The following is a 72,089-nucleotide window of genomic DNA, read 5'->3' as shown; positions in this document are numbered from 1 at the left end:
ACTACGGGTAAAACCTGTATACAAATACTATATTTAGGATAAATGTGGAACCTACTTTACAACTTTACCACATTTCATAATAAATGCATGAAAAAAATTATAACAAATCCATTTTAAGACAAATGTTTCACCTTCTTTGTAATTTTACAAAACATGTATACAAATATTATATTTTATCATAAATGTGGTTTCTACTTTGTAAATTTACCACATTTCATATAAATGCATGAAAACCAATTATAACATATCCATTTTAAGACAAATGTTGCATTTTCTTTGTAATTTTAACGCATTTCTTAATACATGCGGGTAAAACATATATACAAATGCCATATTTTAGGATAAATGTGGTACCTACTTTACAACTTTACCATATTAAATAATCAAAGCATATAAATCAATTATAACACATCCATTTTAAAACATATGTTGCACCTTCTTTGTAATTTTACCGTATTTCTTAATAAATGTGGGTAAAACATATATACAAATACAATACTTTAGGATAATGTGGTACCTACTTTACCATTTTAACACATTTCATAATAAATGCATGAAAAACAATTATAACACATCCATTTTAAGACTAATGTTGCACCTTCTTTATAATTTTACCGCATTTCTTAATAAATGCAGGAAAAACATGTATACAAATACCCTATTTTAGGATAAATGTGGTATCTACTTTGTAACTTTACCATATTTCATATGAATGCATGAAAATCAATTATAACACATCCATTTTGAGACATATGTTGCACCTTCTTTGTAATTTTATCGCATTTCTTAATAAATGTGGGTAAAACATGTATACAAATATCATATTTTAGGATAAATGTGGTACCTGCTTTGCAACTTTACCACGTTTCATAATAAAATGCATGAAAAAAATTATAACTCCTCCATTTTAAGACAAATGTTGCACCTTCTTTGTAATTTTACCACATTTCTTAATAAATGCTGGTAACTCATATATGTAAATACCATATCTTAGGATAAACGTGGTACCTACTTTACAACTTTACCATTATTCATAATAAATGCATGAAAAATAATTATAAAACATCCATTTTAAGACAAATGTTGCACTTTCTTTGTAATTTTTCCGTTTCTTAATAAATGCGGGTAAATCATTTATACAAATCTTATATTTTAGGATAAATGTGGTCTACTTTGTAAATTTACCACATTTCATATAAATACATTAAAAACTATTATAACATACACATTTTAAGACAAATTTTGCACTTTCTTTGTATATTTACCGCATTTCTTAATAAAGGGTGGTCAAACACGTATACAAATACCATATTTTAGGACACATGTGGTACCTACTTTAAAACCTTACCACATTTCGTAATAAATGCATGAAAAACAATTATAACACATCCATTTTAAGACAAATGGTGAATTTCATTATAATTTTACCGCATTTCTTATAAATGCGGGTAAAACATGTATACAAATACCATACTTTAGGATAAATGTGGTACCTACTTTACAATTTTACCACATTTCATAATAAATGCATGAAAAAAAATTATAACACATCCATTTTAAGACGATCGTTGCACCTTATTTGTAATTTTACCGCATTTCTTAATAAATGCAGGAAAAACATGTATACAAATACCCTATTTTAGGATAAATGTGGTATCTACTTTGTAACTTTACCATATTTCATTTGAATGCTTGAAAATCAATTATAACACATCCATTTTAAGACAAATGTTGCACTTTCTTTGTAATTTTATCGCATTTCTTAATAATGCGGGTAAAACATGTATACAAATACCATTTTTTGGATAAATGTGGTATCTAATTTGTAAATTTAGCATATTTCATACAAATGTGTGAAAAATAATTATAACACATCCATTTTAAGACAAATGTTGCACCTTCTTTATAATTTTACGCATTTCTTAATAACTACGGGTAAAACCTGTATACAAATACTATATTTTAGGATAAATGTGGAACCTACTTTACAACTTTACCACATTTCATAATAAATGCATGAAAAACAATTATAACACATCCATTTTAAGACAAATGTTTCACCTTCTTTGTAATTTTACAAAACATGTATACAAATATTATATTTTATCATAAATGTGGTTTCTACTTTGTAAATTTACCACATTTCATATAAATGCATGAAAACCAATTATAACATATCCATTTTAAGACAAATGTTGCATTTTCTTTGTAATTTTAACGCATTTCTTAATACATGCGGGTAAAACATATATACAAATGCCATATTTTAGTTAATGTGGTACCTACTTTACAACTTTACCATATTAAATAATCAAAGCTATAAAATCAATTATAACACATCCATTTTAAAACATATGTTGCACCTTCTTTGTAATTTACCGTATTTCTTAATAAATGTGGGTAAAACATATATACAAATACAATACTTTAGGATAAATGTGGTACCTACTTTACCATTTTAACACATTTCATAATAAATGCATGAAAAACAATTATAACACATCCATTTTAAGACTAATGTTGCACCTTCTTTATAATTTTACCGCATTTCTTAATAAATGCAGGAAAAACATGTATACAAATACCCTATTTTAGGATAAATGTGGTATCTACTTTGTAACTTTACCATATTTCATATGAATGCATGAAAATCAATTATAACACATCCATTTTGAGACATATGTTGCACCTTCTTTGTAATTTTATCGCATTTCTTAATAAATGTGGGTAAAACATGTATACAAATACCATACTTTAGGATAAATGTGGTACCTACTTTACAATTTTACCAAATTTCATAATAAATGCATGAAAAAAAATTATAACTCCTCCATTTTAAGACAAATGTTGCACCTTCTTTGTAATTTTACCACATCTTAATAAATGCTGGTAACTCATATATGTAAATACCATATCTTAGGATAAACGTGGTACCTACTTTACAACTTTACCATTATTCATAATAAATGCATGAAAAATAATTATAAAACATCCATTTTAAGACAAATGTTGCACTTTCTTTGTAATTTTTCCGTATTTCTTAATAAATGCGGGTAAATCATTTATACAAATCTTATATTTTAGGATAAATGTGGTTTCTACTTTGTAAATTTACCACATTTCATATAAATACATTAAAAACTATTATAACATACACATTTTAAGACAAATTTGCACTTTCTTTGTATATTTACCGCATTTCTTAATAAAGGGTGGTCAAACACGTATACAAATACCATATTTTAGGACACATGTGGTACCTACTTTAAAACCTTACCACATTTCGTAATAAATGCATGAAAAACAATTATAACACATCCATTTTAAGACAAATGGTGAATTTTCATTATAATTTTACCGCATTTCTTAATAAATGCGGGTAAAACATGTATACAAATACCATACTTTAGGATAAATGTGGTACCTACTTTACAATTTTACCACATTTCATAATAAATGCATGAAAAAAAATTATAACACATCCATTTTAAGACGATCGTTGCACCTTATTTGTAATTTTACCGCATTTCTTAATAAATGCAGGAAAAACATGTATACAAATACCCTATTTTAGGATAAATGTGGTATCTACTTTGTAACTTTACCATATTTCATTTGAATGCTTGAAAATCAATTATAACACATCCATTTTAAGACAAATGTTGCACTTTCTTTGTAATTTTATCGCATTTCTTAATAAATGCGGGTAAAACATGTATACAAATACCATATTTTTGGATAAATGTGGTATCTAATTTGTAAATTTAGCATATTTCATACAAATTTGTGAAACATAATTATAACACATCCATTTTAAGACAAATGTTGCACCTTCTTTATAATTTTACCGCATTTCTTAATAACTACGGGTAAAACCTGTATACAAATACTATATTTTAGGATAAATGTGGAACCTACTTTACAACTTTACCACATTTCATAATAAATGCATGAAAAACAATTATAACAAATCCATTTTAAGACAAATGTTTCACCTTCTTTGTAATTTTACAAAACATGTATACAAATATTATATTTTATCATAAATGTGGTTTCTACTTTGTAAATTTACCACATTCCATATAAATGCATGAAAACCAATTATAACATATCCATTTTAAGACAAATGTTGCATTTTCTTTGTAATTTTAACGCATTTCTTAATACATGCGGGTAAAACATATATACAAATGCCATATTTTTGGATAAATGTGGTACCTACTTTACAACTTTACCATATTAACTAATTAAAGCATATAAAATCAATTATAACACATCCATAAAACATATGTTGCACCTTCTTTGTAATTTTACCGCATTTCTTAATAAAGGGTGGTCAAACACGTATACAAATACCGTATTTTAGGACACATGTGGTACCTACTTTAAAACCTTACCACATTTCGTAATAAATGCATGAAAAACAATTATAACACATCCATTTTAAGACAAATGGTGAATTTTCATTGTAATTTTACCGCATTTCTTAATAAATGCGGGTAAAACATGTATACAAATACCATACTTTAGGATAAATGTGGTACCTACTTTACAATTTTACCACATTTCATAATAAATGCATGAAAAAAAATTATAACACATCCATTTTAAGACGATCGTTGCACCTTATTTGTAATTTTACCGCATTTCTTAATAAATGCAGGAAAAACATGTATACAAATACCCTATTTTAGGATAAATGTGGTATCTACTTTGTAACTTTACCATATTTCATTTGAATGCTTGAAAATCAATTATAACACATCCATTTTAAGACAAATGTTGCACTTTCTTTGTAATTTTATCGCATTTCTTAATAAATGCGGGTAAAACATGTATACAAATACCATATTTTTGGATAAATGTGGTATCTAATTTGTAAATTTAGCATATTTCATACAAATGTGTGAAAAATAATTATAACACATCCATTTTAAGACAAATGTTGCACCTTCTTTATAATTTTACCGCATTTCTTAATAACTACGGGTAAAACCTGTATACAAATACTATATTTTAGGATAAATGTGGAACCTACTTTACAACTTTACCACATTTCATAATAAATGCATGAAAAACAATTATAACACATCCATTTTAAGACAAATGTTTCACCTTCTTTGTAATTTTACAAAACATGTATACAAATATTATATTTTATCATAAATGTGGTTTCTCTTCTTTTCTATCTTTTCTTCGTCTTCCCTCGTACTTTGTAAATTTACCACATTTCATATAAATGCATGAAAACCAATTATAACATATCCATTTTAAGACAAATGTTGCATTTTCTTTGTAATTTTAACGCATTTCTTAATACATGCGGGTAAAACATATATACAAATGCCATATTTTAGGATAAATGTGGTACCTACTTTACAACTTTACCATATTAAATAATCAAAGCGTATAAAATCAATTATAACACATCCATTTTAAAACATATGTTGCACCTTCTTTGTAATTTTACCGTATTTCTTAATAAATGTGGGTAAAACATATATACAAATACAATACTTTAGGATAAATGTGGTACCTACTTTACCATTTTAACACATTTCATAATAAATGCATGAAAAACAATTATAACACATCCATTTTAAGACTAATGTTGCACCTTCTTTATAATTTTACCGCATTTCTTAATAAATGCAGGAAAAACATGTATACAAATACCCTATTTTAGGATAAATGTGGTATCTACTTTGTAACTTTACCATATTTCATATGAATGCATGAAAATCAATTATAACACATCCATTTTGAGACATATGTTGCACCTTCTTTGTAATTTTATCGCATTTCTTAATAAATGTGGGTAAAACATGTATACAAATATCATATTTTAGGATAAATGTGGTACCGCTTTGCAACTTTACCACGTTTCATAATAAAATGCATGAAAAACAATTATAACTCCTCCATTTTAAGACAAATGTTGCACCTTCTTTGTAATTTTACCACATTTCTTAATAAATGCTGGTAACTCATATATGTAAATACCATATCTTAGGATAAACGTGGTACCTACTTTACAACTTTACCATTATTCATAATAAATGCATGAAAAATAATTATAAAACATCCATTTTAAGACAAATGTTGCACTTTCTTTGTAATTTTTCCGTATTTCTTAATAAATGCGGGTAAATCATTATACAAATCTTATATTTTAGGATAAATGTGGTTTCTACTTTGTAAATTTACCACATTTCATATAAATACATTAAAAAACTATTATAACATACACATTTTAAGACAAATTTTGCACTTTCTTTGTATATTTACCGCATTTCTTAATAAAGGGTGGTCAAACACGTATACAAATACCATATTTTAGGACACATGTGGTACCTACTTTAAAACCTTACCACATTTCGTAATAAATGCATGAAAAACAATTATAACACATCCATTTTAAGACAAATGGTGAATTTTCATTATAATTTTACCGCATTTCTTAATAAATGCGGGTAAAACATGTATACAAATACCATACTTTAGGATAAATGTGGTACCTACTTTACAATTTTACCACATTTCATAATAAATGCATGAAAAAAAATTATAACACATCCATTTTAAGACGATCGTTGCACCTATTTGTAATTTTACCGCATTTCTTAATAAATGCAGGAAAAACATGTATACAAATACCCTATTTTAGGATAAATGTGGTATCTACTTTGTAACTTTACCATATTTCATTTGAATGCTTGAAAATCAATTATAACACATCCATTTTAAGACAAATGTTGCACTTTCTTTGTAATTTTATCGCATTTCTTAATAAATGCGGGTAAAACATGTATACAAATACCATATTTTTGGATAAATGTGGTATCTAATTTGTAAATTTAGCATATTTCATACAAATGTGTGAAAAATAATTATAACACATCCATTTTAAGACAAATGTTGCACCTTCTTTATAATTTTACCGCATTTCTTAATAACTACGGGTAAAACCTGTATACAAATACTATATTTTAGGATAAATGTGGAACCTACTTTACAACTTTACCACATTTCATAATAAATGCATGAAAAACAATTATAACACATCCATTTTAAGACAAATGTTTCACCTTCTTTGTAATTTTACAAAACATGTATACAAATATTATATTTTATCATAAATGTGGTTTCTACTTTGTAAATTTACCACATTTCATATAAATGCATGAAAACCAATTATAACATATCCATTTTAAGACAAATGTTGCATTTTCTTTGTAATTTTAACGCATTTCTTAATACATGCGGGTAAAACATATATACAAATGCCATATTTTAGGATAAATGTGGTACCTACTTTACAACTTTACCATATTAAATAATCAAAGCGTATAAAATCAATTATAACACATCCATTTTAAAACATATGTTGCACCTTCTTTGTAATTTTACCGTATTTCTTAATAAATGTGGGTAAAACATATATACAAATACAATACTTTAGGATAAATGTGGTACCTACTTTACCATTTTAACACATTTCATAATAAATGCATGAAAAACAATTATAACACATCCATTTTAAGACTAATGTTGCACCTTCTTTATAATTTTACCGCATTTCTAATAAATGCAGGAAAAACATGTATACAAATACCCTATTTTAGGATAAATGTGGTATCTACTTTGTAACTTTACCATATTTCATATGAATGCATGAAAATCAATTATAACACATCCATTTTGAGACATATGTTGCACCTTCTTTGTAATTTTATCGCATTTCTTAATAAATGTGGGTAAAACATGTATACAAATATCATATTTTAGGATAAATGTGGTACCTGCTTTGCAACTTTACCACGTTTCATAATAAAATGCATGAAAAACAATTATAACTCCTCCATTTTAAGACAAATGTTGCACCTTCTTTGTAATTTTACCACATTTCTTAATAAATGCTGGTAACTCATATATGTAAATACCATATCTTAGGATAAACGTGGTACCTACTTTACAACTTTACCATTATTCATAATAAATGCATGAAAAATAATTATAAAACATCCATTTTAAGACAAATGTTGCACTTTCTTTGTAATTTTTCCGTATTTCTTAATAAATGCGGGTAAATCATTTATACAAATCTTATATTTTAGGATAAATGTGGTTTCTACTTTGTAAATTTACCACATTTCATATAAATACATTAAAAACTATTATAACATACACATTTTAAGACAAATTTTGCACTTTCTTTGTATATTTACCGCATTTCTTAATAAAGGGTGGTCAAACACGTATACAAATACCATATTTTAGGACACATGTGGTACCTACTTTAAAACCTTACCACATTTCGTAATAAATGCATGAAAAACAATTATAACACATCCATTTTAAGACAAATGGTGAATTTTCATTATAATTTTACCGCATTTCTTAATAAATGCGGGTAAAACATGTATACAAATACCATACTTTAGGATAAATGTGGTACCTACTTTACAATTTTACCACATTTCATAATAAATGCATGAAAAAAAATTATAACACATCCATTTTAAGACGATCGTTGCACCTTATTTGTAATTTTACCGCATTTCTTAATAAATGCAGGAAAAACATGTATACAAATACCCTATTTTAGGATAAATGTGGTATCTACTTTGTAACTTTACCATATTTCATTTGAATGCTTGAAAATCAATTATAACACATCCATTTTAAGACAAATGTTGCACTTTCTTTGTAATTTTATCGCATTTCTTAATAAATGCGGGTAAAACATGTATACAAATACCATATTTTGGATAAATGTGGTATCTAATTTTTAAATTTAGCATATTTCATACAAATGTGTGAAAAATAATTATAACACATCCATTTTAAGACAAATGTTGCACCTTCTTTATAATTTTACCGCATTTCTTAATAACTACGGGTAAACCTGTATATAAATACTATATTTTAGGATAATGTGGAACCTACTTTACAACTTTACCACATTTCATAATAAATGCATGAAAAACAATTATAACACATCCATTTTAAGACAAATGTTTCACCTTCTTTGTAATTTTACAAAACATGTATACAAATATTATATTTTATCATAAATGTGGTTTCTACTTTGTAAATTTACCACATTTCATATAAATGCATGAAAACCAATTATAACATATCCATTTTAAGACAAATGTTGCATTTTCTTTGTAATTTTAACGCATTTCTTAATACATGCGGGTAAAACATATATACAAATGCCATATTTTAGGATAAATGTGGTACCTACTTTACAACTTTACCATATTAAATAATCAAAGCGTATAAAATCAATTATAACACATCCATTTTAAAACATATGTTGCACCTTCTTTGTAATTTTACCGTATTTCTTAATAAATGTGGGTAAAACATATATACAAATACAATACTTTAGGATAAATGTGGTACCTACTTTACCATTTTAACACATTTCATAATAAATGCATGAAAAACAATATAACACATCCATTTTAAGACTAATGTTGCACCTTCTTTATAATTTTACCGCATTTCTTAATAAATGCAGGAAAAACATGTATACAAATACCCTATTTTAGGATAAATGTGGTATCTACTTTGTAACTTTACCATATTTCATATGAATGCATGAAAATCAATTATAACACATCCATTTTGAGACATATGTTGCACCTTCTTTGTAATTTTATCGCATTTCTTAATAAATGTGGGTAAACATGTATACAAATATCATATTTTAGGATAAATGTGGTACCTGCTTTGCAACTTTACCACGTTTCATAATAAAATGCATGAAAAACAATTATAACTCCTCCATTTTAAGACAAATGTTGCACCTTCTTTGTAATTTTACCACATTTCTTAATAAATGCTGGTAACTCATATATGTAAATACCATATCTTAGGATAAACGTGGTACCTACTTTACAACTTTACCATTATTCATAATAAATGCATGAAAAATAATTATAAAACATCCATTTTAAGACAAATGTTGCACTTTCTTTGTAATTTTCCGTATTTCTTAATAAATGCGGGTAAATCATTTATACAAATCTTATATTTTAGGATAAATGTGGTTTCTACTTTGTAAATTTACCACATTTCATATAAATACATTAAAAACTATTATAACATACACATTTTAAGACAAATTTTGCACTTTCTTTGTATTTACCGCATTTCTTAATAAAGGGTGGTCAAACACGTATACAAATACCATATTTTAGGACACATGTGGTACCTACTTTAAAACCTTACCACATTTCGTAATAAATGCATGAAAAACAATTATAACACATCCATTTTAAGACAAATGGTGAATTTTCATTATAATTTTACCGCATTTCTTAATAAATGCGGGTAAAACATGTATACAAATACCATACTTTAGGATAAATGTGGTACCTACTTTACAATTTTACCACATTTCATAATAAATGCATGAAAAAAAATTATAACACATCCATTTTAAGACGATCGTTGCACCTTATTTGTAATTTTACCGCATTTCTTAATAAATGCAGGAAAAACATGTATACAAATACCCTATTTTAGGATAAATGTGGTATCTACTTTGTAACTTTACCATATTTCATTTGAATGCTTGAAAATCAATTATAACACATCCATTTTAAGACAAATGTTGCACTTTCTTTGTAATTTTATCGCATTTCTTAATAAATGCGGGTAAAACATGTATACAAATACCATATTTTTGGATAAATGTGGTATCTAATTTGTAAATTTAGCATATTTCATACAAATGTGTGAAAAATAATTATAACACATCCATTTTAAGACAAATGTTGCACCTTCTTTATAATTTTACCGCATTTCTTAATAACTACGGGTAAAACCTGTATACAAATACTATATTTTAGGATAAATGTGGAACCTACTTTACAACTTTACCACATCATAATAAATGCATGAAAAACAATTATAACACATCCATTTTAAGACAAATGTTTCACCTTCTTTGTAATTTTACAAAACATGTATACAAATATTATATTTTATCATAAATGTGGTTTCTACTTTGTAAATTTACCACATTTCATATAAATGCATGAAAACCAATTATAACATATCCATTTTAAGACAAATGTTGCATTTTCTTTGTAATTTTAACGCATTTCTTAATACATGCGGGTAAAACATATATACAAATGCCATATTTTAGGATAAATGTGGTACCTACTTTACAACTTTACCATATTAAATAATCAAAGCGTATAAAATCAATTATAACACATCCATTTTAAAACATATGTTGCACCTTCTTTGTAATTTTACCGTATTTCTTAATAAATGTGGGTAAAACATATATACAAATACAATACTTTAGGATAAATGTGGTACCTACTTTACCATTTTAACACATTTCATATAAAATGCATGAAAAACAATTATAACACATCCATTTTAAGACTAATGTTGCACCTTCTTTATAATTTTACCGCATTTAATAAATGCAGGAAAAACATGTATACAAATACCCTATTTTAGGATAAATGTGGTATCTACTTTGTAACACATCCATTTTAAGACAAATGGTGAATTTTCATTGTAATTTTACCGCATTTCTTAATAAATGTGGGTAAAACATGTATACAAATACCATACTTTAGGATAAATGTGGTACCTACTTTACAACTTTACCACGTTTCATAATAAAATGCATGAAAAACAATTATAACTCCTCCATTTTAAGACAAATGTTGCACCTTCTTTGTAATTTTACCACATTTCTTAATAAATGCTGGTAACTCATATATGTAAATACCATATCTTAGGAAACGTGGTACCTACTTTACAACTTTACCATTATTCATAATAAATGCATGAAAAATAATTATAAAACATCCATTTTAAGACAAATGTTGCACTTTCTTTGTAATTTTTCCGTATTGCATTTCTTAATAAATGCGGGTAAAACATGTATACAAATACCATACTTTAGGATAAATGTGGTACCTACTTTACAATTTTACCACATTTCATAATAAATGCATGAAAAAAAATTATAACACATCCATTTTAAGACGATCGTTGCACCTTATTTGTAATTTTACCGCATTTCTTAATAAATGCAGGAAAAACATGTATACAAATACCCTATTTTAGGATAAATGTGGTATCTACTTTGTAACTTTACCATATTTCATTTGAATGCTTGAAAATCAATTATAACACATCCATTTTAAGACAAATGTTGCACTTTCTTTGTAATTTTATCGCATTTCTTAATAAATGCGGGTAAAACATGTATACAAATACCATATTTTGGATAAATGTGGTATCTAATTTTTAAATTTAGCATATTTCATACAAATGTGTGAAAAATAATTATAACACATCCATTTTAAGACAAATGTTGCACCTTCTTTATAATTTTACCGCATTTCTTAATAACTACGGGTAAAACCTGTATACAAATACTATATTTTAGGATAAATGTGGAACCTACTTTACAACTTTACCACATTTCATAATAAATGCATGAAAAACAATTATAACACATCCATTTTAAGACAAATGTTTCACCTTCTTTGTAATTTTACAAAACATGTATACAAATATTATATTTTATCATAAATGTGGTTTCTACTTTGTAAATTTACCACATTTCATATAAATGCATGAAAACCAATTATAACATATCCATTTTAAGACAAATGTTGCATTTTCTTTGTAATTTTAACGCATTTCTTAATACATGCGGGTAAAACATATATACAAATGCCATATTTTAGGATAAATGTGGTACCTACTTTACAACTTTACCATATTAAATAATCAAAGCGTATAAAATCAATTATAACACATCCATTTTAAAACATATGTTGCACCTTCTTTGTAATTTTACCGTATTTCTTAATAAATGTGGGTAAAAATATATACAAATACAATACTTTAGGATAAATGTGGTACCTACTTTACCATTTTAACACATTTCATAATAAATGCATGAAAAACAATATAACACATCCATTTTAAGACTAATGTTGCACCTTCTTTATAATTTTACCGCATTTCTTAATAAATGCAGGAAAAACATGTATACAAATACCCTATTTTAGGATAAATGTGGTATCTACTTTGTAACTTTACCATATTTCATATGAATGCATGAAAATCAATTATAACACATCCATTTTGAGACATATGTTGCACCTTCTTTGTAATTTTATCGCATTTCTTAATAAATGTGGGTAAAACATGTATACAAATATCATATTTTAGGATAAATGTGGTACCTGCTTTGCAACTTTACCACGTTTCATAATAAAATGCATGAAAAACAATTATAACTCCTCCATTTTAAGACAAATGTTGCACCTTCTTTGTAATTTTACCACATTTCTTAATAAATGCTGGTAACTCATATATGTAAATACCATATCTTAGGATAAACGTGGTACCTACTTTACAACTTTACCATTATTCATAATAAATGCATGAAAAATAATTATAAAACATCCATTTTAAGACAAATGTTGCACTTTCTTTGTAATTTTTCCGTATTTCTTAATAAATGCGGGTAAATCATTTATACAAATCTTATATTTTAGGATAAATGTGGTTTCTACTTTGTAAATTTACCACATTTCATATAAATACATTAAAAACTATTATAACATACACATTTTAAGACAAATTTTGCACTTTCTTTGTATATTTACCGCATTTCTTAATAAAGGGTGGTCAAACACGTATACAAATACCATATTTTAGGACACATGTGGTACCTACTTTAAAACCTTACCACATTTCGTAATAAATGCATGAAAAACAATTATAACACATCCATTTTAAGACAAATGGTGAATTTTCATTATAATTTTACCGCATTTCTTAATAAATGCGGGTAAAACATGTATACAAATACCATACTTTAGGATAAATGTGGTACCTACTTTACAATTTTACCACATTTCATAATAAATGCATGAAAAAAAATTATAACACATCCATTTTAAGACGATCGTTGCACCTTATTTGTAATTTTACCGCATTTCTTAATAAATGCAGGAAAAACATGTATACAAATACCCTATTTTAGGATAAATGTGGTATCTACTTTGTAACTTTACCATATTTCATTTGAATGCTTGAAAATCAATTATAACACATCCATTTTAAGACAAATGTTGCACTTTCTTTGTAATTTTATCGCATTTCTTAATAAATGCGGGTAAAACATGTATACAAATACCATATTTTTGGATAAATGTGGTATCTAATTTGTAAATTTAGCATATTTCATACAAATGTGTGAAAAATAATTATAACACATCCATTTTAAGACAAATGTTGCACCTTCTTTATAATTTTACCGCATTTCTTAATAACTACGGGTAAAACCTGTATACAAATACTATATTTTAGGATAAATGTGGAACCTACTTTACAACTTTACCACATTTCATAATAAATGCATGAAAAACAATTATAACACATCCATTTTAAGACAAATGTTTCACCTTCTTTGTAATTTTACAAAACATGTATACAAATATTATATTTTATCATAAATGTGGTTTCTACTTTGTAAATTTACCACATTTCATATAAATGCATGAAAACCAATTATAACATATCCATTTTAAGACAAATGTTGCATTTTCTTTGTAATTTTAACGCATTTCTTAATACATGCGGGTAAAACATATATACAAATGCCATATTTTAGGATAAATGTGGTACCTACTTTACAACTTTACCATATTAAATAATCAAAGCGTATAAAATCAATTATAACACATCCATTTTAAAACATATGTTGCACCTTCTTTGTAATTTTACCGTATTTCTTAATAAATGTGGGTAAAACATATATACAAATACAATACTTTAGGATAAATGTGGTACCTACTTTACCATTTTAACACATTTCATAATAAATGCATGAAAAACAATTATAACACATCCATTTTAAGACTAATGTTGCACCTTCTTTATAATTTTACCGCATTTCTTAATAAATGCAGGAAAAACATGTATACAAATACCCTATTTTAGGATAAATGTGGTATCTACTTTGTAACTTTACCATATTTCATATGAATGCATGAAAATCAATTATAACACATCCATTTTGAGACATATGTTGCACCTTCTTTGTAATTTTATCGCATTTCTTAATAAATGTGGGTAAAACATGTATACAAATATCATATTTTAGGATAAATGTGGTACCTGCTTTGCAACTTTACCACGTTTCATAATAAAATGCATGAAAAACAATTATAACTCCTCCATTTTAAGACAAATGTTGCACCTTCTTTGTAATTTTACCACATTTCTTATAAATGCTGGTAACTCATATATGTAAATACCATATCTTAGGATAAACGTGGTACCTACTTTACAACTTTACCATTATTCATAATAAATGCATGAAAATAATTATAAAACATCCATTTTAAGACAAATGTTGCACTTTCTTTGTAATTTTTCCGTATTTCTTAATAAATGCGGGTAAATCATTTATACAAATCTTATATTTTAGGATAAATGTGGTTTCTACTTTGTAAATTTACCACATTTCATATAAATACATTAAAAACTATTATAACATACACATTTTAAGACAAATTTTGCACTTTCTTTGTATATTTACCGCATTTCTTAATACATACGGGTAAAAACATATATACAAATGCCATTTTAGGATAAATGTGGTACCTACTTTACAACTTTACCATATTAATAATGAAAGCATGAAAAGCAATTATAAACATCCATTTTAAAACATATATTGCACCTTCTTTGTAATTTTATCGCATTTCTAATAAATATGGGTAAAAAATGTATACAAATTCCATATTTTTGGGATAAATGGTACTACTTTGCAAATTACCACATTTCAAAATAAAATGCAAAAAACAATTAAAACACCTCCATTTTAAGACAAATGTTGCACCTTCTTTGTAACTTTACCACATTCTTAATAAAGGGTGGTCAAACACGTATACAAATACCATATTTTAGGACACATGTGGTACCTACTTTAAAACCTTACCACATTTCGTAATAAATGCATGAAAAACAATTATAACACATCCATTTTAAGACAAATGGTGAATTTTCATTATAATTTTACCGCATTTCTTAATAAATGCGGGTAAAACATGTATACAAATACCATACTTTAGGATAAATGTGGTACCTACTTTACAATTTTACCACATTTCATAATAAATGCATGAAAAAAATTATAACACATCCATTTTAAGACGATCGTTGCACCTTATTTGTAATTTTACCGCATTTCTTAAAATGCAGGAAAAACATGTATACAAATACCCTATTTTAGGATAAATGTGGTATCTACTTTGTAACTTTACCATATTTCATTTGAATGCTTGAAAATCAATTATAACACATCCATTTTAAGACAAATGTTGCACTTTCTTTGTAATTTTATCGCATTTCTTAATAAATGCGGGTAAAACATGTATACAAATACCATATTTTTGGATAAATGTGGTATCTAATTTGTAAATTTAGCATATTTCATACAAATGTGTGAAAAATAATTATAACACATCCATTTTAAGACAAATGTTGCACCTTCTTTATAATTTTACCGCATTTCTTAATAACTACGGGTAAAACCTGTATACAAATACTATATTTTAGGATAAATGTGGAACCTACTTTACAACTTTACCACATTTCATAATAAATGCATGAAAAACAATTATAACACATCCATTTTAAGACAAATGTTTCACCTTCTTTGTAATTTTACAAAACATGTATACAAATATTATATTTTATCATAAATGTGGTTTCTACTTTGTAAATTTACCACATTTCATATAAATGCATGAAAACCAATTATAACATATCCATTTTAAGACAAATGTTGCATTTTCTTTGTAATTTTAACGCATTTCTTAATACATGCGGGTAAAACATATATACAAATGCCATATTTTAGGATAAATGTGGTACCTACTTTACAACTTTACCATATTAAATAATCAAAGCGTATAAAATCAATTATAACACATCCATTTTAAAACATATGTTGCACCTTCTTTGTAATTTTACCGTATTTCTTAATAAATGTGGGTAAAACATATATACAAATACAATACTTTAGGATAAATGTGGTACCTACTTTACCATTTTAACACATTTCATAATAAATGCATGAAAAACAATTATAACACATCCATTTTAAGACTAATGTTGCACCTTCTTTATAATTTTACCGCATTTCTTAATAAATGCAGGAAAAACATGTATACAAATACCCTATTTTAGGATAAATGTGGTATCTACTTTGTAACTTTACCATATTTCATATGAATGCATGAAAATCAATTATAACACATCCATTTTGAGACATATGTTGCACCTTCTTTGTAATTTTATCGCATTTCTTAATAAATGTGGGTAAAACATGTATACAAATATCATATTTTAGGATAAATGTGGTACCTGCTTTGCAACTTTACCACGTTTCATAATAAAATGCATGAAAAACAATTATAACTCCTCCATTTTAAGACAAATGTTGCACCTTCTTTGTAATTTTACCACATTTCTTAATAAATGCTGGTAACTCATATATGTAAATACCATATCTTAGGATAAACGTGGTACCTACTTTACAACTTTACCATTATTCATAATAAATGCATGAAAAATAATTATAAAACATCCATTTTAAGACAAATGTTGCACTTTCTTTGTAATTTTTCCGTATTTCTTAATAAATGCGGGTAAATCATTTATACAAATCTTATATTTTAGGATAAATGTGGTTTCTACTTTGTAAATTTACCACATTTCATATAAATACATTAAAAACTATTATAACATACACATTTTAAGACAAATTTTGCACTTTCTTTGTATATTTACCGCATTTCTTAATAAAGGGTGGTCAAACACGTATACAAATACCATATTTTAGGACACATGTGGTACCTACTTTAAAACCTTACCACATTTCGTAATAAATGCATGAAAAACAATTATAACACATCCATTTTAAGACAAATGGTGAATTTTCATTATAATTTTACCGCATTTCTTAATAAATGCGGGTAAAACATGTATACAAATACCATACTTTAGGATAAATGTGGTACCTACTTTACAATTTTACCACATTTCATAATAAATGCATGAAAAAAAATTATAACACATCCATTTTAAGACGATCGTTGCACCTTATTTGTAATTTTACCGCATTTCTTAATAAATGCAGGAAAAACATGTATACAAATACCCTATTTTAGGATAAATGTGGTATCTACTTTGTAACTTTACCATATTTCATTTGAATGCTTGAAAATCAATTATAACACATCCATTTTAAGACAAATGTTGCACTTTCTTTGTAATTTTATCGCATTTCTTAATAAATGCGGGTAAAACATGTATACAAATACCATATTTTTGGATAAATGTGGTATCTAATTTGTAAATTTAGCATATTTCATACAAATGTGTGAAAAATAATTATAACACATCATTTTAAGACAAATGTTGCACCTTCTTTATAATTTTACCGCATTTCTTAATAACTACGGGTAAAACCTGTATACAAATACTATATTTTAGGATAAATGTGGAACCTACTTTACAACTTTACCACATTTCATAATAAATGCATGAAAAACAATTATAACACATCCATTTTAAGACAAATGTTTCACCTTCTTTGTAATTTTACAAAACATGTATACAAATATTATATTTTATCATAAATGTGGTTTCTACTTTGTAAATTTACCACATTTCATATAAATGCATGAAAACCAATTATAACATATCCATTTTAAGACAAATGTTGCATTTTCTTTGTAATTTTAACGCATTTCTTAATACATGCGGGTAAAACATATATACAAATGCCATATTTTAGGATAAATGTGGTACCTACTTTACAACTTTACCATATTAAATAATCAAAGCGTATAAAATCAATTATAACACATCCATTTTAAAACATATGTTGCACCTTCTTTGTAATTTTACCGTATTTCTTAATAAATGTGGGTAAAACATATATACAAATACAATACTTTAGGATAAATGTGGTACCTACTTTACCATTTTAACACATTTCATAATAAATGCATGAAAAACAATTATAACACATCCATTTTAAGACTAATGTTGCACCTTCTTTATAATTTTACCGCATTTCTTAATAAATGCAGGAAAAACATGTATACAAATACCCTATTTTAGGATAAATGTGGTATCTACTTTGTAACTTTACCATATTTCATATGAATGCATGAAAATCAATTATAACACATCCATTTTGAGACATATGTTGCACCTTCTTTGTAATTTTATCGCATTTCTTAATAAATGTGGGTAAAACATGTATACAAATATCATATTTTAGGATAAATGTGGTACCTGCTTTGCAACTTTACCACGTTTCATAATAAAATGCATGAAAAACAATTATAACTCCTCCATTTTAAGACAAATGTTGCACCTTCTTTGTAATTTTACCACATTTCTTAATAAATGCTGGTAACTCATATATGTAAATACCATATCTTAGGATAAACGTGGTACCTACTTTACAACTTTACCATTATTCATAATAAATGCATGAAAAATAATTATAAAACATCCATTTTAAGACAAATGTTGCACTTTCTTTGTAATTTTTCCGTATTTCTTAATAAATGCGGGTAAATCATTTATACAAATCTTATATTTTAGGATAAATGTGGTTTCTACTTTGTAAATTTACCACATTTCATATAAATACATTAAAAACTATTATAACATACACATTTTAAGACAAATTTTGCACTTTCTTTGTATATTTACCGCATTTCTTAATAAAGGGTGGTCAAACACGTATACAAATACCATATTTTAGGACACATGTGGTACCTACTTTAAAACCTTACCACATTTCGTAATAAATGCATGAAAAACAATTATAACACATCCATTTTAAGACAAATGGTGAATTTTCATTATAATTTTACCGCATTTCTTAATAAATGCGGGTAAAACATGTATACAAATACCATACTTTAGGATAAATGTGGTACCTACTTTACAATTTTACCACATTTCATAATAAATGCATGAAAAAAAAATTATAACACATCCATTTTAAGACGATCGTTGCACCTTATTTGTAATTTTACCGCATTTCTTAATAAATGCAGGAAAAACATGTATACAAATACCCTATTTTAGGATAAATGTGGTATCTACTTTGTAACTTTACCATATTTCATTTGAATGCTTGAAAATCAATTATAACACATCCATTTTAAGACAAATGTTGCACTTTCTTTGTAATTTTATCGCATTTCTTAATAAATGCGGGTAAAACATGTATACAAATACCATATTTTTGGTAAATGTGGTATCTAATTTGTAAATTTAGCATATTTCATACAAATGTGTGAAAAATAATTATAACACATCCATTTTAAGACAAATGTTGCACCTTCTTTATAATTTTACCGCATTTCTTAATAACTACGGGTAAAACCTGTATACAAATACTATATTTTAGGATAAATGTGGAACCTACTTTACAACTTTACCACATTTCATAATAAATGCATGAAAAACAATTATAACACATCCATTTTAAGACAAATGTTTCACCTTCTTTGTAATTTTACAAAACATGTATACAAATATTATATTTTATCATAAATGTGGTTTCTACTTTGTAAATTTACCACATTTCATATAAATGCATGAAAACCAATTATAACATATCCATTTTAAGACAAATGTTGCATTTTCTTTGTAATTTTAACGCATTTCTTAATACATGCGGGTAAAACATATATACAAATGCCATATTTTAGGATAAATGTGGTACCTACTTTACAACTTTACCATATTAAATAATCAAAGCGTATAAAATCAATTATAACACATCCATTTTAAAACATATGTTGCACCTTCTTTGTAATTTTACCGTATTTCTTAATAAATGTGGGTAAAACATATATACAAATACAATACTTTAGGATAAATGTGGTACCTACTTTACCATTTTAACACATTTCATAATAAATGCATGAAAAACAATTATAACACATCCATTTTAAGACTAATGTTGCACCTTCTTTATAATTTTACCGCATTTCTTAATAAATGCAGGAAAAACATGTATACAAATACCCTATTTTAGGATAAATGTGGTATCTACTTTGTAACTTTACCATATTTCATATGAATGCATGAAAATCAATTATAACACATCCATTTTGAGACATATGTTGCACCTTCTTTGTAATTTTATCGCATTTCTTAATAAATGTGGGTAAAACATGTATACAAATATCATATTTTAGGATAAATGTGGTACCTGCTTTGCAACTTTACCACGTTTCATAATAAAATGCATGAAAAACAATTATAACTCCTCCATTTTAAGACAAACGTTGCACCTTCTTTGTAATTTTACCACATTTCTTAATAAATGCTGGTAACTCATATATGTAAATACCATATCTTAGGATAACGTGGTACCTACTTTACAACTTTACCATTATTCATAATAAATGCATGAAAAATAATTATAAAACATCCATTTTAAGACAAATGTTGCACTTTCTTTGTAATTTTTCCGTATTTCTTAATAAATGCGGGTAAATCATTTATACAAATCTTATATTTTAGGATAAATGTGGTTTCTACTTTGTAAATTTACCACATTTCATATAAATACATTAAAAATATTATAACATACACATTTTAAGACAAATTTTGCACTTTCTTTGTATATTTACCGCATTTCTTAATAAAGGGTGGTCAAACACGTATACAAATACCATATTTTAGGACACATGTGGTACCTACTTTAAAACCTTACCACATTTCGTAATAAATGCATGAAAAACAATTATAACACATCCATTTTAAGACAAATGGTGAATTTTCATTATAATTTTACCGCATTTCTTAATAAATGCGGGTAAAACATGTATACAAATACCATACTTTAGGATAAATGTGGTACCTACTTTACAATTTTACCACATTTCATAATAAATGCATGAAAAAAAATTATAACACATCCATTTTAAGACGATCGTTGCACCTTATTTGTAATTTTACCGCATTTCTTAATAAATGCAGGAAAAACATGTATACAAATACCCTATTTTAGGATAAATGTGGTATCTACTTTGTAACTTTACCATATTTCATTTGAATGCTTGAAAATCAATTATAACACATCCATTTTAAGACAAATGTTGCACTTTCTTTGTAATTTTATCGCATTTCTTAATAAATGCGGGTAAAACATGTATACAAATACCATATTTTTGGGTAAATGTGGTATCTAATTTGTAAATTTAGCATATTTCATACAAATGTGTGAAAAATAATTATAACACATCCATTTTAAGACAAATGTTGCACCTTCTTTATAATTTTACCGCATTTCTTAATAACTACGGGTAAAACCTGTATACAAATACTATATTTTAGGATAAATGTGGAACCTACTTTACAACTTTACCACATTTCATAATAAATGCATGAAAAACAATTATAACACATCCATTTTAAGACAAATGTTTCACCTTCTTTGTAATTTTACAAAACATGTATACAAATATTATATTTTATCATAAATGTGGTTTCTACTTTGTAAATTTACCACATTTCATATAAATGCATGAAAACCAATTATAACATATCCATTTTAAGACAAATGTTGCATTTTCTTTGTAATTTTAACGCATTTCTTAATACATGCGGGTAAAACATATATACAAATGCCATATTTTAGGATAAATGTGGTACCTACTTTACAACTTTACCATATTAAATAATCAAAGCGTATAAAATCAATTATAACACATCCATTTTAAAACATATGTTGCACCTTCTTTGTAATTTTACCGTATTTCTTAATAAATGTGGGTAAAACATATATACAAATACAATACTTTAGGATAAATGTGGTACCTACTTTACCATTTTAACACATTTCATAATAAATGCATGAAAAACAATTATAACACATCCATTTGAAGACTAATGTTGCACCTTCTTTATAATTTTACCGCATTTCTTAATAAATGCAGGAAAAACATGTATACAAATACCCTATTTTAGGATAAATGTGGTATCTACTTTGTAACTTTACCATATTTCATATGAATGCATGAAAATCAATTATAACACATCCATTTTGAGACATATGTTGCACCTTCTTTGTAATTTTATCGCATTTCTTAATAAATGTGGGTAAAACATGTATACAAATATCATATTTTAGGATAAATGTGGTACCTGCTTTGCAACTTTACCACGTTTCATAATAAAATGCATGAAAAACAATTATAACTCCTCCATTTTAAGACAAACGTTGCACCTTCTTTGTAATTTTACCACATTTCTTAATAAATGCTGGTAACTCATATATGTAAATACCATATCTTAGGATAAACGTGGTACCTACTTTACAACTTTACCATTATTCATAATAAATGCATGAAAAATAATTATAAAACATCCATTTTAAGACAAATGTTGCACTTTCTTTGTAATTTTTCCGTATTTCTTAATAAATGCGGGTAAATCATTTATACAAATCTTATATTTTAGGATAAATGTGGTTTCTACTTTGTAAATTTACCACATTTCATATAAATACATTAAAAACTATTATAACATACACATTTTAAGACAAATTTTGCACTTTCTTTGTATATTTACCGCATTTCTTAATAAAGGGTGGTCAAACACGTATACAAATACCATATTTTAGGACACATGTGGTACCTACTTTAAAACCTTACCACATTTCGTAATAAATGCATGAAAAACAATTATAACACATCCATTTTAAGACAAATGGTGAATTTTCATTATAATTTTACCGCATTTCTTAATAAATGCGGGTAAAACATGTATACAAATACCATACTTTAGGATAAATGTGGTACCTACTTTACAATTTTACCACATTTCATAATAAATGCATGAAAAAAAATTATAACACATCCATTTTAAGACGATCGTTGCACCTTATTTGTAATTTTACCGCATTTCTTAATAAATGCAGGAAAAACATGTATACAAATACCCTATTTTAGGATAAATGTGGTATCTACTTTGTAACTTTACCATATTTCATTTGAATGCTTGAAAATCAATTATAACACATCCATTTTAAGACAAATGTTGCACTTTCTTTGTAATTTTATCGCATTTCTTAATAAATGCGGGTAAAACATGTATACAAATACCATATTTTTGGGTAAATGTGGTATCTAATTTGTAAATTTAGCATATTTCATACAAATGTGTGAAAAATAATTATAACACATCATTTTAAGACAAATGTTGCACCTTCTTTATAATTTTACTGCATTTCTTAATAACTACGGGTAAAACCTGTATACAAATACTATATTTTAGGATAAATGTGGAACCTACTTTACAACTTTACCACATTTCATAATAAATGCATGAAAAACAATTATAACACATCCATTTTAAGACAAATGTTTCACCTTCTTTGTAATTTTACAAAACATGTATACAAATATTATATTTTATCATAAATGTGGTTTCTACTTTGTAAATTTACCACATTTCATATAAATGCATGAAAACCAATTATAACATATCCATTTTAAGACAAATGTTGCATTTTCTTTGTAATTTTAACGCATTTCTTAATACATGCGGGTAAAACATATATACAAATGCCATATTTTAGGATAAATGTGGTACCTACTTTACAACTTTACCATATTAAATAATCAAAGCGTATAAAATCAATTATAACACATCCATTTTAAAACATATGTTGCACCTTCTTTGTAATTTTACCGTATTTCTTAATAAATGTGGGTAAAACATATATACAAATACAATACTTTAGGATAAATGTGGTACCTACTTTACCATTTTAACACATTTCATAATAAATGCATGAAAAACAATTATAACACATCCATTTTAAGACTAATGTTGCACCTTCTTTATAATTTTACCGCATTTCTTAATAAATGCAGGAAAAACATGTATACAAATACCCTATTTTAGGATAAATGTGGTATCTACTTTGTAACTTTACCATATTTTATATGAATGCATGAAAATCAATTATAACACATCCATTTTGAGACATATGTTGCACCTTCTTTGTAATTTTATCGCATTTCTTAATAAATGTGGGTAAAACATGTATACAAATATCATATTTTAGGATAAATGTGGTACCTGCTTTGCAACTTTACCACGTTTCATAATAAAATGCATGAAAAACAATTATAACTCCTCCATTTTAAGACAAACGTTGCACCTTCTTTGTAATTTTACCACATTTCTTAATAAATGCTGGTAACTCATATATGTAAATACCATATCTTAGGATTAACGTGGTACCTACTTTACAACTTTACCATTATTCATAATAAATGCATGAAAAATAATTATAAAACATCCATTTTAAGACAAATGTTGCACTTTCTTTGTAATTTTTCCGTATTTCTTAATAAATGCGGGTAAATCATTTATACAAATCTTATATTTTAGGATAAATGTGGTTTCTACTTTGTAAATTTACCACATTTCATATAAATACATTAAAAACTATTATAACATACACATTTTAAGACAAATTTTGCACTTTCTTTGTATATTTACCGCATTTCTTAATAAAGGGTGGTCAAACACGTATACAAATACCATATTTTAGGACACATGTGGTACCTACTTTAAAACCTTACCACATTTCGTAATAAATGCATGAAAAACAATTATAACACATCCATTTTAAGACAAATGGTGAATTTTCATTATAATTTTACCGCATTTCTTAATAAATGCGGGTAAAACATGTATACAAATACCATACTTTAGGATAAATGTGGTACCTACTTTACAATTTTACCACATTTCATAATAAATGCATGAAAAAAATTATAACACATCCATTTTAAGACGATCGTTGCACCTTATTTGTAATTTTACCGCATTTCTTAATAAATGCAGGAAAAACATGTATACAAATACCCTATTTTAGGATAAATGTGGTATCTACTTTGTAACTTTACCATATTTCATTTGAATGCTTGAAAATCAATTATAACACATCCATTTTAAGACAAATGTTGCACTTTCTTTGTAATTTTATCGCATTTCTTAATAAATGCGGGTAAAACATGTATACAAATACCATATTTTTGGGTAAATGTGGTATCTAATTTGTAAATTTAGCATATTTCATACAAATGTGTGAAAAATAATTATAACACATCAATTTTAAGACAAATGTTGCACCTTCTTTATAATTTTACTGCATTTCTTAATAACTACGGGTAAAACCTGTATACAAATACTATATTTTAGGATAAATGTGGAACCTACTTTACAACTTTACCACATTTCATAATAAATGCATGAAAAACAATTATAACACATCCATTTTAAGACAAATGTTTCACCTTCTTTGTAATTTTACAAAACATGTATACAAATATTATATTTTATCATAAATGTGGTTTCTACTTTGTAATTTTACCATATTTCATATAAATGCATGAAAACCAATTATAACATATCCATTTTAAGACAAATGTTGCATTTTCTTTGTAATTTTAACGCATTTCTTAATACATGCGGGTAAAACATATATACAAATGCCATATTTTAGGATAAATGTGGTACCTACTTTACAACTTTACCATATTAAATAATCAAAGCGTATAAAATCAATTATAACACATCCATTTTAAAACATATGTTGCACCTTCTTTGTAATTTTACCGTATTTCTTAATAAATGTGGGTAAAACATATATACAAATACAATACTTTAGGATAAATGTGGTACCTACTTTACCATTTTAACACATTTCATAATAAATGCATGAAAAACAATTATAACACATCCATTTGAAGACTAATGTTGCACCTTCTTTATAATTTTACCGCATTTCTTAATAAATGCAGGAAAAACATGTATACAAATACCCTATTTTAGAATAAATGTGGTATCTACTTTGTAACTTTACCATATTTTATATGAATGCATGAAAATCAATTATAACACATCCATTTTGAGACATATGTTGCACCTTCTTTGTAATTTTATCGCATTTCTTAATAAATGTGGGTAAAACATGTATACAAATATCATATTTTAGGATAAATGTGGTACCTGCTTTGCAACTTTACCACGTTTCATAATAAAATGCATGAAAAACAATTATAACTCCTCCATTTTAAGACAAACGTTGCACCTTCTTTGTAATTTTACCACATTTCTTAATAAATGCTGGTAACTCATATATGTAAATACCATATCTTAGGATTAACGTGGTACCTACTTTACAACTTTACCATTATTCATAATAAATGCATGAAAAATAATTATAAAACATCCATTTTAAGACAAATGTTGCACTTTCTTTGTAATTTTTCCGTATTTCTTAATAAATGCGGGTAAATCATTTATACAAATCTTATATTTTAGGATAAATGTGGTTTCTACTTTGTAAATTTACCACATTTCATATAAATACATTAAAATCTATTATAACATACACATTTTAAGACAAATTTTGCACTTTCTTTGTATATTTACCGCATTTCTTAATAAAGGGTGGTCAAACACGTATACAAATACCATATTTTAGGACACATGTGGTACCTACTTTAAAACCTTACCACATTTCGTAATAAATGCATGAAAAACAATTATAACACATCCATTTTAAGACAAATGGTGAATTTTCATTATCATTTTACCGCATTTCTTAATAAATGCGGGTAAAACATGTATACAAATACCATACTTTAGGATAAATGTGGTACCTACTTTACAATTTTACCACATTCCATAATAAATGCATGAAAAAAAATTATAACACATCCATTTTAAGACGATCGTTGCACCTTATTTGTAATTTTACCGCATTTCTTAATAAATGCAGGAAAAACATGTATACAAATACCCTATTTTAGGATAAATGTGGTATCTACTTTGTAACTTTACCATATTTCATTTGAATGCTTGAAAATCAATTATAACACATCCATTTTAAGACAAATGTTGCACTTTCTTTGTAATTTTATCGCATTTCTTAATAAATGCGGGTAAAACATGTATACAAATACCATATTTTTGGTAAATGTGGTATCTAATTTGTAAATTTAGCATATTTCATACAAATGTGTGAAAAATAATTATAACACATCATTTTAAGACAAATGTTGCACCTTCTTTATAATTTTACTGCATTTCTTAATAACTACGGGTAAAACCTGTATACAAATACTATATTTTAGGATAAATGTGGAACCTACTTTACAACTTTACCACATTTCATAATAAATGCATGAAAAACAATTATAACACATCCATTTTAAGACAAATGTTTCACCTTCTTTGTAATTTTACAAAACATGTATACAAATATTATATTTTATCATAAATGTGGTTTCTACTTTGTAAATTTACCACATTTCATATAAATGCATGAAAACCAATTATAACATATCCATTTTAAGACAAATGTTGCATTTTCTTTGTAATTTTAACGCATTTCTTAATACATGCGGGTAAAACATATATACAAATGCCATATTTTAGGATAAATGTGGTACCTACTTTACAACTTTACCATATTAAATAATCAAAGCGTATAAAATCAATTATAACACATCCATTTTAAAACATATGTTGCACCTTCTTTGTAATTTTACCGTATTTCTTAATAAATGTGGGTAAAACATATATACAAATACAATACTTTAGGATAAATGTGGTACCTACTTTACCATTTTAACACATTTCATAATAAATGCATGAAAAACAATTATAACACATCCATTTGAAGACTAATGTTGCACCTTCTTTATAATTTTACCGCATTTCTTAATAAATGCAAGTAAAACATGTATACAAATACCCTATTTTAGAATAAATGTGGTATCTACTTTGTAACTTTACCATATTTCATATGAATGCATGAAAATCAATTATAACACATCCATTTTGAGACATATGTTGCACCTTCTTTGTAATTTTATCGCATTTCTTAATAAATGTGGGTAAAACATGTATACAAATATCATATTTTAGGATAAATGTGGTACCTGCTTCGCAACTTTACCACGTTTCATAATAAAATGCATGAAAAACAATTATAACTCCTCCATTTTAAGACAAACGTTGCACCTTCTTTGTAATTTTACCACATTTCTTAATAAATGCTGGTAACTCATATATGTAAATACCATATCTTAGGATAAACGTGGTACCTACTTTACAACTTTACCATTATTCATAATAAATGCATGAAAAATAATTATAAAACATCCATTTTAAGACAAATGTTGCACTTTCTTTGTAATTTTTCCGTATTTCTTAATAAATGCGGGTAAATCATTTATACAAATCTTATATTTTAGGATAAATGTGGTTTCTACTTTGTAAATTTACCACATTTCATATAAATACATTAAAATCTATTATAACATACACATTTTAAGACAAATTTTGCACTTTCTTTGTATATTTACCGCATTTCTTAATAAAGGGTGGTCAAACACGTATACAAATACCATATTTTAGGACACATGTGGTACCTACTTTAAAACCTTACCACATTTCGTAATAAATGCATGAAAAACAATTATAACACATCCATTTTAAGACAAATGGTGAATTTTCATTATCATTTTACCGCATTTCTTAATAAATGCGGGTAAAACATGTATACAAATACCATACTTTAGGATAAATGTGGTACCTACTTTACAATTTTACCACATTTCATAATAAATGCATGAAAAAAAAATTATAACACATCCATTTTAAGACGATCGTTGCACCTTATTTGTAATTTTACCGCATTTCTTAATAAATGCAGGAAAAACATGTATACAAATACCCTATTTTAGGATAAATGTGGTATCTACTTTGTAACTTTACCATATTTCATTTGAATGCTTGAAAATCAATTATAACACATCCATTTTAAGACAAATGTTGCACTTTCTTTGTAATTTTATCGCATTTCTTAATAAATGCGGGTAAAACATGTATACAAATACCATTTTTTGGATAAATGTGGTATCTAATTTGTAAAATGGATGTGTTATATTTATTTTTCATGCATTTATATGAAATATGCTAAAGTTACAAAGTAGATACCACATTTATCTCAAAATATGGTATTGGTATACATGTTTTACCCGCATTTATTAAGAAATGCGGTAAAATAACAAACAAAGTGCAACATTTGTCATAAAATGGATGTGTTATAAATGTTTTTCATGCATTTATTATGAAATATGGTCAAGTTGTAAAGTAGGTAGCACATTAATCCTAAAGTATGGCAATTGTATACATGTGTTACCAGCATTTATTAAGAAATTCGGTAAAATTACAAAGAAGGTGCAATATTTGTCTTAAAATGGAGGTGTTATAATTATTTTTCCTGCATTTATATGAAATATGTTAAAGTTACAAAGTAGATACCACATTTATCCCAAAATATGGTATTGGTATACATGTTTTACCCGCATTTATTAAGAAATGCGGTAAAATAACAAAGAAAGTGCAACATTTTCCTTAAAATGGATGTGTTATAATTGTTTTTCATGCATTTATATGAAATATGTTAAAGTTACAAAGTAGATACCACGTTTATCCCGAAATATGGTATTTGTATACATGTGCTATAAAATTACAAAGAAGTTGCAAAATTTGTCATAAAATGGATGTGTTATAATTGTTTTTCATGCATTTATTATGAAATCTGGTAAAGTTGTAAAGTAGGTAGCACATTTATCCTAAAGTATGGTATTTGTATACATGTGTTACAAGCATTTATTAAGAAATGCGGTAAAATTACAAAGAAGGTGCAATATTTGTCTTAAAATGGATGTGTTATAATTGTTTTTCATGCATTTATTATGAAATGTGGTAAAGTTGTAAAGTAGGTACCACGTTTATCCTAAAATATAGTATTTGTATACATGTTTTACCCACATTTATTAAGAAATGCGATAAAATTACAATGAAGGTGCATCATATGTCTTAAAATGGATGTGTTATAATTGCTTTTGATGCTTTAATTATTTAATATGGTAAGGTTTAAAGTAGGTACCACATTTGCCCTAAAATATGGCATTTGTATATATGTTTTACCCGCATGTATTAAGAAATGTGTTAAAATTACTAAGAAAATGCAACATTTGTTTTAAAATAGTTATGTTATAACTATTTTTCATGTATTTATATGAAATGTGGTAAATTTACAAAGTAGAAACCACATTTATCCTAAAACATAATATTTGTATACAGGTTTTACCCGTAGTTATTAAGAAATACGATAAAATTACAAAGAAGGTGCAACATTTGTCTTAAAATGGATGTGTTATAATTGTTTTTCATGCATTTATTTTGAAATGTGGTAAAGTTGTAAAGTAGGTACCACATTTATCCTAAAATATAGTATTTCTATACAGGTTTTACCCGTAGTTATTAAGAAATGCGATAAAATTACAAAGAAGGTGCAACATTTGTCTTAAAATGGATGTGTTATAATTATTTTTCATGGATTTATATGAAATATGCTAAAGTTACAAAGTAGATACCACATTCATCCCAAAATATGGTATTGGTATACATGTTTTACCCGCATTTATTAAGAAATGCGGTAAAATAACAAACAAAGTGCAACATTTGTCATAAAATGGATGTGTTATAATTGTTTTTCATGCATTTATTATGAAATATGGTAAAGTTGTAAAGTAGGTAGCACATTTATCCTAAAGTATGGTATTTGTATACATGTGTTACCAGCATTTATTAAGAAATGCGGTAAAATTACAAAGAAGGTGCAATATTTGTCTTAAAATGGAGGTGTTATAATTGTTTTTCATGCATTTATTATGTAGTATGGTAAAGTTGTAAATTAGGTACCACATTTATCCTAAAATATGGTATTTGTATACATGTGTTACCAGCATTTATTAAGAATTGCGGTAAAATTATAAAGAAGGTGCAACATTTGTCTTAAAATGGAGGTGTTATAATTGTTTTTCATGCATTTTATTAGGAAATGTGGTAAAGTTGCAAAGTAGAAACCACATTATCCTAAAATGTGGTATTTGTATACTTGTTTTACCCACATTTATTAAGAAATGCGATAAAATTACAAAGAAGGTGCATTATATGTCGTAAAATGGATGTGTTATAATTGCTTTTGATGCTTTCATTATTTAATATGTTAAGGTTGTAAAGTAGGTACCACATTTGTCCTAAAATATGGCATTTGTATATATGTTTTACCCGCATGTATTAAGAAATGCGTTAAAATATCTAAGAAAATGCAACATTTGTCTTAAAATGGTTATGTTATAACTATTTTTCATGTATTTATATGATCTAGTCGATAGATTCATGGCGGTCGGCGATAATACTACACCCAGTTTGTATTTTTTACCGTTTAATTCTGGCAACGGGTTAGATTTTCTTTCTAATAATTTAATTCTAATCTATGTATATCTTTTACGTAGAAAATTTTCATTCATCTAAATTTTTGTTTTATTTTACAGTGGTCACTGGGTGTTGGTTGCTATGGATCTTTCGAGACTCATAGTGTATTATCTGGATTCGTTATCGGGTGATTGGAGTAAATATCCGAGTATGAAGAAGACGGTTGACGCGTAAGTGAAATTCCCCTAAATATTCGTGTGTATTTGTATATTTAATTATGTCTGTCAGATTGATCTCAATATACGTTTTTATTTTGTTAGGGCAATACTAAAATTTAGATCGAAAAAGAATTATCGTAATAGGAAGGACATTACCTGGGTCAGAGTTGAGGTATATATTAAGTATCTTATTTTTGCTTAATTATAATAGTGTTTATTTTTGCTTATAATAGTGTTTGTAAGAAATGAACTATATATATATTGTTTGTTTTTCTTTGTAGTGTCCTCAGCAAAACAATTCGGTCGATTGCGGATTTTTTGTATTGAGATTTATGAGAGATATCATTGCGTTGAATCGTATAGACATCCCAAAAATGGTATGGAATAATAACTTAGGGTTTATTTTAATATTATCGGATATTTCATCTAATTTGTTACTAAATCTTGAATATGTTTTATTCTCTTAATTGTAGTACTTTGACGAATACAAATCTTACTCAAGAGCTCATTTGGATGAAATGAAGGATGAATTGTGTCAATTCATTATTGATCAAAGAATCATATAGCTAGGTTGTATATTGTTGTACATATATGTATGGAATGTTGTTGTTGTATGTTGTTGTTGTATATATGTTGTATATTGTTGTTGTACTTTTTTTACTAAATCATGAATATGTTGTTGTATATTGTTGATCAAAGAATCATATATTAATGTTGTATATATGGAGGATTAATGTTGTATATAAATGGATTCATGTTGTATATATCAATGGATTAATGGTGTATAACATTGGATTAAAGGATGAAATCAATATGAATTTTACACTTTTGCAGCATGCGAACAGGTTCCCAATTAAATACCCACTGCTTTTCAAACAAATTTTTTTAAAATAACTAACACTTTAGAGGGCGCTTTCTGCAGGAAGCGCCCTCTAAACACTTTACATTGACAACTTTAGAGGGCGCTTTGTCTAGAAAGCGCCCTCTAAGGTGGCTTTACATTGACAACTTTAGAGGGCGCTTTATCCAGAAAGCGCCCTCTAAGGTGGCTCTCTAAGGTGGCTTTACATGACAACTTTAGAGGGCGCTTTATCCAGAAAGCGCCCTCTAAAGTGGCCCTTTATGGGCCACTTTAGACAGCGTTTTTTTATGAAAGCGCACTAGAATGTGGCCCTTAAAGGGCCACTTTAGACAGCGCTTTCTCCAGGAAAACAAAGCGCTGTCTTTACCTATGCCAACGCCACTTTAGAGGGTGCTTAAAAGCGCTGTTATAGGCCAAAATAAGCGCCCTCTTTTCCCTTATTTGGCGTAGTGAATGTGGTAAATTTACAAAGTAGAAACCACATTTATCCTAAAATATAATATTTGTATACATGCTTTGTAAAATTAATAAGAAGGTGCAACATTTGTCTTAAAATGGATTTTATATCATTGTTTTTCATGCATTTATTATGAAATGTGGTAAAGTTGTAAAGTAGGTACCACATTTATCCTAAAATATAGTATTTGTATACAGGTTTTACCCGTAGTTATTAAGAAATACGATAAAATTACAAAGAAGGTGCAACATTTGTCTTAAAATGGATGTGTTATAATTGTTTTTCATGCATTTATTATGAAATGTGGTAAAGTTGTAAAGTAGGTACCACATTTATCCTAAAATATAGTATTTGTATACAGGTTTTACCCGTAGTTATTAAGAAATCCAATAAAATGACAAAGAAGGTGCAACATTTGTCTTAAAATGGATGTGTTATAATTATTTTTCATGGATTTATATGAAATATGCTAAAGTTACAAAGTAGATACCACATTTATCCCAAAATATGGTATTGGTATACATGTTTTACCCGCATTTAATAAGAAATGCGGTAAAATAACAAACAAAGTGCAACATTTGTCATAAAATGGATGTGTTATAATTGTTTTTCATGCATTTATTATGAAATATGGTAAAGTTGTAAAGTAGGTAGCACATTTATCCTAAAGTATGGTATTTGTATACATGTGTTACCAGCATTTATTAAGAAATGCGGTAAAATTACAAAGAAGGTGCAATATTTGTCTTAAAATGGAGGTGTTATAATTGTTTTTCATGCATTTATTATGTAGTATGGTAAAGTTGTAAAGTAGGTACCACATTTATCCTAAAATATGGTATTTGTATACATGTGTTACCAGCATTTATTAAGAATTGCGGTAAAATTACAAAGAAGGTGCAACATTTGTCTTAAAATGGAGGTCTTATAATTGTTTTTCATGCATTTTATTAGGAAATGTGGTTAAGTTGCAAAGTAGAAACCACATTATCCTAAAATGTGGTATTTGTATACTTGTTTTACCCACATTTATTAAGAAATGCGATAAAATTACAAAGAAGGTGCATTATATGTCTTAAAATGGATGTGTTATAATTGCTTTTGATGCTTTCATTATTTAATATGGTAAGGTTGTAAAGTAGGTACCACATTTGTCCTAAAATATGGCATTTGTATATATGTTTTACCCGCATGTATTAAGAAATGCGTTAAAATTACTAAGAAAATGCAACATTTGTCTTAAAATGGTTATGTTATAACTATTTTTCATGTATTTATATGAAATGTGGTAAATTTACAAAGTAGAAACCACATTTATCCTAAAATATAATATTTGTATACATGCTTTGTAAAATTAATAAGAAGGTGCAACATTTGTCTTAAAATGGATTTGTTATAATTGTTTTTCATGCATTTATTATGAAATATGGTAAAGTTGTAAAGTAGATAGCACATTTATCCTAAAGTATGGTATCTGTATACATGTGTTACCAGCATTTATTAAGAAATGCGGTAAAATTACAAAGAAGGTGCAATATTTGTCTTAAAATAGAGGTGTTATAATTGTTTTACATGCATTTTATTAGGAAATGTGGTAAATTTACCAAGTAGAAACCACATTATCCTAAAATGTGGTATTTGTATACTTGTTTTACCCACATTTATTAAGAAATGCGATAAAATTACAAAGAAGGTGCATTATATGTCTTAAAATGGATGTGTTATAATTGCTTTTGATGCTTTCATTATTTAATATGGTAAGGTTGTAAAGTAGGTACCACATTTGTCCTAAAATATGGCATTTGTATATATGTTTTACCCGCATGTATTAAGAAATGCGTTAAAATTACTAAGAAAATGCAACATTTGCCTTAAAATGGTTATGTTATAACTATTTTTCATGTATTTATATGAAATGTGGTAAATTTACAAAGTAGAAACCACATTTATCCTAAAATATAATATTTGTATACATGCTTTGTAAAATTAATAAGAAGGTGCAACATTTGTCTTAAAATGGATTTGTTCTAATTGTTTTTCTTGCATTTATTATGAAATATGGTAAAGTTGTAAAGTAGGTAGCACATTTATCCTAAAGTAAGGTATCTGTATACATGTGTTACCAGCATTTATTAAGAAATGCGGTAAAATTACAAAGAAGGTGCAATATTTGTCTTAAAATAGAGGTGTTATAATTGTTTTACATGCATTTTATTAGGAAATGTGGTAAAGTTGCCAAGTAGAAACCACATTATCCTAAAATATGGTATTTGTATACATGTTTTACCCACATTTATTAAGAAATGCGAAAAAATTACAAAATAGGTGCAACATATGTCTTAAAATGGATGTCTTATAATTGCTTTTGATGCTTTCATTATTTAATATGGTAAGGTTGTAAAGTAGGTACCACATTTATCCTAAAATATGGCATTTGTATATATGTTTTACCCGCATGTATTAAGAAATGCGTTAAAATTACTTAGAAAATGCAACATTTGTCTTAAAATGGTTATGTTATAACTGTTTTTCATGTATTTATATGAAATGTGGTAAATTTACAAAGTAGAACCCACATTTATCCTAAAATGTAATATTTGTATACAGGTTTTACCCGTAATTATTTAGAAATGCGATAAAATTACAAAAAAGGTGCAACATTTGACTTAAAATGGATGTGTTATAATTGTTTTTCATGCATTTTATGAAATATGCTAATGTTGTAAAGTGGGTACCACATTTATCGTAAAAAGTGGTATTTCTATACATGAGTTACCAACATTTATTAAGAAATGCGGTAAAGTTACAAAGAAGGTGCAACATTTGTCTTAAAATGGAGGTGTTATAATTGTTTTACATGCATTTTATTAGGAAATATGGTAATGTTGCAAAGTAGGTACCACATTTATCATAAAATATGGAATTTGTATACATGTTTTACCCACATTTTTTAAGAAATGCGATTAAATTACAAAGAAGGTGCAACATATGTTTTAAAATGGTTGTGTTATAATTGCTTTTCATGCTTTCATTATTTAATATGGTAAAGTTGTAGAGTAGGTGCCACATTTATCCTAAAATATGGCATTTGTATATATGTTTTACCCGCTTGGATTAAGAAATGCGTTAAAATTACAAAGAAAATGCAACATTTGTCTTAAAATGGATATGTTATAATTCGTTTTCATGTATTTATATGAAATGTGGTAAATTTACAAAGTAGAAACAACATTTATCCTAAAATATAATATTTGGATACATGTTTTGTAAAATTAATAAGAAGGTGCAGCATTTGTCTTAAAATGGATGTGTTCTAATTGTTTTTCATGCATTTATTATGAAATGTGGTAAAGTTGTAAAGTAGGTACCACATTTATCCTTAAATATAGTATTTGTATACAGGTTTTACCCGTAGTTATTAAGAAATGGGATAAAATTACAAAGAAGGTGCAACATTTGTCTTAAAATGGATGTGTTATAATTATTTTTCATGCAATTATATGAAATATGCTAAAGTTACAAAGTATATACCTCATTTATCCCAAAATATGGTATTGGTATACATGTTTTACCCGCATTTATTAAGAAATGCGGTAAAATAACAAACAAAGTGCAACATTTGTCATAAAATGGATGTGTTATAATTGTTTTTCGTGCATTTATTATGAAATATGGTAAAGTTGTAAAGTAGGTAGCACATTAATCCTAAAGTATGGTATTTGTATACATGTGTTACCAGCATTTATTAAGAAATGCGGTAAAATTACAAAGAAGGTGCAATATTTGTCTTAAAATGGAGGTGTTATAATTGTTTTTCATGCATTTATTATGTAGTACCGTAAAGTTGTAAAGTAGGTACCACATTTATCCAAAAATATGGTATTTGGATACATGTCTTACCAGCATTTATTAAGAATTGCGGTAAAATTACAAAGAAGGTGCAATATTTGTCTTAAAATGGAGGTGTTATAATTGTTTTACATGCATTTTATTAGGAAATATGGTAAAGTTGCAAAGTAGAAACCACATTATCCTAAAATATGGTATTTGTATACATCTTTTACCCACATTTATTAAGAAATGCGATAAAATTACAAAGTAGGTGCAACATATGTCTTAAAATGGATGTCTTATAATTGCTTTTGATGCTTTCATTATTTAATATGGTAAGGTTGCAAAGTAGGTACCACATTTATCCTAAAATATGGCATTTGTATATATGTTTTACCCGCATGTATTAAGAAATGCGTTAAAATTACTAAGAAAATGCAACATTTGTTTTAAAATGGTTATGTTATAACTGTTTTTCATGTATTTATATGAAATGTGGTAAATTTACAAATTAGAAACCACATTTATCCTAAAATATAGTATTTGTATACAGGTGTTACCCGTAGTTATTAAGAAATGCGATAATATTACAAAAAAGGTGCAACATATGTCTTAAAATGGATTTGTTATAATTGACTTTCATGCATTTATATGAAATATGGTAAAGTTACAAAGTAGATACCACATTTATCCTAAAATATGGTATTTGTAAACATGTTTTTCCTGCATTTATTAAGAAATGCGGTAAAATTACAAATAAGGTGCAATGATCGTCTTAAAATGGATGCGTTATAATTGTTTTTCATGCATTTATTATGAAATATGGTAAAATTGTAAATTAGGTACCACATTTATCCTAAAGTATGGCATTTGTATACATCTTTTACCCGCATTTATTAAGAAATGCGGTAAAATTACAATGGAAATTCACCAATTGTCTTAAAATGGATGTGTTATAATTGTTTTTCATGCATTTATAACGAAATGTGGAAAGGTTGTAAAGTAGGTACCACATTTATCCTAAAATATGGTATTTGTATACGTGTTTTACCACCCTTTATTAAGAAATGCGGTAAATATACAAAGAAAGTGCAAAATTTGTCTTAAAATTTTATGTTATAATAGTTTTTAATGCATTTATATGAAATGTGGTAAAGTTGTAAAGTAGGTAACACATTTATCCTAAAATATAAGTTTTGTATAAATGTTTTACCCGCATTTATTAAGAAATACGGAAAATTTACAAAGAAGGTGGAACATTCGTCTTAAAATGGATGTGTTATAATTGTTTTTGATGCATTTATTATGAAATTTGGTAAAGTTGTAAAGTAGGTACCACATTTATCCTAAAATATGGTATTTGTATACATGTTTTATCCGCAATTATTAAGACATGCGATAAAATTACAAAGGAGGTTCAACATTTGTCTTAAATTGGATGTGTTATAATTGTTTTTCATGCATTTATTATGAAATGTGGGAAAGTTGTAAAGTAGGTACCACATTTATCCTAAAATATAGTATTTGTATACCGGTTTTACCCGTAGTTATTAAGAAATGCGATAAAATTACAAAGAAGGTGCAACATTTGTCTTAAAATGGATGTGTTATAATTATTTTTCCTGCATTTATATGAAATATGCTAAAGTTACAAAGTAGATACCACATTTATCCAAAAATATGGTATTGGTATACATGTTTTAACCGCATTTATTAAGAAATGCGGTAAATAACAAAGGAAGTGCAACATTTGTCTTAAAATGGATGTGTTATAACTGTTTTTCATGCTTTCATTATGAAATATGGTAAAGTTGTAAAGTAGGTACCACTTTTATCCTAAAATATGGCATTTGTATATATGTTTTTCCTGCATGTATTAAGAAATGCGTCAAAATTACAAAGAAAAGCAACATTTGTCTTTAAATGGTTATGTTATAATTGTTTTTCATGCATTTATATGAAATGTGGTAAACTTACAAAGTAGAAACCACATTTATCCTAAAATATAATATTTGTAAACTTGTTTTGTAAAATTACAAAGAAGGTGCAACATTTGTCTTTAAATAGATGTGTTATAATTGTTTTTCATGCATTAATTATGAAATGTGGTAAAGTTATATAGTAGGTACCACATTTATCCTAAAATATAGTATTTGTATACAGGTTTTTCCTGTAGTTATTAAGAAATGCGATAAAATTACAAAGAAGGTGCAACATTTGTCTTAAAATGGATGTGTTATAACTATTTTTCATGCATTTATATGAAATATGCTAAAGTTACAAAGTAGATAACACATTTATCCCAAAATATGGTATTGGTTACATGTTTTACCCGCATTTAATAAGAAATGCGATAAAATTACAATGAAGTTGCAAAATTTGTCTTAAAATGGATGTGTTATAATTGTTTTTCATGCATTTATTATGTAATATGTAAAAGTTGTAAAGTAGGTACCACATTTATCCTAAAATATGGTATTTGTATACATGTCTTACCAGCATTTAATAAGAAATGCGGTAAAATTACAAAGAAGGTGCAATATTTGTCTGAAAATGGAGGTGTTATAATTGTTTTTCATGCATTTTATTAGGAAATGTGGTAAAGTTGCAAAGTAGATACCAAATTTATCCTAAAATATGGTATTTGTATACATGTTTTACCCACATTTATTAAGAAATGTGATAAAATTACAAAGAAGGTGCAACATATTTCTTAAAATGGATATGTTATAATTGTTTTTCATGCATTTATATGAAATGTGGTAAATTTACAAAGTAGAAACCACATTTATCCTAAAATATAATATTTGTATACATGTTTTGTAAAATTACAAAGAAGGTGCAACATTTGTCTTTAAATGGATGTGTTATAATTGTTTTTCATGCATTTATTATGAAATGTGGGAAAGTTGTAAAGTAGGTACCACATTTATCCTAAAATATAGTATTTGTATACCGGTTTTAACCGTAGTTATTAAGAAATGCGATAAAATTACAAAGAAGGTGCAACATTTGTCTTAAAATGGATGTGTTATAATTATTTTTCCTGCATTTATATGAAATATGCTAAAGTTACAAAGTAGATACCACATTTATCCAAAAATATGGTATTGGTATACATGTTTTAACCGCATTTATTAAGAAATGCGGTAAATAACAAAGGAAGTGCAACATTTGTCTTAAAATGGATGTGTTATAACTGTTTTTCATGCTTTCATTATGAAATATGGTAAAGTTGTAAAGTAGGTACCACATTTATCCTAAAATATAGTATTTGTATACCGGTTTTACCCGTAGTTATTAAGAAATGCGATAAAATTACAAAGAAGGTGCAACATTTGTCTTAAAATGGATGTGTTATAATTAGTTTTCCTGCATTTATATGAAATATGCTAAAGTTACAAAGTAGATACCACATTTATCCAAAAATATGGTATTGGTATACATGTTTTAACCGCATTTATTAAGAAATGCGGTAAATAACAAAGGAAGTGCAACATTTGTCTTAAAATGGATGTGTTATAACTGTTTTTCATTCTTTCATTATGAAATATGGTAAAGTTGTAAAGTAGGTACCACATTTATCCTAAAATATGGCATTTGTATATATGTTTTTCCCGCATGTATTAAGAAATGCGTGAAAATTACAAAGAAAAGCAACATTTGTCTTTAAATGGTTATGTTATAATTGTTTTTCATGCATTTATATGAAATGTGGTAAACTTACAAAGTAGAAACCACATTTATCCTAAAATATAATATTTGTAAACTTGTTTTGTAAAATTACAAAGAAGGTGCAACATTTGTCTTTAAATAGATGTGTTATAATTGTTTTTCATGCATTAATTATGAAATGTGGTAAAGTTATATAGTAGGTACCACATTTATCCTAAAATATAGTATTTGTATACAGGTTTTTCCTGTAGTTATTAAGAAATGCGATAAAATTACAAAGAAGGTGCAACATTTGTCTTAAAATGGATGTGTTATAACTATTTTTCATGCATTTATATGAAATATGCTAAAGTTACAAAGTAGATAACACATTTATCCCAAAATATGGTATTGGTTACATGTTTTACCCGCATTTAATAAGAAATGCGATAAAATTACAATGAAGTTGCAAAATTTGTCTTAAAATGGATGTGTTATAATTGTTTTTCATGCATTTATTATGTAATATGTAAAAGTTGTAAAGTAGGTACCACATTTATCCAAAAATATGGTATTTGTATACATGTCTTACCAACATTTAATAAGAAATGCGGTAAAATTACAAAGAAGGTGCAATATTTGTCTGAAAATGGAGGTGTTATAATTGTTTTTCATGCATTTTATTAGGAAATGTGGTAAAGTTGCAAAGTAGATACCAAATTATTCCTAAAATATGGTATTTGTATACATGTTTTACCCACATTTATTAAGAAATGTGATAAAATTACAAAAAAGGTGCAACATATTTCTTAAAACGGATATGTTATAATTGTTTTTCATGCATTTATATGAAATGTGGTAAATTTACAAAGTAGAAACCACATTTATCCTAAAATATAATATTTGTATACATGTTTTGTAAAATTACAAAGAAGGTGCAACATTTGTCTTTAAATGGATGTGTTATAATTGTTTTTCATACATTTATCATCAAATGTGGTAAAGTAGTAAAGTAGGTATCACATTTATCCTAAAATAAAGGTTTTACCCGTAGTTAATAAGAAATGCGATAAAATTACAAAGAAGGTGCAACATTTGTCTTAAAATGGATGTCTTATAATTATTTTTCATGCATTTATATGAAATATGCTAAAGTTACAAAGTAGATACCATATTTATCCAAAAATTTCATATTTGTATACATGTCTTACCAACATTTATTAAGAAATGCGGTAAAATTACGAAGAAGGTGCAACATTAGTCTTAAAATGGATGTGTTATAATTGTTTTTCATGCATTTATTATGAAATGTGGTAAAGTTGTAAAGTAGGTACCACATTTATCCTAAAATATGGTATTTGTATACATGTTTTATCCGCACTTATTAAGACATGCGATAAAATTACAAAGAAGGTGCAACATTTGTCTTAAAATGGATGTGTTATAATTGTTTTTTATGCATTTATTATGAAATATGATAAAGTTGTAAAGTAGGTACCACATTTATCCTAAAATATGGTATTTGTATACATGTCTTACCAGCATTTATTAAGAAATGCTGTAAAATTAGAAAGAAAGTGCAACATTATTCTTGAAATAGATGTGTTATAATTGTTTTTCGTGCATTTATTATGAAATGTGGTAATGTTGAAAAGTAGGTATCACATTTATCCTAAAATATGGTTTTTGTATACATGTTTTATCCGCACTTATTAAAACATGTGATAAAATTACAAAGAAGGTGCAACATTTGTCTTAAAATGGATGTGTTATAATTGCTTTTCATGCTTTCATTATTTAATATGGTAAGGTTGTAAAGTAGGTAACACATTCGTCCTAAAATATGGCATTTGTATATATGTTTTACCCGCATGTATTAAGAAATGCGTTAAAATTATTAAGAAAATGCAACATTTGTCTCAAAATAGTTATGTTATAACTGCTTTTCATGTATTTATATGAAATGTGGTAAATTTACAAAGTAGAAACCACATTTATCCTAAAATATGGTATTTGTATACATGTTTTACCCGCATTTATCAAGAAATGCTGTAAAATTATAAAGAAAGTGCAACATTTGTCTTATAATAGATGTGTTATAATTGTTTTTCATGCATTAACTATGAAATGTGGTAAAGTTATAAAGTAGGTACCACATTTATCCAAAAATATGGTATTTGTATACAGGTTTTACCCGTAGTTATTAAGAAATGCGGTAAAATTACAAAGAAGGTGAAACATTTGTCTTAAAATGGATGTGTTATAACTATTTTTCATTCATTTATATGAAATATGCTAAAGTTACAAAGTAGATACCACATTTATCCCAAAATATGGTATTGGTATACATGTTTTACCCGCATTTATTAAGAAATGCGGTAAAATTACAATGAAGTTGCAAAATTTGTCTTAAAATGGATGTGTCATAATTGTTTTTCATGCATTTATTATGTAATATGTAAAAGTTGTAAAGTAGGTACCACATTTATCCTAAAATATGGTATTTTTATACATGTGTTACCAACATTTATTAAGAAATGCGGTAAAATTACAAAGAAGGCGCAATATTTTTACTTAAAATGGAGGTGTTATAATTGTTTTTCATGCATTTTATTAGGAAATATGGTAAAGTTGCGAAATAGATACCACATTTATCCTAAAATATGGTATTTGTATATATGTTTTACCCATATTTATTAAGGAATGCGATAAAATTACAAAGAAGGTGCAACATATTTCTTAAAATGGATATGTTATAATTGTTTTTCATGCATTTATTATGAAATATGGTAAAGTTGTAAAGTAGGTACCACATTTATCCTAAAATATAGTATTTGTATACAGGTTTTACCCGTAGTTATTAAGAAAAGCGATAAAATTACAAAGAAGGAGCATCATTTGTCTTAAAATGGATGTGTTACAATTATTTTTCATGCATTTGTATGAAATATGCTAAAGTTACAAAGTAGATACCACATTTATCCCAAAATTTGTTATTTGTATACATGTTTTTCCTGCATTTATTAAGAAATGCGGTAAATTTACAAATAAGGTGCAACGATCGTCTTAAAATGGATGTGTAATTATTGTTTTTCATGCATTTATTATGAAATGTGGTAAAATTGTAAAGTAAGTACCACATTTATCCTAAAGTATGGTATTTATATATATGTTTTACCCGCAGTTATTAAGAAATACGGTAAAATTACAATGAAAAATCACCATTTGTCTGAAAATGGATGTGTTATAATTGTTTTTCATACATTTATTACGAAATGTGGTAAGGTTGTAAAATAGGTACCATATTTATCCGAAAATATGGTATTTGTATACATGTTTTACCCGCATTTATTAAGAAATGCGGTAAAATTAGAAAGAAAGTGCAACATTTGTCTTAAAATGGATGTGTTATAACTATTTTTCATGCATTTATATGAAATATGCTAAAGTTACAAAGTAGATACCACATTTATCCCAAAATATGGTCTTGGTATACATGTTTTACCCGCATTTATTAAGAAATGTGGTAATATTACAATGAAGTTGCAAAATTTGTCTTAAAATGGATGTGTCATAATTGTTTTTCTTGCATTTATTATGTAATATGTAAAAGTTGTAAAGTAGGTACCACATTTATCCTAAAATATGGTATTTGTATACATGTGTTACCAGTATTTATTAAGAAATGCGGTAAAATTACAAAGAAGGTGCAATATTTTTACTTAAAATGGAGGTGTTATAATTGTTTTTCATGCATTTTATTAGGAAATGTGGTAAAGTTGCGTAGTATATATACCACATTTATCCTAAAATTTGGTATTTGTATATATGTTTTACCCACATTTATTAAGAAATGCGATAAATTTACAAAGAAGGTGCAACATATTTCTTAAAATGGATATGTTATAATTGTTTTTCATGCATTTATATGAAATGTGGTAAACTTACAAAGTAGAAACCACATTTATCCTAAAATATAATATTAGTATACATGTTTTGTAAAATTACAAAGAAGGTGCAACATTTGTCTTAAAATGGATGTGTTATAATTGTTTTTCATGCATTTATTATGAAATGTGGTAAAGTTGTAAAGTACGTACCGCGTTGATCCTAAAATATGGTATTTGTATATATGTTTTACCCGCATGTATTAAGAAATGCGGTAAAATTACAAAGAAGGTGCAACATTTGTCTTAAAATGGATGTGTTATAATTGTTTTTCATGCATTTATTATGGAATGTGGTAATGTTGTAAAGTAGGTACCACATTTATCCTAAAATATAGTATTTGTATACAGGTTTTACCTGTAGTTATTAAGAAATGCGATAAAACTTCAAAGAAGGTGCAACATTTGTCTTAAAATGGATGTGTTATAATTGCTTTTCATGCTTTCATTATTTAATATGGCAAAGTTGTAAAGTAGGTACCAGATTTATCCTAAAATATGGCATTTGTATATATGTTTTACCTGCATGTATTAAGAACTGCGGTAAAATTAAAAAGAAGGTGCAACATTTGTCTTAAAATGGAGGTGTTATAATTGTTTTTCATGCATTTTATTATGAAATGTGGTAAAGTTGCAAAGTAGGTACCACATTTATCCTAAAATATGGTATTTGTGTACATGTTTTACCCACATTTACTAAGAAATGCGATAAAATTACAAAGAAGGTGCAACAAATGTCTTAAAATGGATGTGTTATAATTGTTTTCCTGCATTTATTATGAAATATGGTAAAGTTATAAAGTAGATACATAATTTATCCTAAAATATGGTATTTGTATACATGTTTTTCTGGCATTTATTAAGAAATGCAGTAAAATTAGAAATAAGGTGCAACGATCGTCTTAAAATGGATGTGTTATAATTGTTTTTCATGCATTTATTATGAAATGTGGTAAAATTGTAAAGTAGGTACCACATTTATCCTAAACTATGGTATTTGTATACATGTTTTGTAAAATTACAAAGAAGGTGCAACATTTGTCTTTAAATGGATGTGTTATAATTGTTTTTCGTACATTTATCATCAAATGTGGTAAAGTAGTAAAGTAGGTATCACATTTATCCTAAAATAAAGGTTTTACCCGTAGTTAATAAGAAATGCGATAAAATTACAAAGAAGGTGCAACATTTGTCTTAAAATGGATGTCTTATAATTATTTTTCATGCATTTATATGAAATATGCTAAAATTACAAAGTAGATACCACATTTATCCAAAAATTTCATATTTGTATACATGTCTTACCAACATTTATTAAGAAATGCGGTAAAATTACGAAGAAGGTGCAACATTAGTCTTAAAATGGATGTGTTATAATTGTTTTTCATGCATTTATTATGAAATGTGGTAAAGTTGTAAAGTAGGTACCACATTTATCCTAAAATATGGTATTTGTATACATGTTTTATCCGCACTTATTAAGACATGCGATAAAATTACAAAGAAGGTGCAACATTTGTCTTAAAATGGATGTGTTATAATTGTTTTTCATACATTTATTATGAAATATGATAAATTTGTAAAGTAGGTACCACATTTATCCTAAAATATGGTATTTGTATACATGTCTTACCAGCATTTAGTAAGAAATGCTGTAAAATTAGAAAGAAAGCGCAATATTATTCTTGAAATAGATGTGTTATAATTGTTTTTCGTGCATTTATTATGAAATGTGGTAATGTTGAAAAGTAGGTATCACATTTATCCTAAAATATGGTTTTTGTATACATGTTTTATCCGCACTTATTAAAACATGTGATAAAATTACAAAGAAGGTGCAACATTTGTCTTAAAATGGATGTGTTATAATTGCTTTTCATGCTTTCATTATTTAATATGGTAAGGTTGTAAAGTAGGTAACACATTTGTCCTAAAATATGGCATTTGTATATATGTTTTACCCGCATGTATTAAGAAATGCGTTAAAATTATTAAGAAAATGCAACATTTGTCTCAAAATAGTTATGTTATAACTGCTTTTCATGTATTTATATGAAATGTGGTAAATTTACAAAGTAGAAACCACATTTATCCTAAAATATGGTAATTGTATACATGTTTTACCCGCATTTATTAAGAAATGCTGTAAAATTATAAAGAAAGTGCAACATTTATCTTATAATAGATGTGTTATAATTGTTTTTCATGAATTAACTATGAAATGTGGTAAAGTTATGAAGTAGGTACCACATTTATCCAAAAATATGGTATTTGTATTCAGGTTTTACCCGTAGTTATTAAGAAATGCGATAAAATTACAAAGAAGGTGCAACATTTGTCTTAAAATGGATGTGTTATAACTATTTTTCATTCATTTATATGAAATATGCTAAAGTTACAAAGTAGATACCACATTTATCCCAAAATATGGTATTGGTATACATGTTTTACCCGCATTTATTAAGAAATGCGGTAAAATTACAATGAAGTTGCAAAATTTGTCTTAAAATGGATGTGTCATAATTGTTTTTCATGCATTTATTATGTAATATGTAAAAGTTGTAAAGTAGGTACCACATTTATCCTAAAATATGGTATTTGTATACATGTGTTACCAGCATTTTTTAAGAAATGCGGTAAAATTACAAAGAAGGCGCAATATTTTTACTTAAAATGGAGGTGTTATAATTGTTTTTCATGCATTTTATTAGGAAATGTGGTAAAGTTGCGAAATAGATACCACATTTATCCTAAAATATGGTATTTGTTCATATGTTTTACCCATATTTATTAAGGAATGCGGTAAAATTACAAAGAAGGTGCAACATATTTCTTAAAATGGATATGTTATAATTGTTTTTCATGCATTTATTATGAAATATGGTAAAGTTGTAAAGTAGGTACCACATTTACCCTAAAATATAGTATTTGTATACAGGTTTTACCCGTAGTTATTAAGAAATGCGATAAAATTACAAAGAAGGAGCATCATTTGTCTTAAAATGGATGTGTTACAATTATTTTTCATGCATTTGTATGAAATATGCTAAAGTTACAAAGTAGATACCACATTTATCCAAAAATTTGTTATTTGTATACATGTTTTTCCTGCATTTATTAAGAAATGCGGTAAAATTACAAATAAGGTGCAACGATCGTCTTAAAATGGATGTGTAATTATTGTTTTTCATGCATTTATTATGAAATGTGGTAAAATTGTAAAGTAAGTACCACATTTATCCTAAAGTATGGTATTTATATATATGTTTTACCCGCAGTTATTAAGAAATACGGTAAAATTACAATGAAAATTCATCATTTGTCTGAAAATGGATGTGTTATAATTGTTTGTCATACATTTATTACGAAATGTGGTAAGGTTGTAAAATAGGTACCATATTTATCCGAAAATATGGTATTGGTATACATGTTTTACCCGCATTTATTAAGAAATGTGGTAATATTACAATGAAGTTGCAAAATTTGTCTTAAAATGGATGTGTCATAATTGTTTTTCATGCATTTATTATGTAATATGTAAAAGTTGTAAAGTAGGTACCACATTTATCCTAAAATATGGTATTTGTATACATGTGTTACCAGTATTTATTAAGAAACGCGGTAAAATTACAAAGAAGGTGCAATAGTTTTACTTAAAATGGAGGTGTTATAATTGTTTTTCATGCATTTTATTAGGAAATGTGGTAAAGTTGCGTAGTATATATATACCACATTTATCCTAAAATTTGGTATTTGTATATATGTTTTACCCACATTTATTAAGAAATGCGATAAATTTACAAAGAAGGTGCAACATATTTCTTAAAATGGATATGTTATAATTGTTTTTCATGCATTTATATGAAATGTGGTAAACTTACAAAGTAGAAACCACATTTATCCTAAAATATAATATTAGTATACATGTTTTGTAAAATTACAAAGAAGGTGCAACATTTGTCTTAAAATGGATGTGTTATAATTGTTTTTCATGCATTTATTATGAAATGTGGTAAAGTTGTAAAGTACGTACCGCGTTGATCCTAAAATATGGTATTTGTATATATGTTTTACCCGCATGTATTAAGAAATGCGGTAAAATTACAAAGAAGGTGCAACATTTGTCTTAAAATGGATGTGTTATAATTGTTTTTCATGCATTTATTATGGAATGTGGTAATGTTGTAAAGTAGGTACCACATTTATCCTAAAATATAGTATTTGTATACAGGTTTTACCTGTAGTTATTAAGAAATGCGATAAAACTACAAAGAAGGTGCAACATTTGTCTTAAAATGGATGTGTTATAATTGCTTTTTATGCTTTCATTATTTAATATGGCAAAGTTGTAAAGTAGGTACCACATTTATCCTAAAATATGGCATTTGTATATATGTTTTACCTGCATGTATTAAGAACTGCGGTAAAATTAAAAAGAAGGTGCAACATTTGTCTTAAAATGGAGGTGTTATAATTGTTTTTCATGCATTTTATTATGAAATGTGGTAAAGTTGCAAAGTAGGTACCACATTTATCCTAAAATATGGTATTTGTGTACATGTTTTACCCACATTTACTAAGAAATGCGATAAAATTACAAAGAAGGTGCAACAAATGTCTTAAAATGGATGTGTTATAATTGTTTTTCATGCATTTATTATGAAATATGGTAAAGTTATAAAGTAGATACATAATTTATCCTAAAATATGGTATTTGTATACATGTTTTTCTTGCATTTATTAAGAAATGCAGTAAAATTAGAAATAAGCTGCAACGATCGTCTTAAAATGGATGTGTTATAATTGTTTTTCATGCATTTATTATGAAATGTGGTAAAATTGTAAAGTAGGTACCACATTTATCCTAAACTATGGTATTTGTATACATGTTTTACCCGCATTTATTAAGAAATGCGGTAAAATTACAATGAAAATTCACCATTTGTCTTAATATGGAAGTGTTATAATAGTTTTTAATGCATTTATATGAAATGTGGTAAATTTACAAAGTAGAAACCACATTTATCCTAAAATATAAGATTTTACGCGCATTTATTAAGAAATATGGAAAAATTACAAAGAAGTTGGAACATTTGTCTTAAAATGGATGTGTTATAATTTTTTTTGCATTCCTTTATTATGAAATATGGTAAAGTTGTAAAGTAGGTACCATATTTATCCTAAAATATGGTATTTGTATACATGTTCTACGTGCATTTATTAAGAAATGCGGTAAAATTACAAAGAAGGTGCAACGTTAGTATTAAAATGGATGTGTTATAATTATTTTTCATGCATTTATTATGAAATGTGGTAAAGTTGTAGAGTAGGTACCACATTTATCCTAAAATATGGTATTTGTATACATGTTTTATCCGCACTTAATAAGACATGCGATAAAATTACAAAGAAGGTGCAACATTTGTTTTAAAATGGATGTATTATAATTGATTTTCATGCTTTCATTATTTAATATGGTGAGGTTGTAAAGTAGGTACCACATTTATCCTAAAATATGGTATTTGTATATATGTTTTACCCGCATTTACTAAGAAATGTGTTAAAATTACAAAGAAAATGCAACATTTGTCCTAAAATGGTTATGTTATAATAGTTTTTCATGCATTTATATGAAATGTGGTAAATTTACAAAGTAGAAACCACATTTATCCTAAAATATAATATTTGTATACACGTTTAGTAAAATTACAAAGAAGGTGCAGCATTTGTCTTAAAATGGATGTGTTATATTTGTTTTTCATGCATTTATTATGAAATATGGTAAAGTTGAAAAGTAGGTACCACATTCATCCTAAAATATGGTTTTTCTATACATGTTTTATCCGCACTTATTAAGACATGTGATAAAATTACAAAGAAGGTGCAACATTTGTCTTAAAATGGATGTTTTATAATTGCTTTTCATGCTTTCATTATTTAATATGGTAAGGTTGTAAAGTAGGTACCACATTTATCCTAAAATATGGCATTTGTATATATGTTTTACCCGCATGTATTAAGAAATGCGTTAAAATTACAAAGAAATTGCAACATTTGTCTTTAAATGGTTATGTTATAATTTTTTTCATGCATTCATATGAAATATGGTAAAGTTACAAAGTAGATACCACATTTATCCTAAAATATAATATTTGTATACATGTCTTTCCTGCATTTATTAAGAAATGCGGTAAAATTACAAATAAGGTGCAACGATCGTCTTAAAATGGATGTGTAATAATTGTTTTTCATGCATTTATTATGAAATGTGGTAAAATTATAAAGTAAGTACCACATTTGCCCTAGAGTATGGTATTTGTATATATGTTTTACTCGCATTTATTAAGAAATACGGTAAAATTACAATGAAAATTCACCATTTGTCTAAAAATGGATGTGTTATAATTGTTTTTCATGCATTTATTACAAAATGTGGTAAGGTTGTAAAGTAGGTACCACATTTATCCTAAAATATTGTATTTGTATACTTGTTTTACCCGCATTTATTAAGAAATGCGGTAAAATTACAAAGAAAGTGCAACATATGTCTTAAAATGGATGTGCTATAATTGTTTTTCATGCATTTATTATGAAATGTGGTAAAGTTGTAAAGTAGGTACCACATTTATCCTAAAATATAGTATTTGTATATAGGTTTTACCCGTAGTTATTAAGAAATGCGGTAAAATTACAAAGAAGGTGCAACATTTGTCTTAATATTGAGGTGTTATAATTGATTTTCATGCATTTTATTATGAAATGTGCTAAAGTTGCAAAGTAGGTACCACATTTATCCTAAAATATGGTATTTGTATACATGTCTTACCCACATTTATTAAGAAATGCGATAAAATTTCAAAGAAGGTGCAACATATGTCTTAAAATGGATGTGTTATAATTGATTTTCATGTATTCATATGAAATATGGTAAAGTTACAAAGTAGATACCACATTTATCCTAAAATATGGTATTTGTATACATGTTTTTCATATATTTATTAAGAATTGTGGTAAAATTACATATAAGGTGCAACGATTGTTCTTAAATGGATGTGTTATAAATGTTTTTCATGCATTTATTATGAAATGTGATAAAATTGTAAAGTAGGTACCACATTTATCCTAAAGTATGGTATTTGTATACATGTTTTACCCACATTTATTAAGAAATGCGGTAAAATTACAGAGAAAGTGCAACATTTGTCTTAAAATGGATGTATTATAATTTTTTTTCATGCATTTATTATGAATAATGGTAAAGTTGTAAAATATGGTATTTGCAAATATGTGTTACCAACATTTATTAAGAAATATGGTAAAATTACAAAGAAGGTGCAATATTTGTCTTAAAATGGAGGTGTTATAATTGTTTTTCATGCATTTTATTACGAAACGTGGTAAAGTTGCAAAGTAGGTACCATATTTATCCTAAAATATGGTATTTGTATACATGTTTTACCCACATTTATTAAGAAAATGCGATAAAATTACAAGAAGGTGCAACATATGTTATAAAATGGATGTGTTATCCTAAAATATGGTAAAGTAACAAATAAGGTGAAACAATCGTCTTAAAATGGATGTGTAATTACTGTTTTTCATGCATTTATTATGAAATGTGGTAAAATTGTAAAGTAAGCACCACATTTATCCTAAGGTATGGTTTTTGTATAATAGTTTTTCATGCATTTTATTATGAAATATGGTAAAGATGCAAAGTAGGTACCACATTTATCTAAAATATGGTATTTGTATACATGTCTTACCCGCATTTATTAAGAAATGCGATAAACTACAAATAAGGTGCAACATATGTCTTAAAATGGTTGTGTTATAATTGATTTTCATGCATTCATATGAAATATGGTAAAGACACAAAGTAGATACCACATTTATCCTAAAATATGGTATTTGTATACATGTTTTTCCTATATTTATTAAGAAATGCGGTAAAAATACAAATAAGGTGCAACGATCGTCTTAAAATGGATGTGTTATAAATGTTTTTCATGCATTTATTATGAAATATGGTAAAATTGTAAAGTAGATTCCACATTTATCCTAAAGTATGGTATTTGTATATATGTTTTACCCGCATTTAATAAGAAATACGGTAAAATTACAACGAAAGTGCAACATTTGTCTTAAAATGGATGTGTTATAATTGGTTTTCATGCATTTGTTATGAAATATGGTAAAGTTGTAAAGTAGGTACCACATTTATCCTAAAATATAGTATTTGTATACAGGTTTTACCCGTAGTAATTAAGAAATGCGATAAAATTACAAAGAAGGTGAAACATATGTCTTAAAATGGATGTGTTATAATTATGAAATGTGGTAAAGTTGCAAAGTAGGTACCACATTTATCCTAAAATATGGTATTTGTATACATGTCTTACCCATATTTATTAAGAAATGCAATAAAATTTCAAAGAAGGTGCAACATATGACTTAAAATGGATGTGTTATAATTGATTTTCATGCATTCATATGAAATATGGGAAAGTTACAAAGTAGATACCACATTTATCCTAAATTATGGTATTTGTATACATGTTTTTCCTATATTTATTAAGAAATGCGGTAAAATTACAAATAAGGTGCAACGATCGTCTTAAAATGGATGTGTTATAAATGTTTTTCATGCATTTATTATGAAATGTGGTAAAATTGTAAAGTAGGTACCACATTTATCCTAAAGTATGGTATTTGTATACATGTTTTACCCGCATTTATTAAGAAATACGGTAAAATTACAAAGAAAGTGCAACATTTGTTTTAAAATGGATGTGTTATAATTGGTTTTCATGCATATATTATGAAATATGGTAAAGTTGTAAAGTAGGTACCACATTAGTCCTAAAATATAGTGTTTGTATACAGGTTTTACCCGTAGTTATTGAGAAATGCGATAAAATTACAAAGAAGGAGCTTCATTTGTCTTAAAATGGATGTGTTATAATTATTTTTCATGCATTTATATGAAATATGCTAAAGTTACAAAGTAGATACCACATTTATCATAAACTTTGGAATTTGTATACATGTTTTACCCGCATTTATTAAGAAATACGGTAAAATTACAACGAAAGTGCAACATTTGTCTTAAAATGGATGTGTTATAATTGTTTTTCATGCATTTATTATGAACTATGGTAAAGTTGTAAAGTAGGTACCACATTTATCCTAAACTATCGTATTTGTATACGTCTTTTACCCGCAGTTATTAAGAAATGCGATAAAATTACGAAGAAGGAGCATCCTAAACTATAATTATTTTTCATGCATCTATATGAAATATGCTAAAGTTACAAACTAGATACCACATTTATCAAAAAAATTGGTATTTGTATACATGTTTTACCCGCTTTTATTAAGAAATGCGGTAAAATTACAAAGAAGGTGCAACATTTGTCTTAAAATGAATATGTTATAATTGTTTTTCATGCATTTTATTATGAAATGTGGTAAAGTTGCAAAGTAGGTACAACATTTATCCAAATATATGGAATTTGTATACATGTTTTACCCTCATTTATTAAGAAATGCGTAGAACTTACAAAGAAGGTGCAACATATGTTTTAAAATGGAAGTGTTGTAATTGTTTTTCATGCATTTATTATGAATAATGGTAAAGTTTTAAAGTAAGTACCACGTTTATCCTAAAATATAGTATTTGCATATATGTGTTACCAGCATTTAATAAGAAATGTGGTAAAATTACAAAGAAGGTGCAACATTTGTCTTAAAATGGAGGTGTTATAATTGTTTTTCATGCATTTTATTATGAAACGTGGTAAAGTTGCAAAGTAGGTACCACATTTATCCTAAAATGTGGTATTTGTATACATGTTTTACCCACATTTATTAAGAAATGCGATAAAATTACAAGAAGGTGCAACATATGTCTTAAAATGGATGTGTTATAATTGATTTAGATGCATTCATATGAAATATGGTAAAGTTACAAAGTAGATACCACATTTATCCTAAAATATGGTATTTGTATACATGTCTTTCTTGCATTTATTAAGAAATGCGGTAAAATTACATATAAGGTGCAACCATCGTCTTAAAATGGATGTGTAATTATTTTTTTTCATGCATTTATTATGAAATGTGGTAAAATTGTAAAGTAAGTACCACATTTGTCCTAAAGTGTGGTATTTGTATATATGTTTTACTTGCATTTACTAAGAAATACGGTAAAATTACAATGAAAATTCACCATTTGTCTGAAAATGGATGTGTTATAATTGTTTTTCATGCATTTATTACGAAATATGGTAAGGTTATATTGTAGGTACCACATTTATCCTAAAATATGGTATTTGTATACATGTTTTACCCGCATTTATTAAGAAATCCGGTAAAATTACAAAGAAAGTGCAACATTTTTCTTAAAATGGATGTGTTATAATTGTTTTTCATGCATTTATTATGAAATATCGTAAAGTTGTAAAGTACGTACCGCGTTGATCCTAAAATATGGTATTTGTATATATGTTTTGCCGACATGTATTAAGAAATGCGGTAAAATTTCAAAGAAGATGCAACCTTTGTCTTAAAATTGAGGTGTTATAATTGATTTTCATTCATTTTATTATGAAATGTGCTAAAGTTGCAAAGTAGGTACCACATTTATCCTAAAATATGGTATTTGTATACATGTCTTACCCACATTTATTAAGAAATGCGATAAAACTTCAAAGAAGGTGCAACATATGTCTTAAAATCGATGAGTTATAATTGATTTTCATGCATTCATATGAAATATGGTAAAGTTACAAAGTAGATACCACATTTATCCTAAAATATGGTATTTGTATACATGTTTTTCTTATATTTATTAAGAAATGCGGTAAAATTACGAATAAGGTGCAACGATCGTTCTTAAATGGATGTGTTATAATTGTTTTTCATGCATTTATTATGAAATGTGGTAAAATTGTAAAGTAGGTACCACATTTATCCTAAAGTATGGTATTTGTATACATGTTTTACCCACATTTATTAAGAAATGCGGTAAAATTACAAAGAAAGTGCAACATTTGTCTTAAAATGGATGTATTATAATTTTTGTTCATGCATTTATTATGAATAATGGTAAAGTTGTAAAATATGGTATTTGCATATATGTGTTACCAACTTTTATTAAGAAATATGGTAAAATTACAAAGAAGGTGCAATATTTGTCTTAAAATGGAGGTGTTATAATTGTTTTTCATGCATTTTATTATGAAACGTGGTAAAGTTGCAAAGTAGGTACCACATTTATCCTAAAATATGGTATTTGTGTACAAGTTTTACCCACATTTATTACGAAATGCGATAAAATTACAAAGAAGGTGCAACATATGTCTTAAAATGGATGTGTTATAAATGATTTTCATGCATTCTTATAAAATATGGTAAAGTTACAAAGTAGATACAACATTTATCCTAAAATATGGTAGTTGTATACATGTTTTTCCTGCATTTATTAAGAAATATGGTAAAATTACAAATAAGGTGCAACGATCGTCTTAAAATGGATGTGTAATTACTGTTTTTCATGCATTTATTATGAAATGTGGTAAAATTGTAAAGTAAGTACCACATTTATCCAAAGGTATGGTATTTGTATATATGTTTTACCCGCATTTATTAAGAAATACGGTAAAATTACAATGAAAATTCACCATTTGTCTTAAAATGGATGTGTTATAATTGTTTTTCATGCATTTATTACGAAATGTGGTAAGGTTGTAAAGTAGGTACCACATTTATCCTAAAATATGCTATTAGTATACATGTTTTACCCGCATTTATTAAGAAATGCGGTAAAATTACAAAGAAAGTGCAACATTTGTCTTAAAATTGAGGTGCTATAATTGTTTTTCATGCATTTTATTATGAAATATGGTAAAGATGCAAAGTAGGTACCACATTTCTCTAAAATATGGTATTTGTATACATGTCTTACCCGCATTTATTAAGAAATGCGATAAAATTTCAAAGACGGTGCAACATATGTCTTAAAATGGTTGTGTTATAATTGATTTTCATGCATTCAAATGAAATATGGGAAAGTTACAAAGTAGATACCACATTTATCCTAAAATATGGTATTTTTATACATGTTTTTCCTATATTTATTAAGAAATGCGGTAAAGTTACAAATAAGGTGCAACGATCGTCTTAAAATGGATGTGTTATAAATGTTTTTCATGCATTTATTATGAAATGTGGTAAAATTGTAAATTAGGTACCACATTTATCCTAAAGTATGGTATTTGTATACATGTTTTACCCGCATTTATTAAGAAAAACGGTAAAATTACAAAGAAAGTGCAACATTTGTCTTAAAATGGATGTGTTATAATTGTTTTTCATGCATTTATTATGAACTATGGTAAAGTTGTAAAGTAGGTACCACATTTATCCTAAACTATAGTATTTGAATACATGTTTTACCCGCAGTTATTAAGAAATGCGATAAAATTACGAAGAAGGAGCATCATTTGTCTTAAAATGGATGTGGTATAATTATTTTTCATGCATCTATATGAAATATGCTAACGTTACAAACTAGATACCACATTTATCAAAAAATTTGGTATTTGTATACATGTTTTACCCGCATTTATTAAGAAATGCAGTAAATTTACAAAGAAGGTGCAACATTTGTCTTAAAATGGAGGTGTTATAATTGTTTTTCATGCATTTTATTATGAAATGTGGTAAGGTTGCAAAGTAGGTACAGCATTTATCCAAATATATGGAATTTGTATACATGTTTTACCCTCATTTATTAAGAAATGCGTAAAAATTACAAAGAAGGTGCAACATATGTTTTAAAATGGAAGTGTTGTAATTGTTTTTGATGCATTTATTATGAATAATGGTAAAGTTTTAAAGTAAATACCACGTTTATCCTAAAATATAGTATTTGCATATATGTGTTACCAGCATTTAATAAGAAATGTGGTAAAATTACAAAGAAGGTGCAACATTTGTCTTAAAATGGAGGTGTTATGATTGTTTTTCATGCATTTAATTATGAAACGTGGTAAAGTTGCAAAGTAGGTACCACATTTATCCTAAAATGTGGTATTTGTATACATGTTTTACCCACATTTATTAAGAAAATGCGATAAAATTACAAGAAGGTGCAACATATGTTATAAAATGGATGTGTTATAATTGATTTAGATGCATTCATATGAAATATGGTAAAGTTACAAAGTAGATACCACATTTATCCTAAAATATGGTATTTGTATACATGTCTTTCTTGCATTTATTAAGAAATGCGGTAAAATTACAAATAAGGTGCAACCATCGTCTTAAAATGGATGTGTAATTATTGTTTTTCATGCATTTATTATGAAATGTGGTAAAATTGTAGAGTAAGTACCACATTTGTCCTAAAGTATGGTATTTGTATATATGTTTTACTCGCATTTACTAAGAAATACGGTAAAATTACAATGAAAATTCACCATTTGTCTGAAAATGGATGTGTTATAATTGTTTTTCATGCATTTATTACGAAATGTGGTAAGGTTATATTGTAGGTACCACATTTATTCTAAAATATGGTATTTGTATACATGTTTTACCTGCATTTATTAAGAAATCCGGTAAAATTACAAAGAAAGTGCAACATTTGTCTTAAAATGGATGTGTTATAATTGTTTTTCATGCATTTATTATGAATAATGGTAAAGTTGTAAAGTAGGTACCACATTTATCCTAAAATATGGTATTAGTATACATGTTTTACCCGCATGTATTAAGAAATGCGGTAAATTTACAAAGAAGGTGCAACTTTTGTCTTAAAATGGAGGTGTTATAATTGTTGTTTATGCATTTTATTATGAAATATGGTAAAGTTGCAAAGTAGGTACCACATTTACCTAAAATATGGTATTTGTATACATGACTTACCCGCATTTATTAAAAGATGCGATAAAATTACAAAGAAGGTGAAACATATGTCTTAAAATGGATGTGTTATAATTGATTTTCATGCATTTTATTATGAATAATGGTAAAGTCGTAAAGTAGGTACCACGTTTATCCTAAAATATGGTATTTGCATATATGTGTTACCAGGATTTATTAAGAAATGTGGTAAAATTACTAAGAAGGTGCAACATTTGTCTTAAAATGGAGGTGTTATAATTGTTTTTCATGCATTTTATTATGAAACGTGGTAAAGTTGCAAACTAGGTACCACATTTATCCTAAAATATGGTATTTGTATACATGTTTTACCCACATTTATTAAGAAATATTTGTATACATGTTTTACCCACATTTATCCTAAAATATGGTAAGGTTGTAAAGTAGGTACCACATTTATCCTAAAATATGGTATTTGTATACATGTTTTACCCGCATTTATTAAGAAATGCGGTAAAATTACAAAGAAAGTGCAACATTTGTCTTAAAATGGATGTGTTATAATTGTTTTTCATGCATTTATTATGAATAATGGTAAAGTTGTAAAGTAGGTACCACGTTTATCCTAAAATATGGTATTTGCATATATGTGTTACCAGGATTTATTAAGAAATGTGGTAAAATTACTAAGAAGGTGCAACATTTCTCTTAAAATGGAGGTGTTATAATTGTTTTTCATGCATTTTATTATGAAACGTGGTAAAGTTGCAAACTAGGTACCACATTTATCCTAAAATATGGTATTTGTATACATGTTTTACCCACATTTTTTAAGAAATGTGTTAAAATTACAAAGAAAGTGCAACATATGTCTTAAAATGGATGTGTTTTAATTGATTTTCATGCATTCATATGAAATATGGTAAAGTTACAAAGTAGATACCACATTTATCCTAAAATATGGTATTTGTATACATGTTTTTCCTATATTTATTAAGAAATGCGATAAAATTACAAATAAGGTACAACGATCATCTTAAAATGGATGTGTTATAAAAAAAAATTCATGAATTTATTATGAAATGTGGCAAAATTGTGAAGTAGGTACCACATTTGTCCTAAAGTATGGTATTTGTATATATGTTTTACCCGCATTTCTTAAGAAATACGGTAAAATTACAATGAAAATTCAGCATTTGTCTTAAAATGGATGTGTTATAATTGTTTTTCATGCATTTATTACGAAATGTGGTAAGGTTGTAAAGTAGGTACCACATTTATCGTAAAATATGATATTAGTATACATGTTTTTCCCGCATTTATTAAGAAATGCGGTAAAATTACAAAGAAGGTGCAACTTTTGTCTTAAAATGGAGGTGTTATAATTGTTGTTTATGCATTTTATTATGAAATATGGTAAAGTTGCAAAGTAGGTACCACATTTACCTAAAATATGGTATTTGTATAAATGACTTACCCGCATTTATTAAAAAATGCGATAAAATTACAAAGAAGGTGAAACATATGTCTTAAAATGGATGTGTTATAATTGATTTTCATGCATTTTATTATGAAATGTGGTAAAGTTGCAAAGTAGGTACCACATTTATCCTAAAATATGGTATTTGTATACATGTCTTACCCATATTTATTAAGAAATACGATAAAATTTCAAAGAAGGTGCAACATATGTCTTAAAATGGATGTGTTATAATTGATTTTCATGCATTCATGTGAAATATGGTAAAGTTACAAAGTAGGTACCACATTTATCCTAAAATATGGTATTTGTATACATGTTTTTCCAGCATTTATTAAGAAATACGGTAAAATTACAAATAAGGTGCAACGATCGTCTTAAAATGGATGTGTAATTACTGTTTTCCATGCATTTATTTTGAAATGTGGTAAAATTGTAAAGTAAGTACCACATTTATCCTAAAGTATGGTATTTGTATATATGTTTTACCCACATTTATTAAGAAATACGGTAAAATTACAATGAAATTCACCATTTGTCTTAAAATGGATGTGTTATAATTGTTTTTCATGCATTTATTACGAAATGTGGTAAGGTTGTAAAGTAGGTACCACATTTATCCTATAATATGGTACAAGTATACATGTTTTACCTGCATTTATTAAGAAATGCGGTAAAATTACAAAGAAAGTGCAACATTTGTCTTAAAATGGATGTGTTATAATTGTTTTTCATGCATTTATTATGAAATATGGTAAAGTTGTAAAGTACGTACCACGTTTATCCTAAAATATGGTATTTGTATATATGTTTTACCCGCATTTATTAAGAAATGCGGTAAAGTTACAAAGAAGGTGCAACATTTGTCTTAAAATGGAGGTGTTATAATTGATTTTCATGCATTTTATTATGAAATTTGGTAAATTTGCAAAGTAGGTACCACATTTATCCTAAAATATGGTATTTGTATAGATGTCTTACCCACATTTATTAAGAAATGCGATAGAATTTCAAAGAAGGTGCAACATATGTCTTAAAATGGATGTGTTATAATTGATTTTCATGCATTCATATGAAATATGGTAAAGTTATAAAGTAGATACCACATTTATCCTAAAATATGGTATTTGTATACATGTTTTTCCTGCACTTATTAAGAAATACGGTAAAATTACAAATAAGGTGCAACGATCGTCTTAAAATGGATGTGTAATTATTGTTTATCATGCATTTATTTTGAAATGTGGTAAAATTGTAAAGTAAGTACCACATTTATCCTAAAGTATGGTATTTGAATATATGTTTTACCCGCATTTATTAAGAAATACGGTAAAATTACAATGAAAATTCACCATTTATCTTAAAATGGATGTGTTATAATTGTTTTTCTTGCATTTATTACGAAATGTGGTAAGGTTGTAAAGTAGGTACCACATTTATCCTAAAATATGCTATTAGTATACTTGTTTTACCCGCATTTATTAAAAAATGCGGTAAAATTACAAAGAAGGTGCAACATTTGCCTTAAAATTGAGGTGTTATAATTGTTTTTCATGCATTTTATTATGAAATATGGTAAAGTTGCAAAGTAGGTACCACATTTATCCTAAAATATGGTATTTGTATACATGTCTTACCCATATTTATTAAGAAATGCGATAAAATTTCAAAGAAGGTGCAACATATGTCTTAAAATGGTTGTGTTATAATTGTTTTTCATGCATTCATATGAAATATGGTAAAGTTATAAAGTAGGTACCACATTTATCCTAAAATATGGTATTTGTATACATGTTTTTCCTGCATTTATTAAGAAATACGGTAAAATTACAAATAAGGTGCAACGATCGTCTTAAAATGGATGTGTAATTACTGTTTTTCATGCATTTATTATGAAATGTGGTAAAATTGTAAAGTAAGTACCACATTTATCCTAAAGTATGGTATTTGTATATATGTTTTACCCACATTTATTAAGAAATACGGTAAAATTACAATGAAATTCACCATTTGTCTTAAAATGGATGTGTTATAATTGTTTTTCATGCATTTATTACGAAATGTGGTAAGGTTGTAAAGTACGTACCGCGTTGATCCTAAAATATGGTATTTGTATATATGTTTTACCCGCATGTATTAAGAAATGCGGTAAAATTACAAAGAAGGTGTAACATTTGTCTTAAAATGGATGTGTTATAATTGTTTTTCATGCATTTATTATGGAATGTGGTAATGTTGTAAAGTAGGTACAACATTTATCCTAAAATATGGTATTTGTATACATGTTTTACCCGCATTTATTAAGAAATGCGATAAAATTACAAAGAAGGTGAAACATATGTCTTAAAATGGATGTGTTATAATTGATTTTCATGCATTTTATTATGAAATGTGGTAAAGTTGCAAAGTAGGTACCACATTTATCCTAAAATATGGTATTTGTATACATGTCTTACCCATATTTATTAAGAAATGCGATAAAATTTCAAAGAAGGTGCCACATATGTCTTAAAATGGATGTGTTATAATTGATTTTCATGCATTCATATGAAATATGGTAAAGTTACAAAGTAGATACCACATTTATCCTAAAATATGGTATTTGTATACATGTTTTTCCTATATTTATTAAGAAATGCGGTAAAATTACAAATAAGGTGCAACAATCGTCTTAAAATGGATGTGTTATAAATGTTTTCATGCATTATTATGAAATGTGGTAAAATTGTAAAGTAGGTACCACATTTATCCTAAAGTATGTTATTTATATACATGTTTTACTCGCATTTTTATTAAGAAATGCAGTAAAATTACAATGAAAATTCACCATTTGTCTTAAGATGGATGTGTTATAATTGTTTTTCATGCATTTATTTCCAAATGTGGTAAGGTTATAAAGTAGGTACCACATTTATCCTAAAATATGGTATTTGAATACGTGTTTTACCACCCTTTATTAAGAAATGCGGTAAATATACAAAGAAAGTAAAAAATTTGTCTTAAAATGGTTATGTTATAATAGTTTTTATTGCATTTATATGAAATGTGGTAAATTTACAAAGTAGAAACCAAATTTATCCGAGAATATAAGATTTCTATACATGTTTTACCCGCATTTATTAAGAAATAAAGAAAAATTACATAGAAGGTGGAACATTTGTCTTAAAATGGATGTGTTATAATTGTTTTTCATGCATTTATTATGAAATATGTTAAAGTTGTAAAGTAGGTACCATATTTATCCTAAAATATGGTATTTGTATACATGTCTTACCAGCATTTATTAAGAAATGCGGTAAAATTACAAAGAAGGTGCAACATTAGTCTTAAAATGGATGTGTTATAATTGTTTTCCATGCATTTATTATGAAATATGGTAAAGTTGTTAAGTAGGTACCATATTTATCCTAAAATATAGTATTTGTATACATGTTTTATCCACACTTATTAAGACATGCGATAAAATTACAAAGAAGGTGCAACATTTGTCTTAAAATGGATGTGTTATAATTGCTTTTCATGCATTCATATGAACTATGGTAAAGTTACAAAGTAGATACCACATTTATCCTAAAATATGGTATTTGTATACATGTTTTTCCTATATTTATTAAGAAATGCGGTAAAATTACGAATAAGGTGCAACGATCGTTCTTAAATGGATGTGTTATACATGTTTTTCATGCATTTATTATGAAATATGGTAAAATTATAAAGTAGGTACCACGTTTATCCTAAAGTATGGTATTTGTATACATGTTTTACCCACATTTATTAAGAAATGCGGTAAAATTACAAAGAAAGTGCAACATTTGTCTTAAAATGGATGTATTATAATTGTTTTTCATGCATTTATTATGAATAATGGTAAAGTTGTAAAGTAGGTACCACATTTATCCTAAAATATGGTATTTGCATATATGTGTTACCAGCATCTATTAAGAAATGTGGTAAAATTACAAAGAAGGTGCAATATTTGTCTTAAAATGGAGGTGTTATAATTATTTTTCATGCATTTTATTATGAAACGTGGTAAAGTTGCAAAGTAGGTACCACATTTATTCTAAAATATTGTATTTGTATACATGTTTTACCCACATATATTAAGAAATGCGATAAAATTACAAAGAAGGTGCAACATATGTCTCAAAATGGATGTGTTATAATTGATTTTCATGCATTTATATGAAATATGGTAAAGTTACAAAGTAGATACGACATTTATCCTAAAATATGGTATTTGTATACATGTTTTTCATGCATTTACTAAGAAATACGGTAAAATTACAAATAAGGTGCAACGATCGTCTTAAAATGGATGTGTAATTATTGTTTTTCATGCATTTATTACGAAATGTGGTAAAATTGTAAAGTAAGTACCACATTTATCCTAAAGTATGGTATTTGTATATGTTTTACCCGCATTTATTAAGAAATACGGTAAAATTACAACAAAAATTCACCATTTGTCTTAAAATGGATATGTTATAATTGTTTTTCATGAATTTATTACGAAATGTGGTAAGGTTGTAAAGTAGGTACCACATTTATCCTTAAATATGCTATTAGTATGCATATTTTACCCGTATTTATTAAGAAATGCGGTAAAATTACAAAGAAGGTGCAACATTTGTCTTAAAATGGAGGTATTATAATTGTTTTTCATGCATTTTATTATAAAATATGGTAAAGTTGCAAAGTAGGTACCACATTTATCTAAAATATGGTATTTGTATACTTGTCTTACCCGCATTTATTAAGAAATGCGATAAAATTACAAAGAAGGTGAAACATATGTCTTAAAATGGTTGTGTTATAATTGTTTTTCATGCATTTTATTATGAAATGTGGTAAAGTTGCAAACTAGGTACCACATTTATCCTAAAATATGGTATTTGTATACATGTCTTAACCATATTTAATAAGAAATGCGATAAAATTTCAAAGAAGGTGTAACATATGTCTTAAAATGGATGTGTTATAATTGATTTGCATGCATTCATATGAAATATGGTAAAGTTACAAAGTAGATACCACATTTATCCTAAAATATGGTATTTGTATACATGTTTTTCCTATATTTATTAAGAAATGCGGTAAAATTACAAATAAGGTGCAACGGTCGTCTTAAAGTGGATATGTTATAAATGTTTTTCATGCATTTGTTATGAAATGTGGTAAAATTGTAAAGTAGGTACGAGATTTATCCTAAAGTATGGTATTTGAATACATGTTTTACCCGCATTTTTATTAAGAAATGCAGTAAAATTACAATGAAAATTCACCATTTGTCTTAAGATGGACGTGTTATAATTGTTTTTCACGCATTTATTACGAAAAGTGGTAAGGTTGTAAGGTAGGTACCACATTTATCCTAAAATATGGTATTTGAATACGTGTTTTACCACCCTTTATTAAGAAATGCGGTAAATATACAAAGAAAGTGAAAAATTTGTCTTAAAATGGTTATGTTATAATAGTTTTTAATGCATTTATATGAAATGTGGTAAATTTACAAAGTAGAAACCACATTTATCCGAGAATATAAGATTTCTATACCTGTTTTACCCGCATTTATTAAGAAATATGGAAAAATTACAAAGAAGGTGGAACATTTGTCTTAAAATGGATGTGTTATAATTGTTTTCCATGCATTTATTAAGAAATATGGTAAAGTTGTAAAGTAGGTACCATATTTATCCTAAAATATGGTATTTGTATACATGTCTTACCAGCATTTATTAAGAAATGCGGTAAAATTACAGAGAAGGTGCAACATTAGTCTTAAAATGGATGTGTTATAATTGATTTTCATGCATTTTATTATGAAACGTGGTAAAGTTGCAAAGTAGGTACCACATTTATCCTAAAATATGGTATTTGTATACATGTTTTACCCACATTTATTAAGAAATGTGTTAAAATTACAAAGAAAGTGCAACATATGTCTTAAAATGGATGTGTTATAATTGATTTTCGTGCATTCATATGAAATATGGTAAAGTTACAAAGTAGATACGACATTTATCCTAAAATATGGTATTTGTATACATGTTTTTCCTATATTTATTAAGAAATGCGATAAAATTACAAATAAGGTGCAACGATCATCTTAAAATGGATGTGTTATAAAAAAAAATTCATTAATTTATTATGAAATTTGGTAAAATTGTAAAGTAGGTACCACATTTGTCCTAAAGTATGGTATTTGTATATATGTTTTACCCACATTTCTTAAGAAATACGGTAAAGATACAATGAAAATTCACCATTTGTCTTAAAATGGATGTGTTATAATTGTTTTTCATGCATTTATTACGAAATGTGGTAAGGTTGTAAAGTAGGTACCACATTTATCGTAAAATATGCTATTAGTATACATGTTTACCCGCATTTATTAAGAAATGCGGTAAAATTTCAAAGAAGGTGCAACATTTGTCTTAAAATGGAGGTGTTATAATTGTTGTTCATGCATTTTATTATGAAATATGGTAAAGTTGCAAAGTAGGTACCACATTTACCTAAAATATGGTATTTGTATACATGACTTACCCGCATTTATTAAGAAATGCGATAAAATTACAAAGAAGGTGAAACATATGTCTTCAAATGGATGTGTTATAATTGATTTTCATGCATTTTATTATGAAATGTGGTAAAGTTGCAAAGTAGGTACCACATTTATCCTAAAATATGGTATTTGTATACATGTCTTACCCATATTTATTAAGAAATGCGATCAAATTTCAAAGAAGGTGCAACATATGTCTTAAAATGGATGTGTTATAATTGATTTTCAAGCATTTTATTATGAAATGTGGTAAAGTTGCAAAGTAGGTACCACATTTATCCTAAAATATGGTATTTGTATACATGTCTTACCGATATTTATTAAGAAATGCGATAAAATTTCAAAGAAGGTGCAACATATGTCTTAAAATGGATGTGTATAATTGATTTCATGCATTTATTATGAAATGTGGTAAAATTGTAAAGTAGGTACCACATTTATCCTAAAGTATGTTATTTGTATACATGTTTTACCCGCATTTTTATTAAGAAATGCAGTAAAATTACAATGAAAATTCACCATTTGTCTTAACATGGATGTGTTATAATTGTTTTTTTTATGCATTTATTTCGAAATGTGGTAAGGTTATAAAGTAGGTACCACATTTATCCTAAAATATGGTATTTGAATACGTGTTTTACCACCCTTATTAAAAAATGCGGTAAATATACAAAGAAAGTAAAAATTTGTCTTAAAATGGTTATGTTATGATAGTTTTTATTGCATTTATATGAAATGTGGTAAATTTATAAAGTAGAAACCAAATTATCCGAGAATATAAGATTTCTATACATGTTTTACCCGCATTTATTAAGAAATAAAGAAAAATTACAAAGAAGGTGGAACATTTGTCTTAAAATGGATGTGTTATAATTGTTTTTCATGCATTTATTATGAAATATGTTAAAGTTGTAAAGTAGGTACCATATTTATCCTAAAATATGGTATTGTATACATGTCTTACCACATTTATTAAGAAATGCGGTAAAATTACAAAGAAGGTGCAACATTAGTCTTAAAATGGATGTGTTATAATTGTTTTCCATGCATTATTATGAAATATGGTAAAGTTGTTAAGTAGGTACCATATTTATCCTAAATATAGTATTTGTATACATGTTTATCCACACTTATTAAGACATGCGATAAAATTACAAAGAAGGTGCAACATTTGTCTTAAAATGGATGTGTTATAATTGCTTTTCATGCATTCATATGAACTATGGTAAAGTTATAAAGTAGGTACCAAATTTATCCTAAAGTATGGTATTTGTATACATGTTTTACCCACATTTATTAAGAAATGCGGTAAAATTACAAAGAAAGTGCAACATTTGTCTTAAAATGGATGTATTATAATTGTTTTTCATGCATTTATTATGAATAATGGTAAAGTCGTAAAGTAGGTACCACATTTATCCTAAAATATGGTATTTGCATATATGTGTTACCAGCATCTATTAAGAAATGTGGTAAAATTACAAAGAAGGTGCAATATTTGTCTTAAAATGGAGGTGTTATAATTGTTTTTCATGCATTTTATTATGAAACGTGGTAAAGTTGCAAAGTAGTACCACATTTATCCTAAAATATTGTATTTGTATACATGTTTTACCCACATATATTAAGAAATGCGATAAATTACAAAGAAGGTGCAACATATGTCTCAAAATGGATGTGTTATAATTGATTTTCATGCATTTATATGAAATATGGTAAAGTTACAAAGTAGATACCACATTTATCCTAAAATATGGTATTTGTATACATGTTTTTCATGCATTTACTAAGAAATACGGTAAAATTACAAATAAGGTTCAACGATCGTCTTAAAATGGATGTTATTATTTTTGTTTTCATGCATTTATTACGAAATGTGGTAAATTGTAAAGTAAGCACCACATTTATCCTAAAGTATGGTATTTGTATATGTTTTACCCGCATTTATTAAGAAATACGGTAAAATTACAGCAAAAATTCACCATTTGTCTTAAAATGGATGTGTTATAATTGTTTTTCATGCATTTATTACGAAATGTGGTAAGGTTGTAAAGTAGGTACCACATTTATCCTTAAATATGCTATTAGTATACATATTTTACCCGTATTTATTAAGAAATTACGTAAAATTATAAAGAAGGTGCAACATTTGTCTTAAAATGGAGGTGTTATAATTGTTTTCATGCATTTTATTATGAAATATGGTAAAGTTGCAAAGTAGGTACCACATTTATCTAAAATATGGTATTTGTATACTTGTCTTACCCGCATTTATTAAGAAATGCGATAAAATTACAAAGAAGGTGAAACATATGTCTTAAAATGGATGTGTTATAATTGATTTTCATGCATTTTATTATGAAATGTGGTAAAGTTGCAAACTAGGTACCACATTTATCCTAAAATATGGTATTTGTATACATGTCTTAACCATATTTAATAAGAAATGCGATAAAATTTCAAAGAAGGTGTAACATATGTCTTAAAATGGATGTGTTATAATTGATTTGCATGCATTCATATGAAATATGGTAAAGTTACAAAGTAGATACCACATTTATCCTAAAATATGGTATTTGTATACATGTTTTTCCGTATTTATTAAGAAATGCGGTAAAATTACAAATAAGGTGCAAACGGTCGTCTTAAAATGGATGTGTTATAAATGTTTTCATGCATTTGTTATGAAATGTGGTAAAATTGTAAAGTAGGTACGAGATTTATCCTAAAGTATGGTATTTGAATACATGTTTTACCCGCATTTTTATTAAGAAATGCAGTAAAATTACAATGAAAATTCACCATTTGTCTTAAGATGGACGTGTTATAATTGTTTTTCACGCATTTATTACGAAAAGTGGTAAGGTTGTAAGGTAGGTACCACATTTATCCTAAAATATGGTATTTGAATACGTGTTTTACCACCCTTATTAAGAAATGCGGTAAATATACAAAGAAAGTGAAAATTTGTCTTAAAATGGTTATGTTATAATAGTTTTTAATGCATTTATATGAAATGTGGTAATTTACAAAGTAGAAACCACATTTATCCGAGAATATAAGATTTCTATACCTGTTTTACCCGCATTTATTAAGAAATATGGAAAAATTACAAAGAAGGTGGAACATTGTCTTAAAATGGATGTGTTATAATTGTTTTCCATGCATTTATTATGAAATATGGTAAAGTTGTAAAGTAGGTACCATATTTATCCTAAAATATGGTATTTGTATACATGTCTTACCAGCATTTATTAAGAAATGCGGTAAAATTACAGAGAAGGTGCAACATTAGTCTTAAAATGGATGTGTTATAATTGATTTTCATGCATTTTATTATGAAATGTGGTAAAGTTGCAAAGTAGGTACCACATTTATCCTAAAATATGGTATTTGTATACATGTTTTACCCACATTTATTAAGAAATGTGTTAAAATTACAAAGAAAGTGCAACATATGTCTTAAAATGGATGTGTTATAATTGATTTTCGTGCATTCATATGAAATATGGTAAAGTTACAAAGTAGATACGACATTTATCCTAAAATATGGTATTTGTATACATGTTTTTCCTATATTTATTAAGAAATGCGATAAAATTACAAATAAGGTGCAACGATCATCTTAAAATGGATGTGTTATAAATAAAATTCATTATTTATTATGAAATTTGGTAAAATTGTAAAGTAGGTACCACATTTGTCCTAAAGTATGGTATTTGTATATATGTTTTACCCGCATTTCTTAAGAAATACGGTAAAGATACAATGAAAATTCACCATTTGTCTTAAAATGGATGTGTTATAATTGTTTTTCATGCATTTATTACGAAATGTGGTAAGGTTGTAAAGTAGGTACCACATTTATCGTAAAATATGCTATTAGTATACATGTTTACACCGCATTTATTAAGAAATGCGGTAAAATTCAAAGAAGGTGCAACATTTGTCTTAAAATGGAGGTGTTATAATTGTTGTTCATGCATTTTATTATGAAATATGGTAAAGTTGCAAAGTAGGTACCACATTTACCTAAAATATGGTATTTGTATACATGACTTACCCGCATTTATTAAGAAATGCGATAAAATTACAAAGAAGGTGAAACATATGTCTTCAAATGGATGTGTTATAATTGATTTTCATGCATTTTATTATGAAATGTGGTAAAGTTGCAAAGTAGGTACCACATTTATCCTAAAATATGGTATTTGTATACATGTCTTACCCATATTTATTAAGAAATGCGATAAAATTTCAAAGAAGGTGCAACATATGTCTTAAAATGGATGTGTTATAATTGATTTTCATGCATTTATTATGAAATGTGGTAAATGTAAAGTAGGTACCACATTTATCCTAAAATATGTTATTGTATACATGTTTTACCCGCATTTTATTAAGAAATGCAGTAAAATTTCAAAGAAAATGCAACATATGTCTTAAAATGGATGTGTTATAATTGATTTTCATGCATTTATTATGAAATGTGGTAAAATTGTAAAGTAGTACCACATTTATCCTAAAGTATGTTATTTGTATACATGTTTTACCCGCATTTTTATTAAGAAATGCAGTAAAATTACAATGAAAATTCACCATTTGTCTTAACATGGATGTGTTATAATTGTTTTTTTTATGCATTTATTCGAAATGTGGTAAGGTTATAAAGTAGGTACCACATTTATCCTAAAATATGGTATTTGAATACGTGTTTTACCACCCTTTATTAAA

Source organism: Lathyrus oleraceus, chromosome 1, assembly GCF_024323335.1.
Source record: "Lathyrus oleraceus cultivar Zhongwan6 chromosome 1, CAAS_Psat_ZW6_1.0, whole genome shotgun sequence".
NCBI lineage: Eukaryota > Viridiplantae > Streptophyta > Magnoliopsida > Fabales > Fabaceae > Lathyrus > Lathyrus oleraceus.
Note: the sequence above shows the minus strand (reverse complement) of the source record.